Genomic DNA, 69,698 nt, shown 5'->3' with positions numbered 1-69,698 from the left:
GTTTAATTCTTGAGTATTGTTAGAAACACTGACAAGTGAAATAGCATTTTGGTTTTAAGTAATGGGCCAGATTCTCATCTCAGGTCCAGTGGTGTAAATCCAGACTTTGCTGGAGCTCTTCCAGCTATACACTGATTGAAATGGAAAGCAGAATCTTAGCCCCTGCTTTAGGATGTAGTCGGGATAAAAATCATTTGCCAAGATTCCAGTCTCAGTTTCCCTGGCGTCCGTACAGAGCACCTCCACTGATGTCAGCAGAGTTACTCAGGATTTACACTCTGGGCTGGAGGTCCGAACCTTGGCCCACGATTTTTAACATGACTGCATCCTTTCTAAATGAATGAAAGCAACCTTGTATTTGAATTGCACTCTGACGCACACAGGACTCTGCACAGGAGGCATGTCTGATCGGAGGAAAAGGGAATGATTAAGAAAAGTGAAGGGTGCTTTGCTAACCTTTCCATTTCAAGGTTCCCTGCTTCAGATGTTTAGAGGATCGAATGTCATTGAACCTCTGGAACCTGTTCTGTTGTTTTCTAGAAAGACTTGTCTGGTGCCTGCACTTGCTTTGTGAATAACTGCAAATATAAAATATTACATTAAAGCCGGTCCCTGGTTTGGGCTGTCTGATGCAGCTAAACCCTGAATGTAAGCGCTTCCCGAGGGAGGGATGCTGTGTGTAAATGCAGCCCTTTCGTGTTAGGTTGTGAGCTAGCAGGACTGGGACATTACCTGGCTGGCAGGCCTCTGGGAAGACCTGTCAGATGAGAGAAGTGAGATGGTGGCACTCTACCCTTGCAGTCAGTATTGGATCACTAGCCACCTTGGTTTTAGGGAACACTGTGCTGCTGGAGACGGTGTGTTTCTGAGGCGAAGCAGAAACTTGACTGCTTGCTCTAATTAGAGCATCCCAGGGCACCTTTCTGAAAGAGTAACCTAGGTGTCCTGCTCAAGTTCTACTGTTGGTAATTACATCCTCCCTACCTCTGCCTGCCCCTGTATTTTCAGGTGAACAAAGCATCCTTGTGGTCCTAAACTCTCCTGTCCTGTCCATCAGCAGCTGCTTTGCATTCCCAAAGTGGCTTGCGCATCAGTGAGCTCTGTTACGTTTTTCAAATGCTGTTGGAGTCTCCTGGATGAAAGGCACCTAGAAACAGTCCCGGGTTTACAGTGGCTCCATGGAGCCGGGCCCATGCTCAGAAGGAGCCCTGGCCTGCTCCGCTTGCACTGCGGCCCGATACCCCGCTGACTCCCCCCACCCACCACTTGCTCCTCTTGGCCTGCCTGCCTTCTGCCTTCTGGGCCCCACTCCCCCTGGCTAGACCCCAGTGCAATTCCAGCTCCGGGCAGTCTCTGCTTCCCGTCACCTGTGGGGCCCCACCTGTCTCCCCGGAGCGGAGGTGCCTGGGACTGGTGCAGAAGCCTGGCCAGTCTCAGCGCCATTCTCCATTGCTCCCCTGCCCCGCCCCCCCCCCGCCCTCGGACGCTGCTGCCACTCCAGCTGAAACCCCCCCCCCAAGAGGGGGGGGGCCTGCCGGCCCGCTTCCCCAGAGGAGGGGAGTGGAAGGACCTAGCCCCCAGCCACTTGCTGTTTGTCTGCGGACCCTTCTCCAGTCAAGAGGACTCTTATCACTTGCTCCGGCATTTCTGGAATGCAAAAAAGAAAGCCTGGAACAGACAGACAAAAAGCCGTCCACTGGAGGAACACCGCCCAGGGAATCTACACATCACCGTGGAGGGGGCCTAAGACTGAGTAACTTTCGAACTGTGCTCTCGTGTGGGGGGAGGCCTTGACTGTGTCTTAACTGTGTTTGTAGGGACACGGGGGTGTGGCACGGAGCTGCCCCCCGATCCATCTGTGTCCTCCCAACCCCCACACTACAATCTTCACCCCCCCACTCCACCATCTTTGCTGGCTGTCTAACATCTGCCTCTGGACTCAGCTGCTCGCCGTGATTCCACCGCGTGGGCCAGAAGCACCAGCCAACCAAACAGGAGTCTCTGGACAAGCGTATGGTGTTCATGTGCCAGCCCCCCACCCCCCCCCGAATTGTCCACCCCACAGCTTGTCCCTTTCTACCTGACCCCAACTCCTGTTAATCACCTGCCACTGCCCCTGCTGGGGCATCGGCAACGGAGGGCACCAGGGTGACCTCCACCGCTGCCATGCCCACCGCCTTCCCAGACTCTAGGGGAGCCTCCCTAGCCGGCGGGAAAGGCCAGGGCAAGAAGAAGGGGAAGGGCCCCACTAAAACCACCAGGCCCTCCATGGCAGGGGCCACCCCCACTGCTGCAGCCCCGCCACCGACCACGGCGTCCCTCCCTACTGCCCCCTCCACCGGCTCTGCGGGTGTCCCTCCCTCACCCCCCAGGATGTATGCCTGGGCGGCGGCAGCCCCCCCGCCTGCCACCTCGTCATCTCTCCCACCCACCGCCTCCGCCACCATCAACAGTGGCCGGGGCCCCTTCCCCACCATGACAAGGAAGCACGGTGTCCGATGCCTCCTGGTGCCCGCCTCGCCCCACGTGGAGACCTATGTGCGTGCGTTGGTGAGGATGGTGGGGCCTCGGCATTGTGGCGGCCTCCAAAATGTATGGGAAGGTTGTCATCTTCTTAGCATCGGAGGCTGCTGCCCAGGAGGCGGTGGAGAGGGGCCTGGCGGTGGGGGGGTGGGGTGTTTGTCCCCCTCGAGCCGCTGGAGGACTTGGGCATCTGCCTGCTCCTGACCTCTGTCTCTCCTTTTCTCCCCAGTGCTGCCCTGTTACCCGCCCTTTCCACCCTAGGGAAACCTGTTTCTGTCATCAGCCCTCTTCCGTTGGGCTGCAAGGACCCCAACCTCCGTCACATCTTTTCCTTCTGCCGGCAAGTGCAGCTTCTACTGCTGTCGGCGGCGTGTGATGGAGAGGCGCTCAAGGGGTCCTTCCTAGTCCCCCACCAGGGGGCCCTTTACCGGGTGTATTTCTCCATGGGGGAAGCCCGGTGCTACCTCTGCCGGGCGTCAGGGCATTCTCCGGAGGGACTGCCCCTTAGCCCGGCAAGGAGGGGCACCTGGGATCCCCGAGACCCGGCAGGACATCAGCCCCATCATTGCCGACGCCCCTGGCCGCCCGATACCTGAACCTGCCCCCCCTCCTCTTCGGACCACCACTTCTCCCGCTCAGGCTCAAGGGGCACCTCCCCTACAACGCCCAGATGAGCAGGAGAGCCCCGCCCTTGCTGCTGACAATCTGGCGGGACCTATGGAGGAGGATGTGGCAGAGATACCACCAGGCATGGGAGAGAGCCTGCCCCAGGGAGAATCCTCCCTCCCTTATGCCACCCCCCCCACAAGCCCCTGAGCCATCGCCTTTACCCCCTGATACGACCCCTGCTAACCAGCTCCCAGATGATGTCATGGAGGGCTGGGCCCTAGTCCAGGGGAAGCGAGGCAAGCGGAAGGCTCGAACTCCGCCTCATCTCCCCGAGGCGGAGGCCCCCTGGAAGACCAGGAAGGGGGGCACCGATGCCGAACCTTCCGCTTTGCCCATGAGTGCATCCCATCCACCGGTGTCAGCTGGGAAAGACGTGGTAGCAGCGGAAGGTAGTGTCTCCCCTCCATGGGAGACCCTCCCTTCCGAGACCCTTGAGGAAGCCCCTTCTGTCCTGACACTACCCGAAGCCCCCGTGAACCCCGAGGCAACCGTTGTGGTGGGTGCCAGCAGGGAGAACCCCGGGGCGACAGAAAGTGTCCTTTCCTCCATGTTCGAGGAGATCGAGGCCCTAAATCTGACCCCAGTCGCCCAGGGGGAGGACTACCTTTTGCCAGCAAACCTCGATTTGGGCGACCTCACTCCACCCCTCTTTTCCACATGCTCCCTCTCCCTAACTGCTGTTTCTGCTCCCACCTCCGAGGAGCCCCTGGACTCCTCCATCGACCCGGCCACTGATGGCACCCCACTGACAACCACCCAGCCTGCTCAGGTGACAGCTGGCGCCATGCAGCCGGGACACGAGCCGCCAGGGGCATCCCCCATTGGTGCGGAGCAATCAATTTCCTTCCCGGGCAGGGGCCCAACAGAAGATAATCCACCTCCTGATGCTGTAGCCACTAAATCCACCATAGAGCCCACGCCTGGTATCACTGAGAACTCCCTCCCTACCCCCTTAACCCTCGAGCCTGATCGGGAGGCGCCACCATCCAGCTGCTTGCCTCCCGAAACCCAGAACCTTGCCTCTGCCCCTACCCCTATCCAGTCTACCTCCTGCGATGTTATCGCCGCCTCCGGGGCTGTCTCCTTCCCTTTTCCAACTGATGACCCCCAGGGAGCGGCCTTTGTGTTCTCCTGCCCTGACCCATTAGGAGCTGCTATTTTCCCTCCATCATCCCCTATCACCCCAGGGTTTGAGGCGGGCCTAGAAGCTCCAGCCCATCAGGCACCCCGTTGGGGCTCCGCACCCTGCTTGCCCATTTTAGTGGGCCATGGGGCTGCACCAAGGGCCCCACCAGGGAACAACCGGGAAACCGTAACCCCACCCCCCCATGAGCTGCGAGGAGAGCTGCGGAAGTTTTTAGAGGATGTCCGTGGCTCCCACAACAAGGTACAGCTTGCTCTCCAGCGATGGGGGGATTTTTTTCAAATCCTCCGGGCCACAAGGGCCCTCATGGGGGAAGGTAAAGGGACGGGGAAGCAGGATGCCACGGCCTACTGGCAGGTCCGCGTCTTCCGTGACCAATTACTCACCTATGGGATGGGTCAGGGACTGTCGCGCGGCCCGCTGGGGGATGTAAGCATCCCTGCCAGTGAGGTTCCCCCCCGGCCCTCCCCATGGCACCTCTCACCATCGCAACGTTGTACACCCGGGGCTGTAGGATGGCTCTCCGCAGGTCCCAGGTGCTCTCCTTCCTTCGGGAGGGAGGGTACTCTGTAATTTTCCTGCAGGAGACCCATACAGATCCGACCGCCGAAGATAGTTGGCAGCTGGAGTCGGGGGACAGGGTCTACTTTTGCCATTCCACGATTCAGCAGGCTGGAGTGGCGACCCTGTTCTCCCCCGACCTACTGCCTGAGGTGCTAGGGGTCGCCGAAGCCATGCAGGGTCGCCTGCTGCATCTCCGGGTCTATATAGAGAGGCTCGTGGTTAACCTTATTAACGTCTATGCCCTGACATCAGGCCCGGAGCGGCTGCAATTCTATCGGCAGGCGTCCGCCTTCCTCGGCACCTTAGATTTTCACGAGTGCCTGGTCCTGGGAGGGATTTTAATACCACCCTCGAGGAGCGAGACCACTCGGGGACTGAGCAGTGCCCAGCTTCCACGGACATAGTTGAACATCACTCCCTAGTGGACATCTGGTGTGACCACCACCCGGATGACACTTCCACATTCACCTTTGGCCGGGTGGAAGCCCATCGGTCGAGCCACTCCCGATTGGACCGCATTTATCTATCATGCTTCCATCTCTCACGAGCCCACTCCTTCAGCATTCGACTGGCCCCATTTTCTGACCATCACCGAGCCACCGTGACAGCCTCCCTCTGTGCAGAGAGGCTGGGGCCGGGCTACTGGCATTTTAACAACAGCCCATTGGAGGATGAGGGCTTCGTGACGTCCTTCCGGGAATTCTGGCTGGCCTGGCGAGGGCAGCGGCGTGCCTTTCCCTCGGCGCGGCGATGGTGGGACCTGGGGAAGGTGCGCGCCAGGCTTTTCCGACACAACTACACCCGGGGCACCAGCCGACGGAGAAATGCGGCGATAGAGCAGTTGGAATGGGAGGTCTTAGAGCTGGAGAGACATCTGGCCACCAGCCCCGAAGACCCGCTCCTCTGCGGAGCGTGCTGGGAGAAGCGGGAGGAGCTCCGGGCCCTCGAGAACCATCGGGCCCAGGGCGCCTTTGTTCGATCCCGCATCCACCTCCTTTGGGAGAGGGATCACGGCTCCCGCTTCTTCTATGCCCTGGAGAAAATGAGGGGGGCCAAGAAGCACGTCACCTGCCTCCTGGCAGAAGACAGCACCCCCCTCACGGAACCGGCGGAGATGTGCGGAGGGCCCGAGCCTTCTATGCAAGTCTTTTCTCCCCGGATCCGACCGACCCTAGCACTTGCAGGGTGCTTTGGGAGGAGCTCCCTACGGTCAGCGCGAGTGACCGAGACCGGCTAGAGTTGCCTCTCACTCTGGCCGAGTTCTCGGAAGTCTCCGTCGTATGCCCACTAATAAGTCTCCAGGCATGGACGGGCTGACCATGGAGTTCTACCGTGTGTTTTGGGATGTCCTCGGCCCAGACCTAGTCACCGTCTGGGCCGAGTCTCTGCAGAGCAGGGTCCTCCCTCTCTCGTGCAGGCGAGCTGTGCTCGCCTTACTGCCGAAGAAGGGGGACCTCTGCGATTTACGAAATTGGCGTCCCGTCTCGCTCCTCAGCACAGACTACAAAATGGTAGCGAAAGCAATCTCGCTGCGGCTAGGGTCTGTGCTGGCGGATGTGATCCACCCAGACCAGACCTACACCGTCCCGGACCGCAGTATCTTTGATAACCTATTTCTGGTTCGGGACCTTTTGGAACTCGGGCGTAGAGATGGTCTGTCGTTCGCCCTCCTGTCCCTAGATCAGGAGAAGGCGTTCGATAGGGTACCTCCTGAGCACTCTGCAGGTGTTTGGCTTCGGACCCCAGTTTGTGGGTTTTCTTCGGGTGCTGTACACTTCCGCAGAGTGTCTGGTTAAGCTCAATTGGACCCTGACTGAACCGGTCAGCTTCGGGCGAGGAGTATGGCAGGGATGCCCCCTCTCGGGCCGGCCATACGCTCTGGCGATCGAGCCCTTCCTCTGTCTCCTCCGCAGGAGGTTGACAGGGTTGGTGCTGCGGGAGCTGGAGCTGCGGCTGGACATGTCGGCATACACCGATGACGTGCGCCTCATGATCCAGGACCCCGGCAACTTGGCGCGGGTGGAGGCTTGCCAGGCCATCTGTTCAGCAGCCTCCTCTGCCCGGGTCAACTGGGTCAAGAGCTCTGGCTTGGCGATAGGAGACTGGCGGCAGGCGAGCTCCCTCCCACCCGCACTTCAGACCATCCGGTGGAGCGTTGGTCCGCTACTCTACCTCGGCATTTACCTTTCTGCCACACATCCCTCTCCGCTGGAGAACTGGGAAAATTTAGAGGGCGGGGTGATAGAGCGGCTCCGGAAATGGACGGGACTACTCTGATGTCTCTCCCTCCGAGGGAGAGCGCTGGTGCTTAATCAACTAGTTCTGTCCACGCTCTGGTTACTGGCTCAACACCCTGGTCCCGGCCCCAGGTTTCCTGACCAACCTCTGGACATCGATTCTGGGGTTCTTTTGGTCAGGAACGCACTGGGCCCCTGTAGGAGTCCTTCATCTACTCCTGAAGGAAGGAGGACAGGGCCTGAAGTGTCTACACACTCAGGTCCGTGTCTTCCGCCTCCAGGCCCTACAGAGGCTCCTCTATGGTGCAGGCAGTTCGGCATGGAGCACACTGGTGCACACCATCCTGCTCCGCATCTGAGGGCTCCGATATGACCGGCAGCTCTTTTATCTCCATCCGGAAGGTCTTCCGCGAGATCTCTCCGGGCTGCCAGTCTTCTACCAGGACCTCCTCCGGACTTGGAAACTGTTTTTAACGACCAGCTCCGTGGCGGCCACCGAGGGGGTAGATCTCCTCGCGGAGCCCCTGCTACACAACCCCCAGCTCCGTGTGCAGGTGGGAGAGTCCCGCTCGGTGTGCCAGATCTTGATCCTGGCAGAAGTCACGAGAGTCGGAGACCTCCTGGACTACGACCGGGGAGACTGGCTGGATCCCCTGACGCTCGCCCGGCGCATGGGGCTCTCCAGACCTTGTACCCCCTGGCGCGTACTTCAGGAGGCGAAGGCCGCTTTGCCGCCCGCTGCTTGAGCTTACCTCGACCGGGTCCTGCTTGAGGGCACGCCCCCCACCCTCTACCCTAGGCCCGCCGGACTTTTTAATTGGACCCGTGCCCTGCAGATCCAGTTGACCCCCCGCACCCCTTCACTGCGAGCCGGCTGCATGAACTGCAGCCGGTACGCTTCCAAACCGCGCCAAGGAAACATCTATACATGCTCGCGCTCCACACCCTTCACGCCCTCACCCTAGTGTCCCACCTCGACACAAAGTGGTGAGACCTTCTGCCACCTTTGGAGGGTGAGCAGCCCCGGTGGGCCAGCCTGTATTCCACCTTGGTTCCAAGGCCCGTCGGGGACATCAGTTGGTGGCTCCTTCACAGAGCTGTGAGCATGGGCACGTACTTGGCACGGTTCACCCCCATCCCAGATACTTGTCCCTTTTGTGGTGTGAGGGAAACCCTGGCGCATGTATATCTGGAGTGCGCCAAGCTGCAGCCCCTGTTCCAGCTCCTCACAAATCTCCTATTACGTTTTTGGTTGCATTTTTCCCCTCACCTTTTTATTTATGCACTCCCCATCCGTGGCCTCACAAAGTCACGGGATCTCCTAGTTAACCTCCTCCTGGCCCTGGCTAAAACGGCCATCTATAAAACCAGAGAGAGAAGGTTGGCCGATGGAGTTTCCTGTGACTGTGGGGCTGTTTTCCGATCCTCGGTCCGTTCATGTATGCGGGCGGAGTTCCTCTGGGCAGCATCCACCGACTCCCTTGATGCTTTTGAGGAGCGGTGGGCGCTGTCCGAGGTTCTCTGCTCAGTGTCCCCGTCCGGTTCCCTTTGTCTGACCCTTTGATTGGGGGAGAGAGTAAGGGACCCCAGCCCCAGCCATTGCTGCTGCGGACACCACTGCCTTAGAGGGGTCCTTTCACACATGGGTGCATGTGCCCCCCCCCCGGGTTGTGCACCCCACAGCCTGCCCCTTTTGTTGGGTGCTTTCAGAGGAGGGAATTGTTGGTGACACTCAGGCATGGCGCCAGGTAACTCGAGGGGGTGGCAGACCTTGAGAGTCGATGAAGCCCCCTCGCTCAGGGCCACCAGGTAACTCGGAAGGATGGAAGACCACGAGAGTCGAGGAAGCCCTCCACTCTGGGCCCAGGCAAGCTTGAACACTTCCCTCCCCTAAAGCTAATGAGAAAACAATTGTGATTGGTTGCTGTGTTACACATTGCATATGCTGCTGTTTTTACTTTGTAAGTGTGTTATGCAAATAAAAACATCTTTCGCTTCAAAAAAAAAAATTACTCTCCTAGAGCCATCTGGCCCGACCCTGTCACATATGGTAATGGATGCCCTACAAGTGCATAAGATAGACAGACAAGGTGGGTAAGGTCATATCTTTTACTGGACCAACTTCTGTTTGGTGAGAGAGACAAGCTTATATGGGTCATGTGGGGAAGAGCTCTGTGTGGCTCAAAAGCTTGTCTCTCACCATCAGAAGGTGGTTCAATAAAAGATAGGACCTCCCCCACCTTGTGTCTTTAATACTCCGGGATGACACAGCTACAGCATAAAATAGATAAAGCATTTGGAGGTTCTGGCTACTCACAGACTAGATTCACTCCTGCAGGTGGGTACAAATTGCTGGCTTAGACTTCCTGGGGCCTGGGACTAAAGCCAAAGCCCGAGCCCCACCGTCTGGGACCAAAGCCCAAGCCCTGAGCGGCAGGGCTCAGTTTACAGATCCCCTGCCTGAGGCAGAAGCCTATAGGCTTTGGGTTTGTCCCCCGCCCTAAGGGCGGTGGGGCTCGGGCTTTGGCTTTGCCCCTCCCCACCCCCACCCAGGACGGCAGGGTTTGGGTGGGCTCAGGCTTCGGTCCCTCCTCCTGGGGCTGTATAGTTATTTTTGTTGTCAGAAGGGGGTCACGGTGAAATGAAGTTTGAGAACCCCTGATCTAGTCTGACATCCTGTATAACACAGGCCACAGAACTCTGAAAGTGACTTGATGTTTTTGTTTTGATTACATTCCCAAACTGGGTGTGTTACGCTCTCACCTCTGCCATCCTCTTCCTTCCCCAGCTCACACAGAGCATCAGTCATTTAAAATTCAAGTTCTCTGAATTCATTGGTGGAAACATCTGTCTAAGGGACTCGGGCACTGTATTCACAGTAACAAGGAGAAGGGACCACCATGAGAACATCTATAAAGGGTCTCCATTAGAATCCCCTGCTAAAAATCACACCTTCAAAGTGTTACTTTAGGACAACACTTTGCAAGAAAGGGGCATATTTTCCCCTTGGTAAGTGCATAATGCTGATTGGTGTCACTAGGAGTTATGCAGGCAGCAAGGAGGTGGCGTGACCTAGTGTATAAGGCACTGAACTGAGTGTCGGGAGACCTAAGTGCTATTTCTGACTCTGCCATCCGGTCTGTGTCTGTTTCCCAACTGCAGTATATGACCTGGCTTTACTTTTCTTCCACCTTTCCCCATCTGTTTCTCATGCCATGTCTACATTACAAAATTATGTCGACCTAACGTACGTCAGCATACAGCCACCACAGTGATTAAATTGCTCGTGACTTGTGTGTGCACACCGTTGGCTTCTTGTGTCGGCGGTGCAGTCCTCACCAGGAGCCCTTGTATGGATCGTATTGTCAGTGTGGACGGCTCCTGAGAGCTGGTAACAGTCGAGTGTCTACGCTGACACTCCACCAACCTAATAATATTGACTGTGACCCTACGCCTCTTGGGGAGGTGGTGGTGTTAAATCGGCGTAGAGAGGCACTTATGCTGACAGGAGCCAAATTTAAGTGAAGACACTTCCATAGCTAGGTCGACGCAAGGCAACTTAGGTTGACCTAACAGGGTTGTGTAGACCAGGCCTTAGTCTAATTTCTCCTGATCTTTCAATGCCCCTTTTCTTTCTCCAGCGCCTATATCTTTTCGTTCTCTTCTTCCGTGTCTGTCCAGTCCCATTAATTCCTTCCTTCCTCGACTTCTCCATCTACTCTATTCTCTGCCTCATTGGCCCTTGCTCCTTCCTTATTTTTTTCCCCACCCCTTGGTCTCTTCCATGAATCTCCTTTCCACTCGCTCTGTCACTGCTCCCTTCTCCCCCATCTCTGGTCACTGGCTGCTAAACACCCCCATGCCCATCCCTCCCTGCCCCACCTGCTTGCTTGCTGGGTCCTGGAGGGCAATGTCCTTTTCAGCACATTGGCTGCTGGATGATGACGCTGCTTCTCTCCTTGCTTCTGTGGGGACACACACACTCGAATATATAAAACCGATTTCTAAAAAACCGACTTCTATAAATTCGACCTAATTTCGTAGTGTAGACATACCCTTAGCAAAAGAGATGAGGAGACAATTAGTTTTGTTGCAGCCTTGGTCTCCCCGTCTGTCTGCTAGCTACCTCACGCTGTTCTGTTCTGCAGAGGTTCTTATATTGTGATTGATCATCAGTGTAGCATCTGAGTGCCTTCCAGTACTCTGTTAAGCAATGGGACTAACATCTGTGATGTGGTTTGTTCTTTCACCCTCTCTCTAGGGGGAATGGGTTGGATAGCGGGCTCTCCTCACAGAGCCAGACTTTGGGCCAAATTCTCTGCTGGTGTAAATTGGTGCCTCGCTATGGCAATTTGCACTAGCTGAGAATTTGGCCCTTTCAGATCACCTGAGCTCTTGTCCATTTTGGGTACAGAGCTGCACTGAATCTGCCCCTATAAAGCATAAGCAGTTAAACACACCAATGACATTGCATTAATGGAAGGTACTTGCATTTAATGTGAAGGCTGGGAAATTAACAAAGGACTGGGGATTCCAAAACTGCCCATATTTACTCTGCCATGTAGCATCACAAGCAGCAGTTTCTGTACCTGTTCTTTTTTTTTTTTTAAAGGTAGACCGTAATGTATTGTGTTTGATTGTATATGCCTTGCCTTTTCAACCAAGGGGTTGCAAACAGATGTCAGGGAGTCACAACCATCCCATATTACTAAATGGGAGCCTGGCTTTCTGGTACAGAAAAGGGGAATCTGATATGGAAAAAGTAAATATTTGGTATATACTAACAACATACAGTTCCTAGGATATGCTATTTGGGAAGGTTAAACCCTTGGGATTGACTCCACCACGTCATGATGTCCGGGTTGCCAATGCTGCGGGGGAGAGCAAATCCAGCCAATAGAAACAATGTTTTCATTGAAATAAAATAAATCATGAAACCATTTCATTTGTAAAACCCTTTACTTTTGCAAAGATTTTAGGCACCAATGACCCTTTTTAAGCTTGTTCCCTAAAAAGTAAAGAAAGAAAATACGATGCAGCAGCATCTGTTAATCTGGGTGTCTCATGGTTTCAGTTAGAGGAATCTAGGCCCCTGCAATAGCTACCTGTAATATGCATACCAGGCTTCTATATTCCTGCTAATTGTTAACGTGAAAAAATTTAAATTAGTCCTGCTCTATAACTAGGGCTCCTGGGTAGTATGATAACACAAACCATCGCTTTGACTTCAATGGGATCAAGCCCAGTGAGCCAGAGTGTCAAAGGCACTCAAAGATGCCTAGTGAGATGTTTTACAACACCACCTGGTTCAGCGCTGTGGATTAAGGATGTAGTGAATGCTATTTCTCTTGGTGTTGATGGTTTTAGCTCAGAGCTTTTAATGCCACAATAACTGTTTTTAACTTGTTGGCTAGTGTAAAGTCCTGAAACCATTCAAAGGTCACTGTGGCTCGTCACAGTTTCTCCAGCTGTTACAAGCAGTTTTGTTACAGCAACAATTCCCCAGGAATAGGTCGTTTCCTATTAGAGTGTCAGAGTCTAGTTTAGACAGCGAATAGTTAACTAACAGAGTCAGGGTCATTACATAAGCTGCTGTCTCTCTTGAAATGCCAGGTGTCACTTTCAGGACCCAATGATGTTCTCAGTAGTCTTCTCTGTGTGTTTTCCTTATCGGTTTTAACCAGAACAGAATCTCATTTTTATGAACTGGTGTGTGACTGAGAAATGTAAGTGAAGCTTGGCTTGTGCACAATACCAGCTGAGATTATGAACCTGATCATATTACATCGTATTTGTGCGTTCTTATTGTCACAGACTTCACGTATATGAGTCAGTGGGTGGATTTTAAAAAACTGAAATAAAGCATATTGGAAATCTTTGTACATCTTTTGAGATATTAAAAAGTTATTTCATTGCTTCAAGGCTTTAACCTTTTATTTTTAGCTTTCTTTCTCAGAAAGGCATGAGGGTCATTACTGATAACACTTTCAGGCCTCTGGTGAGAATGAGTCCCTAGTGTGCTAGGTGCTGTACAAATACATAGTAAGATGTAGTCCCTGCCCTAAATAATGTACAAATATAAATAGATGAGACACACCCAGGATCGGAGAAGGAAGTATTCGCCTCATTTTACTGATGGGGAACTGGGGCCCAGAGAGAGATTAAAGATGACATTTTCAGAAGAGCTCTGCACCCACAACTGGGGCCAGATTTTCAAAAGAGCTCAGCTCCCACTTAGGCACCCAAATAAATGGCCAGATTTTCAGAAGCGCTCAGCAGGTGTAGTTGCACGCTGAGTGTAGTTGCACGCTGCAACGTGCATGTTGCACGCTGAGCTCTTGCGAAAAGGTGGCCTTGCATGGTTTGCCCACACAGCAAGCCTATGGCAGAACCACCACATGACCCCAGAACTCATTAGTTCCAGGCTAGTACCTCAAGTGAAAAACTATATTGACTCCTTTGTAGGCTGAACCCCAGGCTGGGGTCCAGGGGCTCCTAAATTCTACACCCTCCTGGGCCAGGGATTCACTGCAATCTGATCCTGAGAGGGGCAGCCCACCCTCTGTTCCTGTTGGGATTAGCACCACTGCGAGCCAGGCCTTCTGGAAACTGGTCCCCTAGGGCAGCCCTGCGAGGGGGCAGGTGCTCGCAGACTCTGGCCCACAGCCTCTCTGCGCCCCACTGCTCCAGCTCTGCTGTGGGGAATAACAGGGGGGAGAGGGGTGCTGTGAAGGCTGGCAAAGCCCCCTCCCCTGCCTAAAACTGCACCTTGCCCCTCTCACTCAGAGGAGCAGGGTTTATTTCATAGCCTAGCAAAGCTCTTTTAAACCAGAAACTTGGGGCCATGCAAACCCCGAGCCCTGGGGAAGGGATCCCTTAACCCCCACCCCAGTCGGGTTTTTCCTTCCTCTGCAGGTGTTTTTGTAAAATATTCTCTCAGTTATGCACCACGCACTCAGCTGACCATTAATACTGGGCCCCAGCGACAGCTGGAGGCCGCGGGCGGCCAGAGCTTCGCGGCCCGTCATCCCGCCCCAAGCTGCCCCCAAGCCCCGCCCACTAGCGGCCCCGCCCCCTCCCCCGGCCAGGGAAAGGGGAATAGGGCTCCCTTAAAGGGCCAGGCTCCCGCCCTGCCGGACTCCACTGAGTTGCCGGGGTGGAGTTTGGGCCAAAGTTGGTGTGTGTATGTGGGGGGGACTGGGGCAGAGGGAGTGAGGGGCGGGGGCAGGGAACAGTAAGTGAAGGCGGAGAGGGGGCAGAGGGAGTGAGGGGCGGGGGCAGGGAACAGTAAGTGAAGGCGGAGAGGGGGCAGAGGGAGTGAGGGGCGGGGGCAGGGAACAGTAAGTGAAGGCGGAGAGGGGGCAGAGGGAGTGAGGGGCGGGGGCAGGGGCAGGGAACAGTAAGTGAAGGCGGAGAGGGGGCAGAGGGAGTGAGGGGCGGGGGCAGGGAACAGTAAGTGAAGGCGGAGAGGGGGCAGAGGGAGTGAGGGGCGGGGGCAGGGAACAGTAAGTGAAGGCGGAGAGGGGGCAGAGGGAGTGAGGGGCGGGGGCAGGGGCAGGGAACAGTAAGTGAAGGCGGAGAGGGGGCAGAGGGAGTGAGGGGCGGGGGCAGGGAACAGTAAGTGAAGGCGGAGAGGGGGCAGAGGGAGTGAGGGGCGGGGGCAGGGGCAGGGAACAGTAAGTGAAGGCGGAGAGGGGGCAGAGGGAGTGAGGGGCGGGGGCAGGGAACAGTAAGTGAAGGCGGAGAGGGGGCAGAGGGAGTGAGGGGCGGGGGCAGGGAACAGTAAGTGAAGGCGGAGAGGGGGCAGAGGGAGTGAGGGGCGGGGGCAGGGAACAGTAAGTGAAGGCGGAGAGGGGGCAGAGGGAGTGAGGGGCGGGGGCAGGGGCAGGGAACAGTAAGTGAAGGCGGAGAGGGGGCAGAGGGAGTGAGGGGCGGGGGCAGGGGCAGGGAACAGTAAGTGAAGGCGGAGAGGGGGCAGAGGGAGTGAGGGGCGGGGGGCAGGGGCAGGGAACAGTAAGTGAAGGCGGAGAGGGGGCAGAGGGAGTGAGGGGCGGGGGCAGGGGCAGGGAACAGTAAGTGAAGGCGGAGAGGGGGCAGAGGGAGTGAGGGGCGGGGGCAGGGGCAGGGAACAGTAAGTGAAGGCGGAGAGGGGGCAGAGGGAGTGAGGGGCGGGGGCAGGGAACAGTAAGTGAAGGCGGAGAGGGGGCAGAGGGAGTGAGGGGCGGGGGCAGGGAACAGTAAGTGAAGGCGGAGAGGGGGCAGAGGGAGTGAGGGGCGGGGGCAGGGAACAGTAAGTGAAGGCGGAGAGGGGGCAGAGGGAGTGAGGGGCGGGGGCAGGGAACAGTAAGTGAAGGCGGAGAGGGGGCAGAGCCGGGGGAGCTGGAGCGCCCCGAGGGGAGCGGCAGAGCCCCCTGACGGCGCCGGTCTCGTGGCTCGCGGGGCGCACGGGGCAGGGCGCGGGAGACGAGCGCGCGTGGGGCGGGGGCTGGAGCGGGTCCCGCGCGGGCGGAGGCGGGCAGCGTCCAGCGGCAGAGGGCTGGAGGCAGGACATCTGCCCCCGTCCGTCCGTCAGCCCGCCCCGCCCCATCGCCCCCGGCGGGCGGGGACCCCTGCAACCGGCCGGGGCGCGCAGCCACCCGCGTCCCTCTACGTGGGGCTCCCCCGCCCCCCCACCGCCGCCATGAGGAGCCCTCCGGCCCCCCCGAGGGCTGCGCCTGCTGCTCCGCCGCGGGGAGGCGGCCGCCCCAGCGAGCCCTCGCCGCCGCCAGCCCGCGCCGCCTGAGCCCCTGCTGGGGAGGAGGGACGGCGAGCCCGGCACTTGCTCCCAGCCCAGGAGGAGACGAGCTGGAAGCTCCCAGCCTGAGCCACGGGGACAGCGCCCGGGACGCTGGTCCTGCCTTGACCAGCCGGGGCTGCAGCTGCCCGCGGTCACCCTCTGGTAAGTACCCGCGACGCCTTTCGACCAGCCCCTGCCGGCCCGTGTCTCTTGCCTCGACTCAGGTGGGCAAGCGGGGCTGGGGCTGGGGCTGGGCGAGCGGTCGCTCGTCTAGGGGCGGGCAGGGAGGGCTCCAGCCCTGCAAAGGGGACTGACACCTGAGGACGCAACTTTTGTCCGCGGAACTTCGCCTGCAAGGCCGGTGGTCCCTCCCCAGTGATTCCCCGTCGCCTCTTCTCTCCAGCCGCCCCCCACCCCTGTTGCTCGGGTCCCCTTTGCCTGGCGCTCCGGAGGACTGGGCTAGCTTCCCTTCCTCGGCTGAATCCCTAGCACCATGTTGAATGCGTTGACAAGAGGCGATTAAGTGGCAGAAAATGAGGTTTTAATGTGTCCTTTAAAAATGGATCCCGCTGTCAGTATTTACATCCCCACCTAGCACCTTGCGTAACGTAGCATGAGGCAGGACACTTCGCATTTATTTTTGCTTAATCCACATTTGACCTTTTTAAGCCGCCTATTTCTGCGTGTGTCTGAGCCGGAGCCATGCAAAGGAGGCATGTCTGAGGCTCCAAACCTCGGGGAGAAATATTTCCATGTTGCCTCTGCACTCTTGGCATTTGCCTGGCAATGATTATTGCTCCGGGTTCTAATTGTTATCGATAGGCTTCCCGTCTCCAACTGTTGCTGCAGGAGGAGCGAGGCAAGAAAGGGGGGAAATGTATATCAGATCAAGGTTGAAAGGAGACGCAGCTTGACTGAGAGGAGTCTATGCATTGCAACTCATTTCCCATCTGGAGTCCCAAGAGAAGGAAAAGGGTCCGGGGGGGGGGGGGCGGGAAGAAAATGGCAAAGAAAGTAAGGGGGGAAATTGGGGGGGGGGGCAGAGGAGAAGTTGGAACATCTTCCTTTTGAGAAAACTTACAATCCATTGCAGCTTTTCCCTCTTTTTGGCTCAGTCTAGACTCCCATCATTTGCTCTGCTTGATAGCTCCTTCTCCTCATCCATGCAATGACCACAAGCATATAGTAATAGTTTCCCCTTCCTCCTGGCTTTCCCCTTCTCCTCTTTCTCCTCCAGTCATGCTTCTGCTCAGTATTTCTCACCTGAGGGCTGCATTGATTTAATTACTTAAAAATATCAACAACTCTCTCTTCTCACCCCCCCCCCCCAAACACTGCACATTTTTCACTTGCATTCTTCGGTTTGGAGGTTTCTCTTGTTAAGATGTTTTTAAGCAGCAGGACCCTTTTTTTTATTTAATCCCTAAAGTCAAAATGTCTGCAAGAGCTTTTCTCCATGTCAGACCCCAGCATTCAGCGTTTGGGGGTGGGGGACGACAACAGAGACACTTAAAATGCCAGTAATGTTCACACATCACATTTCTTGAAATAAACAAACAAACCTGGCTGGCTTTAGGATGTGGAAGTATAGGGAAAACTCAATAGGGTGTTGCTTTTAAAATGACATTTTGCAGGCACTTGGTCTATAACAGGAAATGAAGGCATTTTTTGTTTTGTTTTCTGCTAGTTTAAAAGCAAACACCAAAGCATGAACATGTTTCATTTGCTGCCCTTCCCTCATTCATCTATTTCAGTTTCTGTTGTAGTCAATCACACTGTGTTCTAACAGGATGGTAAATACAAGTTTTCATGGCAGACCCTAAGGAAATAACCATTGCGGACTTTAAGCTCAATAACGTGATCACAGAGCAACTGTTTGCATGAGTGGGTTGGAAAAATGTTTGGAGCCATGTTGTTTCTTAAGGCAGAGCTGACGAGAGATAATGCGACACCTTTTATTGGATCCACAGATCATGCAGAATACACTGAACGAGCTTTCGGATCTCCAAAGGCACCATCAGTACTTTAAGCAGGACCCAGAGCTTGTGTGTTTGTGATACTTGTCTTCATCTTCAAAGTGCATTAACCTCAGTCTTTCTCCCATTTCAATCAGTGGCAAACCTCTTGTTGGCTTCCACGGGAATGGACTCGGGGCTATTATTCTCCCCCTCCCCTCCCCAGCAGGAGGTAGGTGTTACTATCCCAGTTTTACAGATGGGGACGCTTATTCTTTGGTCTCCCAGTCTCTACCTTGTCCACAAATGGGCCACATGCTTTGACCTGCCACCCATCACACAGCAGCAGCCAACCTCCCTCAGGCTGATAATCTGCCTTTTAAATAATTTCCCTAAATAAGTACTTACATGATGCTTATTTAGAGGCTTTTAAAAATGTGGATTAAAGGGACTACGGTGTGTGTGTGGAGGGGGGTGGGTTAGTACTAACAGCAAATCCGCAGCTTGCACCAAACCAAAAACTAGCCAACTGAGCAAAGATGACCCTTTTCTTCTATAGCTCTCCTCCCCAGTGTAAATAGCCATAAGGATGAGGCACAAGCTGACCCAAGATGGGAAACTATCCTTGTATTCACCACTCTGTGCTTAGGGATGTAATCAGATCTACCTGGGATGTAAATACCCAAGCCCAGGGTCTTGCCAGTGCCAAAGAGCAGGGCCTGAACATTAGCTTTTAATTTCCCGGGTTTTTCTTAGCTTTGCTGCAGCTCTAGATGTTGCTTTGATGCTGTTTTGTGGTACTTCAGTTTTGTTTTGCCTGATTTCTCCCCCCTCCCCCCTTTTTTACCATCAGTTTTTCTATTCTGTACCATTCCTGATTTCTTTTATTAATTAATTCTCCCCCTCCAACAATATTTCCCCCCACCACATCCTCTCATGCTGCGGTACATACCACTAAAACTAAACCAAATGAGGTGGGTTTGACCCCTTTCCTGTTTAAAATAAACATGATTAGCATTTACTTCACTCCTTATATGGAGAATCTGAGAGCACTTTATGATCATTAAGTCTTGCAACATCCCTGTAAAATAGGTAGGTACACGCTGGTATTGATGGGATGAAGAGATCTAGCTCTTCAGGACAGGGACTGTCATGTATGTGGATAGTGCCTTGCACCAAGGAGCCCTAATTCCTGATAGGGGCATCTTGATAATAGTGAATAATAATAGATCGAAGTATTACTATTTTTTACAGTATTACTATTTTTTGCATTTTACAGATCAGGAAACTGAGACAGAGGCTAAGATCACACAGTGAGTCAGTGACAGAACAAGGCATAGAGCTTGAGTCCTGATTCCTTCCCTTCATGCCCACTGAGATCACCCAGCGATTTCAGAGATTGATCTAATTTACTCCTTTTGCTTAAAAAGTGTCTTTCCTGGGATACAGTTATGGCATCTGCTAAGCTTACACAAAGTTGGCTTTGGGTGGGGGAGCGTGTTTGGTGCCCTGGTCAGAAACTTAAGTATCTCCACAACTGCCCCCACCCCCAAGGCCCTGCTGTGCCAACCCTGCTATACCCCTACACTCAATCCAGCCACTGAAGTCAATGTAGCTTATCGGTGCAGCTACTTTATCACTCAGAGAGGTGGCTGTTGTGCAACACCAGCCAGTCCCCTGGACTGCTCCCCCCCACTCTGCCCCAGACTGAATTTGCACCTCCATAACCTGCCCCTCCCAGGGCCAGTGGAGGTGACACATCTTTGCTTTTTTTTAAATGAATACATTTTCAGGCGAGATTTGAACTAAGTGAGATTAATTTTGCTGGCAATGGCTGTAAGATCTGCAAGGACAGGCTCCCCGATGAGACAGGCTTCGCTCAGTGGCTCCCATTGGTTTGGCTGGAGAGAGAGCTCCCTTTTGGCTTACTTGGGAGAGTTGCTGCCTCAGGGCCTAGGGTCTCAGCTGCAGTCCTGTGCAGGTTGCATGCCCAGTGAAACCTCTGGATGGAGGAATGCATCCATTCGGATAGCCCCCTTCCGCTTGGCAGGCACAGTCAACAGCACGTCAGCATCCTTGTAACTGGACACTTCACGTTCCCTTCCTTTGAAGATGTATATGTGATCACCAGGGAATGACAGGAGCTATTGGCTGAGAAACTGCACCATAAGCTAAAGAAGCTCCCAGGATAAAGAGATGTTTAGTTGTCGGTGGAGGTGCCTAGGGACTGTTGCTGTTGTTTTCATTTGTTTGCACTACCAGACGGTTGGAAATAGGGTTCTAGGGAGTTCTGGCAAGCTAAGCAGCATTGGCCCAGGTCACAACTTGGAGGGGAGCCCTCCCCTGGTGATTCGCTAGAGGATGCTCCTCTCCCTGATCTTCTGAAATGGTTTGTGCAGTGGCTCACCCTCCTGATGTCTTAGTGCATCCGGACGAGGATGTGTTCCTGATAGATCCATTCCAGCACCTCCTCCAGGCACCTTGTTGCCATGGTTGTCCGGGTGCGTTCAGAGACTCCTGAAGCACCAATCCCGTCATTCTCCAGAACTGTCGTTGGGAAGAAGGGACTTTGGGGTGACTTCCAAGCAGGAGGCACTGGATTCTGAGGGGAGTGGCTGAACCGGGGTAGCTGCAAGAGTCAGGGGATGCTGCTCATGCTGTGGAGAAACCAGTGCGGATTGCACTGGTTCAGCTGGGCCTACAGGAAGAAACTTCTCCTTGGCATCAAAGATGGATGGTGCAGCCAATGGTCCTAAAATGCCAAGGATGGCAGTGACGTGGTGTTGCAAACTCCAGGTGTTCCAGCCAATGGTCAGGAGAGGATCAATTTCCCAGTGTGAGGAGGCATGTACCATTCCCATGTCAGAACTGAATCCCAATTTGGTGCTTGAGATCCCCTCTTCATAAGAGATGTAAGAGGGGAAGGAGGTCCTGCCACTGACTGCAATTAAAGATTTCATAGCACTTGCCTTGTAAGAGTAAGGGTCTGGCCAAGTTCCAGTTGAAATCATTGTATTCTGCTGACCTCAATTTCCCCCTGCAGTCAGAACTGGAGAGAGTATTCTCACTCAGAGTCTGTCCTTGGCTTTTAAGCAGCTGCTACGTTCCAACCTAGCCCTGGATGCATTTCAGCAGCGGGTGAGTTAATTCCTGTGTTTGTGTCAATCTACCTACCTTTATCATCTCAGTCAGGGTGCTAGCTGTGGGGTGGTGGGAACATTTACCACTTTAGGGCTCCATCCTGCAAGGCACTGAGCATTTTGGACCCGATCCAGCAAAGCACTTTAGCACATTCAGCAGGTGAACGGTCCGTTTAAAATCAATACTTAACCCACCTGCTTAAGTGCTTTGCTGGATTGGGATTAGAGTGCTTGGCACCTTGTGGCATTGAGTCTTCAGCTAGCTTGCCAATCAGGATGTTGGCTTTGGGGAGGATGCTGGAACAACAACAAGGGGTCTGTTACCAGCTCAGGCAGGGTATCCGCCATGGAAGGAGAGAGAGGACTCCTTCCATTGCAGCCAGCTCACTGGATGGAGGGGACTTCGACCAGCTGTGGAGCTGCTAATGGTTGAGCCATGATGAGAAGTTGATTATGTGTCAGGTGCAAACAAGTCTGATCAGAAGCTGTGAGGACAAAGTGCTGCCTAAAGTATATTTAAATGTCCTTGAGGAGAAATTAAACTGGCAAATCACTGTTTTTAAGAGAGGCTTTTTCCTCGGCTCAGGTAGTTGAGGCCATATTCCCTATGAATTATTTATTGCAGGACTAAAAATACTTTGAAATTCACAGCAAGAGTGTAAGAGATTCTTCCTCCTCCAGCCCAGCCCGGGCGGGTGGGTGGGTGGGTGGGGAGACTGGGTGTGTGGTGTGCTAGGCTGGGGTCAACTATCTATTTTCCTGTGGCAATGAGTGTAATGGTGAACCCTAGAACTGTGGGAGAGTCCAGGGTTTCCATATCCAGGTATTAAGGCATCACTTTGTTCCTGCCGTTCCCTCCACTTAACCCTTAAATGTCAGCTGCCGCTGAGTGTTGCGGGTTATCTGGAGAGGGTTTGGAGATTCAGTCCAGTCCTGGCCCGAATATAAGCAGATGCTGAAGAAAGCTGAGTGGGTGAGTTGGTTATCCTGTTGGATTTGACCTAAACTTCTCTTTGAGGACAGAAAGCAGATTTGAGGCAAACTGATGTTCTCCTGTGCTTCATTGGCTCCCTAGCAAGGAAAAAACTGCAGGGCCTCCCCCCGCCCCCCCCCCGGTCACTGGATGGGGATTATTGTGCCCATCACTGTCGCCTAAGGACAGAATCACTGGCTTCCCTGTCTGGTCTCGCTGCCCGGCTGTGGGATCGGGCCATGCACCACTGTTCCTTCTTTACACAGGACCTTATGCTTATTGGCAACAGAACACCGGGTCCCCCTGCTAGGTGGGGGGGACAGGGTTGTGACTGTGCAGGTTGCTGCAGGGGCCACGGTCCTACCGCTGCTTAAAGCTGACCTAGCCTCTCATTCCCAGAGGAGATCCAGGAGAGTACAAGGGGGCGAGACCTTTTGCATTATGAAGGAGATGAGCCCTGCTCTAGCCTGTAGAGAGAGAACGAAGATGAAACCTCATCACTACAGTGTTTGTGTTATTGTAGGGCCTAGGAGCCCCAGGCATGGCCCAAGACCCCATTGTACTAGGTGCTGGACAAACACAGAACAAAGACCGTCCCTGCCCCAAGGAGCTGACAATCTTGACCAACAGCCTGTGCAGCAGGGGTGCAATTCAATAAGTGCCTCCTTTAAAGATGGCTCCTCCTCTGCTAGAAACCTTCCAGTTGAGCTTTAATTATTATTAATTAAATTAGCTATTTAATTATTAGCTATTCTACAAGCGCGAATCCTCCCAGCCATCCTCTGTAACTTGACTCATCCCCCTTAGCTGGAGGGAGAAAGTGCAGTTGCATAACCTCTGCACCGCCTCTGGAGAATGGGAATAAGACTAAGTGACTTGCCCAAGGCTGCAGAGGGAGCCAGTGTCACAACTAGGAGTAGAACTCAGGAGGTCCTGTCTTCTAGGCCTGTGCTGTAGCCTCCGCTTCCCGCCTTTCTTAGCAATGAAACAGAGCAGGGATGGAGTGCGAAAGGAGCGGAGTAAAAGCATGAGGAAAGGGCCTGGGATGTGAAACAGCGTGTGCAGCCCAGCAGGCTGCAGGTCCCCTGGTGGGAGGTGCTCCTCCCTGCAAAGATGCATTTGGAATTACAGCTTTTAATTACAATTGGCATTTCCAAGACTCCTGCTGGCAGCCAACATCTTGCTGACACCCATGTTTGTGTCAGTAGCAGGGTGGGAGGCCGGTATCACCATGTAAAGGAGCCTCCCTCTTGCTCCGTTCCTGCTATTAACATCAGAGGATGGTCAAACATCTCCTTTCATTACTCAGCCGTTAATGATCCTCTCTGGATTGGTCAGTTGGCATTGCATGTGGAAGGGAAAGGTTCAGTTGGGCAGTCTTGCACTTAAAGCATAGGGCACAGGGATTTGGTCCCTGATCTGCTGGTGACCTGAGGCAAGTCAAACGACTGCCACGTGCCTCAGTTTCCCCGTTGTGTGAGGAGGATGATATTACTGACTGACTTTGCAATGGAGGGTAAGAGTCTTTGCTAAGGTTTGCAAAGCACTTTGAGATCTTCTGATGGAAAGTGCTATAGGAAGGCAGAGACTGGAAGCTCTTTGAGCCAGGAACTGTGTTTTGTTCTGTGTTTGTAAAGTGCCTAGCACAGTGGGGTCCTGGCCCAGGACTGGGGGTCCTAGGCTCTACCACCATATAAATAAAACAGTGACATAATAGGATCCAAACACCCCAATATATCGGGGGAGGGAAGGACATCTGGCATCTAGATCCAAATCCAAACTTTGCACATGGGGCCCAACAAACCCCCACTCCAAATCTGAGGTGCAGAGAATCCCAATTTGGGTGCAATGTTGGCAGTTGGGCCTATCTCTAGTGTAATGACCTTGGGCCCAGGGCTCCCTTCGTGGTTAGCTGAGTCACGAGCTGGTGTCTGTTGTTTATATCAGTGTCTGGCCTGCAGGTCATAGGCCCGGTTGGGATGGGCACAATACACCCACATATTGCAAAGACAGTGCCTGCCCTAAGAGCTCAGACCCCCACATGGGGCCACTTCTCAGCAGGATGCACCAGGGAGCACCTGTCGGCATGGGAGCAGGAGACTATTTTTTGGACAGTGCAGTTTGAGGCCAGATGCCTGCAGTGTTGCCCCATGAGTGGGGGCAGAAAGCTCAGCTAGGTTCTCTCCAGCCATCCTGCTGGGGGTGCAGCGTAGAATCTCTGCCCCAGCCCCTCAGGATGGGCTGTGGGGCCAGACCCCAAACCCTGTGGCTCCCCTTGGATCCACATGGGTATGGGGGATGAGGGGTGGGAAGAGAGGGGTTAATGGAGATGGCACTGGAGATCCAGAGCCTCTCAACTGCTCCCCTGCAGTGCAGCTGCATTGGCACCATGCTGCCTTTGAGACCCCCATTAAGCCGTGATTCCCTGCCACAGAGAGTGTGTGTAATGTAGCCTCCAGCCAGGGAATTTCCACTCTGAGCACTGTGGGGCTGATGTGGGAAATGATGCACACCCCTCTCCTCCCAAAGCCAGTCTTCTCCTCCCCTGGTGTGATTCCTGGACCCCCAGAGTACCTTCCTCAGAGTCTGGTGAAAGGGGCAGGCGGGTGAGTGCTGCTGCAGGGGTGTTTGAAGCTCCTTGCTATTTTGAGAGGTGGATCTAGGCATGGAACCTGGAGGCATAATTGGGGCCCTCAGTGACTTAGGACCCAACCCTGTTCCCTTTGCAAACGATGTGGCTTTTTCCTGTGGCTTCACTGTCCTGTGGCTAAGCTGCTGCCTAGAATTATTGTTCTATATCAGATGGAAACCCAAGAGCAGCTTCAACCTGGAAATGCTTGGAGGGGTGGGGGGAGCTGCCATCGCCCAGAGGTCTCCCCACACTAAGACTGCCAGTTGTAAGAATCTTTGTGGGTTTGGCTGTGTGATGCTGGGGGGGGGGGGGGGAGGACATTGTGGAACAACAAGGGACCAAGGTAAACAGCGCATCAGAATCAGAGAAGACTCTTAACAAAAGCCCCAGAGCTGACCAGCGCCAAGGAAGCAGGTTCAGATTTTGATCTCTTTTGACTCAGCCTTACGTTTTGTGGAGCCCTGGGAGCTTAATGGATAAGGCACTGGTCTCCTGAGCTGAGGATTGTGGGCCCTAGCCCTGTGTAGGGTGGAAGATGCTTCTTATCCCTCTTGTTTCAGTGCATAAAACAACCTTTAAGTGACTGGGTTTGGAAGAAACTTCCCTTCTGGACAGGCTATTTTATCATTCCCCGCTTTGGAATTTCTTCCTCAAAAGTTTCTAGCTACTGTCAAACAGGGTACTGCACCAGGCTGACCACTGGCCGGATCTGGTGCCAATCAAAATCTATTTGGCAAAAAATAATGAAACTGACATACACAGTGCAGGAAGGTAAGAGGTAGTCCCTGCCACACATTCATGGGCCCTTAGAGCAAGGGGTGGCTAGTTTTGGGGGCAGGATACTTGGCTTCCTGTCCTCACTGATAAATTCTCTGGTTTAATGGGTGTGTCCAGCTTCCAGCTGAGCTGAAGTTCACAGTAATTAGAATCTCCCTGAACTTTGCAGGGCTTTGTCACATGTCGTTGTTTTGCGGGATTAGCTGCCTAAACCTCTGCCTTCTCCAAAATACTTACAGCTCATTTTCCCCCCCTCAAATGTTTAAATATTTTATTATTACCCTGGGTACTTAATCTTTGAGTTGATGGAACTGAAGGTGCCTATCAGCCTGTGAAATACATTTCTTTTTTTTAATTTAAAATGGAAGGCAAGCTGCTCTCTGGTAACTGACAGCCCAGGGATGGCGGGAGCTGGGGGGGAGGGGAGGAGAATGGGAAAGTGGAGACAATATTGCTGCTGAAGATCATTTAAAATAATATAAAAACGTTCAAGGGCGCCTGGAGCCTGAGTTGCTGAGGAACAAAGGGCACCAGGAGGAAAGGATGGAGACAAGGAGAACTGTGCTTTTATTTAACCCCTTCACCTCTGAATTCTCTAACCACATGCAAAATATGCCACAGGTGTGTGGGTGTGTCGGGGGGTAATGTAGTCTATTGTCGGACTGAAATATGAAACTCATTCCATCCAGGTGGGCTCTGATGTATCGATATAGCAAGGAAGCAGGGGGGATCAGATGATTATAAAAGCCAGCAAGCAGAGAGAGCTGCAGGAGGATAGGGCACTGAATGGGGAGTCCTTGACTTTGGACAAGTCCCTTCCCCTCTTTGTGACTCAGTTTCCCTCTCTACAAAATGGAGATGATGATTCCTGCTCAGCTTTGCAAGGTGCTTTAAGAGCAACCCATGAAAAGCTACAGAAGTGCTCAGTGTTCCTGCATACCATCGCCAAGGCAGCAATGCTCTAGGTAGGAATAGCATAGAGTAGAGCCTATGCAGTGTGTCCGAGAGATCGCCCAGAGCTTCCAGGAGGCCTGTTCCATGCAAGGGACATGGGGACGGTGTGGCTGTAATGCGTGTGACTGCATGCTGTATATATGGCACCAGTCCAACTGCACACCTAGCATTAGGGCTAAAAATTGAGGTGTTGAGCTCCCCAAACTCAGACCTCTGCCATGGCAGCTAACGAGGCTGGAGTCTACAGGCCTGCCTCCCCAGCCCAGCAAGGATTCACACCATGCCCAGAGGCTGTTCAGGCTCTTTTGCCCAACAGTCTTCAGTGTACCCCAAATACAACAGTTCCATGTAAATCCAACAGCTGCCTTTCCCTAGAGCCATTGGTTTCCTTGCTGCAGCCTCCCTGCTCTTCCAGGTAATCTGCCTGGGAACCTTCCTGCTCCAGGACCTGTCACTGGGCAAACCTTCCTTCTCCCTGTAGCTCCTGCAGCTCACTCTCCTTGCTGGCTTGTATAATCATCTGATCCCCAGCTGATTGGTTTCAGCTGGGAGGCAGCTGATCCATCATAGGTGGGGCTGGGTCCAACTTCCCCTTAAAGGGCCAGCCACCCTGTGGCAGGTATTGCCTAGCTCAGAGTAATACAATGCTAGAGCTTTTACACTCTCTGTGGGTGTCATGTTCAGGGCAACTGCACCTGTATTCCTCTTCTGTGGCCCACTAAGGGCACCCACTGTAGGCTCCTGGCTCCTCAGCCATCACCTCTCTTGGGCGGAGACCCGGATCTCTCTCCCTCCTGACCAGGGGTTTTTCAAGGCTGCACAGTTCCCTGCCTACGCTGTGATATTCCCAGCAAGCCAGACTGCCTAAACAGGCCAGCGTCTGCGCTTTGCTTTCTCTCCAGAGGCTATGCCTAATGTATTGTCTGCAGTTATGAGTTACCACACAGCTCTTTGTAAGCAAGCACATTGATTCTTAAGCTGAAAGCATTATAGAAAAAACATTTTCAAAATAGTAGAAGAACTTACACATATAGTAAAAAGCTTAGCAGAGGTCACCCCAATTCCAACCTAGAGCAGGTGTCAGTCCTTCAAACCCTGCAACTTGGTTTTCCCCATGGAAGTTTGACTGTCTCAGATTCAGAACCAGAACCCAGGCTGGACAGTTCATTGGTTTCTTCTACAACTCAGGCCTTTGATCTCATCTCCAGGAACAGGTAATCTGCAGACAGTGATCCACTCCTCAGGGCATAGCTTTAAAAGACATAACTAGAGGTGGGGGAATTTGCATTAATTTCTCCCTAGGCATTCCCCAGGAAATCCACTTCACGCTTATTGTCCCAAAAGTCCATTCTCATCTGGCACATTTTCAGTGTAATCTTTTGGACTCCCAGACCTTACCTCACATCTCCCCCAGAGAGGTCACATGCAGTCCTGGCCCACAATAATACGTACGCTTTGCAACTAATACAATGGATCCCCAAAGACAGTTACGCTTAAATCTATAAGGTTTCCCAAGAATATGCAGGAAATTGCCCTATCTGTCATAGTGGGCTTTTAATTTGATCTTCCACTCAATCTAGTATGGGGAGAGGAAGCCCCAGCATCTTGTGTGGCTAAGGGCACCATTCTCCTGCCAGCAGTGGCAGCGAGTGTGGAACGTGCCATAGAGACCCGCAATGCAGATTAAAAGAGCCGCTGGATGGATCGGATGGGAGAATGGTGACTTTAAATCTTCAAAGTGATTGTCAGGCTTACAAAGAGCCAGGCAGTGTAGCCTCCAACTCTTTGCATCTTCTGCCTCTTTGTCCACCCCCTCTTCGTGTATGATAAAACAGCTATTAAAAACTGGGGAAGTGAAAGGAAATAAAGGAATTTCACAGCAATAGTAACTTAGAGAGCAGCTAGGAAGCCTGCACCCAGAGTGAAAGGAGCTGGCAAACGCTAGAGCTTTGGGGGAGGGAGTAGGCTGGAGGGAGCAGTAGAGGGCACTGGGATGGGTGCGGGGTTGGGCCGGGGGAGTGGTGGGAAGATAGGGGGCACTGGAATGGGTGGGGGGTTGGGCTGGGGGGGGCAGTGGGAAGCAGGGGCCACTGAATATCACGGATCTGATCATCCATTCGTTCTGTATGCACACCTGCTATTGACTTCAGCCAGTGGTGGGGTATTGTCCCAGGGTTGATGGGAAGGCACCCGTGTTGGCCTTGAGTGACACCGTTGCCCCCATCCCATTCCCTCACTGCCCATCCCAGGAGCTGAGCTGACAGGCTTCCTCAGGAGTTGCCTCTATCCCCTATGGCCGGACGGTGCCCAAAGAGGGGCATTTGAAGGGGTGCGCTGTGACTGACTGTTGCTGAGTCTCTGCTTGGCTTTGGTGTGCAGGGTGCAGAGCATGCCAAGCAGGGAGGGGCTGAAAACCTCACTTCTGAGGGGGATACACTCAGCCCAATGCGTGGGGCTTCAGCCTTTCATCTCCTCCGAGCACTTATCAGAGCCATGGGATGGACACCCTGTGTGCCAGCTCGACAAAAGTGCTCCACAGCTGGGAATGCTTCAAGCCAAGTCCAGACCCCTGGCTTTGAAATTTCTGAACAGAAGGATCCAGACCTTCCTGAGCTTAGGCTCCCTGCGTGTAGGAGCTGCCTCTCGAAGACTGAGCATGGAGCTGGTGGTAGCTGAGTCATCGTGCTAACCGGTGTATGCGGCACGGGTGGGGGATGAGGGGCTGGGGATCAAAGGGAGAAAAACGTAAGGTCAGCAGGCAGCGAGGTGCAGAGTAGGAGCTGTTGGAGAGAAGGGCAGGAGAGGCCTGCAGACCTGGAAATGGGGGATCACTGTGTGCCTAGCTTGTTTCATTCCCTGATTGTTCCTATGAAGAAGCAGCTGATAACAAGGTGTGCTGCTCTGGAGCCAGGGCTATATGGAGCTGTGGGGAGGAGAGCTGGCCTGCAGGAGTGGAGGTCACTCATGGAGCACAGGATCCCAGGTGCTAGCCGTGTTCCTCGCCTTGTTGCCAGGGCTTCTGCTGGCTCTCTGATGGCAGGCCCCTCTCTCCCTGCTGCCAGGCTCTAAGCCCCTCTCCTGCTAATTTGTTCTTCTTTCTCCCTGCTCCCCTTCCCCCTCCCTCTCTGGGCCTCCCACCCCATCCGCACTCAGGTCTGTCTGTTGCCCATTCCCACCCTGGTTTCTGTTTGCTTTGGGTTGCAGGAACTCGGTAGTGGACATGGGCAGAGCTCTGACGCACACTCTGGTACTGTCCATGGTGCTGGGCTGTTCAGCTGTCATACTGGATCTCCTGCTGCCGGGCCCTGGGGAGCCAGTGGTAAATGTGGCCGTGGTGTTTGGGGGCTCCTCATACCCTCTCCACGTCCGCAGCCGGCTGACTCACCAGAGCTTCCTGGACCTGCCTCTGGAGATCCACCCGGTCACGGTGATTGTGAATGACACCAACCCCAGCACCCTCCTGACCCAGATCTGCAACATCCTCGCCAGCACCAAGATCCACGGCATCGTCTTTGAGGACAACATCGGCACAGAGGCTGTGGCACAGATTCTGGACTTCATATCTTCCCAGACCCAGGTCCCCATCATCAGTATCAGTGGGGGCTCTGCCGTGGTCCTGACCCCCAAGGTGAAATCTCTTCACTGGTTATTTCTGGAGATGGTGGATGGGAGGCAGGGGGGGAAATTAGGGAGACTCATGAAATCCTTTAAATATATAGGCCCAAATGCCCAGCTTGTGTAAATCAGCACAGCTCCATAGAAGTCAACCAATCTGTGTCAGTTGACATCGGCTGGGGATCTGGCCCCTAATGTGCATATGTAAATTTCCAATCATTTTATTTTCAGGGAGGAGCAAATCACTACAATGTTGTCTAAAGTGTCTGCAATGCTAAATAGGCAAGGAGCTGTATTCTTAACTATCTGGTGTTGTAGAACTCTGCCAGAGGATGTTGTGAAGGCCAAGACTATAATGTGGTTCAAAAAAGAACTAGATAAGTTCATGGAGGATATGTCTACCAATGGCTATTAGCCAGGATGGGCAGGGATGGTGTCCCTAGCCTCTGTTTGCCAGAAGCTGGGAAAGGGTGAGAGGGGATGGATCACTTGATGATGACCTGTTCTGTTCATTTCCTCTGGGGCACCTGGCACTGGCCACTGTCAGAAGACAGGATACTAGGCTAGATGGACCTTTGGTCTAGAATCATAGAATATCAGGGTTGGAAGGGACCTCAGGAGGTCATCTAGTCCAATCCCCTGCTCAAAAGCAGGACCCATCCCCAATTAAATCATCCCAGCCAGGGCTTTGTCAAGCCTGACCTTAAAAACTTCTAAGGAAGGAGATTCCACCACCTCCCTAGGCAACGCATTCCAGTGTTTCACCACCCTCCTAGTGAAAAAGTTTTTCCTAATATCCAACCTAAACCTCCCCCACTGCAACTTGAGACCATTACTCCTTGTCCTGTCCTCTTCCACCACTGAGAATAGTCTAGAACCATCCTCTCTGGAACCACCTCTCAGGTAGTTGAAAGCAGCTATCAAATCCCCCCTCATTCTTCTCTTCCGCAGACTAAACAATCCCAGTTCCCTCAGCCTCTCCTCATAAGTCATGTGTTCCAGACCCCTAATCATTTTTGTTGCCCTTCGCTGGACTCTTTCCAATTTATCCAGATCCTTCTTGTAGTGTGGGGCCCAAAACTGGACACAGCTCCAGATGAGGCCTCACCAATGTCGAATAGAGGGGGACGCTCACGTCCCTCGATCTGTTTGCTTTGCCCCTACTTATACATCCCAAAATGCCATTGGCCTTCTTGGCAACAAGGGCACACTGCTGACTCATATCCAGCTTCTCGTCCACTGTCACCCCTAGGTCCTTTTCCGCAGAACTGCTGCCTAGCCATTCGGTCCCTAGTCTGTAGCTGTGCATTGGGTTCTTCCGTCCTAAGTGCAGGACCCTGCACTTATCCTTATTGAACCTCATCAGATTTCTTTTGGCCCAATCCTCCAATTTGTCTAGGTCCCTCTGTATCCTATCCCTGCCCTCCAGCGTATCTACCACTCCTCCCAGTTTAGTATCATCCGCAAATTTGCTGAGAGTGCAATCCACACCATCCTCCAGATCATTTATGAAGATATTGAACAAAACCGGCCCCAGGACTGACCCCTGGGGCACTCCACTTGACACCGGCTGCCAACTAGACATGGAGCCATTGATCACTACCCGTTGAGCCCGACAATCTAGCCAACTTTCTACCCACCTTATAGTGCATTCATCCAGCCCATACTTCTTTAACTTGCTGACAAGAATACTGTGGGAGACTGTATCAAAAGCTTTGCTAAAGTCAAGATACAATACATCCACTGCTTTCCCTTCATCCACAGAACCAGTAATCTCATCATAGAAGGCGATTAGATTAGTCAGGCATGACCTTCCCTTGGTGAATCCATGCTGACTGTTCCTGATCACTTTCCTCTCATGTAAGTGCTTCAGGATTGATTCTTTGAGGACCTGCTCCATGATTTTTCCGGGGACTGAAGTGAGGCTGACTGGCCTGTAGTTCCCAGGATCCTCCTTCTTCTCTTTTTTAAAGATTGGCACTACATTAGCCTTTTTCCAGTCATCCGGGACTTCCCCCGTTCGCCACGAGTTTTCAACCCAATATGGCTGGTCTTATGTATTTTAAGACACAAGAAATGCAGACCAACGTTTGAATGCATGGGGAAGCAGGAGAGTGTCATGGTGATGGTAAGAGAAGATCTATTATTATTAATTATCAGTTTCTGGTAGCGCCCTCTATGAGCAAGGTGCTCTTCAAATATTCAAAAAGAATGGCTCCGGCTCCGATTAGCTCACAATCTAGGGCAGGGATCGGCAACGTTTGGCACACAGCTGGTCAGGGAAATCCGCTGGCCGGTCGGGATGGTTTGTTTACCTGCAGCGTCCGCAGTTTTGGCCAATCGCAGCTCCCACTGGCTGCGGTCCCTATTCCAGGCCAATGGGGGCTGCGGGAAGCGGTGTGGGCTGATGATGTGCTGGCTGCTGCTTCCCGCAGCCCCATTGGCCTGGAATGGTGAACCGCGGCCAGTGGGAGCTGCGATTGGCCAAACCTGTGGACACTGCAGGTAAACAAACCGTCCCAGCCCGCCAGCGGATTTCCCTGACGAGCCGCATGCCAAATGTTGCCGATCCCTGATCTAAGGCATAAGCATCTATGTCAAGTGCCACTGTTTAGTTAACTCTCACTGTCCACCCCTGCTCCTTTGAGTGCCACTTACCCTATGATAGCTGTGAACATCCCTGCTTTCCCATGTGTTTACATGGGAGCTCCATTCCCTGAGTCCAGCTCTGCATCTTCAAACTGAAACTCCTGCTGGGAAGTGACAGCTGTCCCTGGGACACTCCCCGCAATGGAGACTGTGAGGATGTTGGAGGGGTTTGTTAAACACGGTTCTGAGAACTCCTTCAGTGGCTGTGTATCTGGCTGCCTCTCGGAATGTAACTCTCGCAGCGCAGGCAAAGCAGGCCCAGCCAGGCAAGCTTGGAGCCTGGCGATAGTAGCAGATGAAACTCCTCTGACTCAAAGTGGGAAAGTCAGGGCCAACCCTACCCACACCGAGTGCGAGAAATGGTCACTGAGCCCCATGGAAGTGTCTCAGGATCAGGCCCTACAGTCCCTTCTTTCAGGTTATGTATAAGTAATGACACCCCCTTGGCCTGCCATGGGTGTCAACAGAGTTTTAATCTGGGAACTTCAGCACTAAAGCATGACTTTCCCTCACTTGAACTAACGGAGGAACTCAATTAGCTGGCAGCAGTAGTAGGCTGGTTTCCTCTCTGGGTGTGTTGTATCCTCTATGGGTACATCTAAACTGCAGCTGGGAGGTGTAATTCCCTGCTCGGGTAGAGGTATATATGCAATTTCTGATCGAGCTGCCTGAGCACGGTTGTGAGACCCTAGGCGTGTCCCCGGGTGACTGGCCTGAGCCACCACCGGTGGAGGTGTGGCCACACCGCTACTTTTAGCGTGGTAGCTTGATCAGAGCTTGTGTGTGTATGTCCACTCGACTGGGCGCTACAGTTCCAGCAGCAGTGTAGATGTACGCTATGTGGAGGGGGCCTAACAGGGATACACGCCATGTGTTGTGTGTGATTAGGGGAGCGTGCTAAGAAGGCAGAATTCATTGGAGGGGTGAGGAGAAGCGCTGGGAAGAGGGAACTGAGGGTCTGAGTGACACACAAGCTGGTAGGAGATGTGAAATGGAAGGTGCTGAGTAGAGCTGAGTGAAAACAAGGCCACCCCTTGACCCTGTTGGTGTATCTCTGCACCCTGGGGAGTGGGGGGAAGGCAGGACAGTCCCAGGCACTGGTCCCTGAAGCTCTCCTGCCAAGATCCTGGTCCTGCAAGTGCTGAGCACACACTGCTGGCTCCAGTGGGAGTTAAAGGTGTCCAGCACCTCGCAGGATGTGGTCTTAAGTCACCACAGTCAACACAAAGGCTCCCAAGACTGATGGTGTCCCCGACAGGCCCATTGAGATTCAGCTCAGGCTGATGAGGATGGAATCCAGCCCCATGCTTCATGCCAGCAGCAGTTGTGTCTTAAATCACCAGCCCAAGCCACCTGAACATGCATTGCCTAGAAAGCTGCAGGGCGCTGCAATTTCTTACAGGTGGACTGCATACTGGGTAATTATTTTTAGTTTGTTTGCCCATAGCTGGGTGTCAGACGCTGTTACTGTCATCTGCTTGCAGAGAAATGTGTAAAGATTTCCTTGAGCCTAGTTCACTGCAGATGCGATTGTGTTTGTTTGTGGAAGTTTGATGCCAGGTTCTCATGGGCAGTTTATGTAATCGGCAAATCTTTAAGATCCAATAAAAAATACAACCTCATCCCATCGAAGGGTTGGGGGAGGAGGAAGAGCTTGAGGAGACTGTTCCCAAATGCTTTTTTATGGGAAACACTGTACATTATGGGTGCCAGCCTGGCCTGCCCAGAGGCAATGCTTAAAAACGAGATCTTGAGCCCCTTCCCCAGACACAGTGAGCTTGAAGTTTGGTATTAACATGCCCAGCTCCATCTGGGAGAGACCTACAAGCCAATTCAGGAGAGGCAGCAATGAGCTGCCAGGACCCCTGACTGGAGGAAGTGGCACTATGATGCAGGGCTTTAAAAGCGGGGAATAGTTTGGGTTTTTGTTTTTTTTTTGGTGGGGGCGGGGGTTAGGGCACATAGGAAGAATGCCCCCCATGCAGTTTTTAGTGTGGGGAGATCACAACAATTTACCTTTGTTTTTATTTGGGACAAAAGACAACCCAGTCCAGTTCTCAGCACTGGTTCTGTTACTCTTGCAGCCAAGACATTAGGTGTTGCAAAAGGAGGGGCTTAGCTCTTCGGACAGGGATGTGTAGGTCCCCTAACGGGACCTTACTGACATTTGGTTTTAAGGAGCTGTACTGACAGAGTATGAATGGAGTCCCATCTAATCCTCTTCATCGTGGAGCTGATTTCCAAACCTTCCATGGCCCTGTTCCTGTACCTTATCTCTATCACCTCCCTCCCTCCGCTCTTCATAGCACCAGCCTCTCTGCTTCACTGCATGCAATCTGGCCGCTCCTGGTGCAATAGTCTCCTTCAAGGGTCCTTCCATGTCAAACAGCCTCTTTGCATCTCTCTGCCTCGTCTGAGCTTCAGCTGATTTCACAACTCCCTGCTGAAACCCCTTTCTCTGCCAGCTGCACCTCTGAGCCCCCCTCTGCTCGTGTTTATCCTACCCACGTAAGTCTGGAAGGTGTGTTGGGATGCAGTTTGTGTGAACGCCCTCTCTGTGCAAAACCAGGCCCTGATCCTACTAGCCCTCTGCGAGTGGACTTCTCTGTGACTTCAATAAGAGTTCTGTGCATGGAGAGTTTGCAGGATTTGCCCCCTAAAAATACATTGTATCAAGTGGGAAACACAGAAGCCTGGAGCTGGGTCTTGATCTATTCTAACCCTTCACCTGTATTTTGGTTAGCAGTTTGGAATCTTTTTTGGGGCCTGATGTTCAAAAGGTCCTTAGCCTGTTTTCCACTTTCGTGGGTGCAGATTTGTGCCTGTAAATAACACGGCCTGGCATTTTGTACCTGGACCAAATGACACTGTTTGCATGTGTGGCTACCTGACTTGTGGGTGCCACCAGAAAGCTTTGTGTGTGTAACTCACCCCTGCAGTTAATTGTGGTGCAAATTTAGGCCCACAAAATCATCAACCATTGAGCTTGATAGGACTGCTAGAGTGTAAGGTACTACTCATGATTCAGGGTATCAGAATCAAGCTCCGAATGATTACAAATGGGCCCAGAGGGCTGCAGCACTTTCTCTGATTCTTCCCATCTCCTCGCAGTGGATTCTCTATATTTTACAGAGGGTTTAATTCTGGCAGCAGTGCTGGAGTTCACTCTTTTGCAGGGATGTCCTCCGTTTCCTTCTTGGAGCTGCATGTCTCTTGGTTGCTGTCAAGGTTCCTCCTGCACTCTGAACGCTAGGGCACAGATGTGGGGACCTGCATGAAAAACCTCCTAAGCTTCTCTTTACCAGCTTAGGTCAAAACTTCCCCAAGGTACAAAATATTCCACCCTTTGTCCTTGGATTGGCCGCTACCACCACCAAACAAATACTGGTTACTGGGGAAGAGCTGTTTGGACACGTCTTTCCCCCAAAAATACTTCCCTAAAACCTTGCACCCCACTTTCTGGACAAGGTTTGGTAAAAAGCCTCACCCATTTGCCTAGGTGACTACAGACCAGACCCTTGGATCTTAAGAACAATGAACAATCCTCCCAACACTTGCACCCCCCCCTTTCCTGGGAAATGTTGGATAAACCTTACCAATTTGCATAGGTAACCACAGACCCAAACCCTTGGATCTGAGAACAATGAAAAAGCATTCAGTTTTCTTACAAGAAGTCTTTTAATAGAAATAGAAGTAAATAGAAATAAAGAAATCCCCCCTGTAAAATCAGGATGGTAGATACCTTACAGGGTAATTAGATTCAAAACATAGAGAACCCCTCTAGGCAAAACCTTAAGTTACAAAAAAGATACACAGACAGAAATAGTTATTCTATTCAGCACAATTCTTTTCTCAGTCATTTAAAGAAATCATAATCTAACGCATACCTAGCTAGATTACTTACTAAAAGTTCTAAGACTCCATTCCTGGTCTATCCCTGGCAAAGCAGCATATAGACAGACAGACAGACCAGACCCTTTGTTTCTCTCTCTCCTCCCAGCTTTTGAAAGTATCTTGTCTCCTCATTGGTCATTTTGGTCAGGTGCCAGAGAGGTTACCTTTAGCTTCTTAACCCTTTACAGGTGAGAGGATTTTTTTCTCTGGCCAGGAGGGATTTTAAAGGGGTTTACCCTTCCCTTTATATTTATGACAGTTGCAAACTCCTCTACAACAGGCTTCTCAAATCTGGGGTAGTCTCCCCCAAGACAATGTATCTACCTGACAACTCTGATTATACCTGGGAATTAATCTCCAGGAGGACTGATTGATGTTTCCCTGTAAAAACAATTCAATGGAGATTATGGCAGTTTGCACCAAAAAATCCCCCTGCCTTCTCTGTGACCTTCAGTAAATTCCATTTTGTAAACCATTTAAGATGGAATCAGATCAATTAAGATTTGCTAATGAGTGGGACAGATGGTTGGGGTGGTGTGGGAGAGAGGGAGATAGCCAGTGCGATTCTTGAAAAGGCAAGGTGGGTATGGGGCATGTGTAAATGAAGTTTAACAGCATTAATTCACCAGGCAGGTTTTTTTTACTCAAATGTTTCATTTTTTCATAATCGTAAAGAAAAATGTTTGTCTCTTCTGAAGTTGCAGAAAAATTAAATTGAGGATGAATTTTGGTCAAAGGAAGAGTTAGTCATAGAAATTAGGAACAGAAAAGGCCTTTTACGTAATCTAGCCCATCCCTCTCAGACAGGATAAAGTATCAGTGAACATATGATAAGGTTTCAGAGTAACAACCATGTTAGTCTGTATTTGCAAAAAGAAAAGGAGTACTTGTGGCACCTTAGAGACTAACCAACTTATTTGAGCATAAGCTTTTGTGAGCTACAGCTCACTTCATTGGATGCATACTGTGGAAAGTGTAGAAGATCTTTTTATACACACACAGCATGAAAAAATACCTCCCCCCACCCCACTGTCCTGCTGGTAATAGCTTATCTAAAGTGATCACTCTCCTTACAATGTGTATGATAATCAAGCTGGGCCATTTCCAGCACAAATCCAGGGTTTAACAAGAACGTCTGGGGGGGGAGGGGCGGTAGGAAAAAACAAGGGGAATCCTAAACTGGTTAATTTTATATATCCCAAGTGATGGAGTTTCCACCACCTCCTGGCACTGCTCAGATGATCTCTTCATACTGGCAAACTTGAAGGCCTATGGGATCATAAGTAAAAACGTAGGTTTTTGGAATGGGCAGTCTGGGAGATACAGAGCTGAAAATGGAAGGGCTCAGAATGTACAAAATGAGGAATGAAATATAACTGGGAATTGGAATTATGAAAGTTTGAGATCCCTGATCATGCTGTTGGATTGGGAAACAGATATTCAGCATCCAGAATCAGGAGGAGAGATGCGTGATAAGGCACGGAAGATATGATCTCAGGGAAAGGTATATAAGGACTGGGCTGAGCAGGTATGGGATAAGACTTAGACTATTGTTTGTAGGCCACCAGTGGTCTGTGGGGTCCTCCCTTGCTCAGCAGAGTGAAGCAATTTGAAGAGCCACTGGGATAAGAAATGGGGGAGGGGAAGAAAGGGGTGGGAGTGGGAAATACTTGAGTTGGAATAGCAGATAAAGGAAAAGAGTGTTTGATGCTGGACTGAAAATAGCAGCAATAATAATCCTCTGCATTTAGATGGCACTTTTACAAACATTAATTCATTCATCCTCTTAACAGCCCTGGAAGTTATGTAGCTGGTTTTTATCCCCATTTTACAGCATGGGGGTGGGGGAGAATTGAGACACAGCAGGGTGAAGTAGTTTGCCTGAGGTCACCCAATAAGCCAATGACAGGTGGGGACAGACCCAGTTTCCTGACTCTTAGCCCTGAACTGTGAGCACAAGACTGGGCAGTCTATCCATGCCAGTCATAGGGCTGGGAGCTGGGGTGCTGGATTGGTGGTGACCTCTTCAGCCTGTGAAGGTTTCTAAGAGAGGAAAGGGGAGAAGATTGGCACCCTGGGGCTCTTTGCACTTAACCAGTTGCTAATCCATTCTCCTCTCTATGGTGGGTGGCTTTCTCTTCCAGGAGCCCGACTCTGCCTTCCTGCAGCTGGGAGTCTCCATTGAGCAGCAGATCCAGGTGATCTTCAAAGTCCTGGAGGAATATGACTGGGGCTCCTTTGCGGTCATCACCAGCCTGTACCCAGGGTACAACATCTTCGTGGACGTTATCCGTTCCTTCACGGACGCCAGCTACTTTGGTTGGGAACTCCAGGACGTCCTGACCTTTGAGATGACCCAGGATGGGAGCAACTCCAAAACCCAGCGGCTGCTACGGCAGATTGATGCCCAGGTGATGATTGTGTACTGCTCGCGGGAGGAGGCTGTGTACCTCTTCCAGGTGGCGGAGCAGGCGGGCTTGGTCGGGCCCGGCTACATCTGGATTGTGCCAAGCCTGACGGTGGGGAACATGGAGATCCCACCTGCCTCTTTCCCCGTCGGCCTCATCAGCGTGGTGACCGAGAGCTGGAAGATGAGCCTGAGGCAGAAGGTTCAGGATGGCATGGCCATCATCGCCACGGGGGCTGAGAGCTACTTCAGGACCCACGGGTACCTCCCAGACGTGGGCAAGGACTGTAAGACGCCGCCTACCACCACCGCCAACAGAACTTTCTACAGGTCAGCCTGGAAAAGTTGCTCCTGGGTAGCCACCAGCAGTGCTGGGACTTAGCAACTTGCATAGTGGGGATCAGGAAAGAAGGGGATAAAGTTCTCAGAGAGGCCTGGAGGTATCCTCCCGTGGGCAGGGGTAGGTTGGCAGTATCCACTCAGAGAGCTACTGAACCCCACCAATTGGGGAAATCCTCACCCTGGACCTCCTGAAAGTGTGTGTGTGTGTGTGTGGGGATCCGTATCAGAGAGCGTGAGGGCCCAGTAAATTGATCAGCTTAACGATGCTAAGCTCCACCTCTTGGCTGGTAGAGGGGCGCTTCCTATTCAGCTCTGAGCTACCGGGACTGCCCTTTCCTGGGGGTGAGAGAACTCTACCTCCTTCACTTTTCCCCACACCCCTCATAGACCTACAGCAGGGAATGTGACCTTGCCCCGGGTCACTGACCAGGTCAGAGCCAGGAAGAAAACCCAGGTGTCCAGACTCCAAGGCCAGTGACTTGCCCATTGCGCCCCACTGCCAGATAGAGCCGAGCGAGATGGGTATAGAGGGAAAAGTCTCTCTTTTTCCCTTCCTCCAAGGGCTCGCTCAGGGCGAAAGCGGCAGCGTTCTGCACCACTGCCAACGTGGGGTGTGGCGCAAAGGAGTAGGGCGATAGAGGGAAAGCGCAGGACGCAGTGGGCACAAAGGGCCAGGGGAGGAGAGGGAGGGCCAGGCTACAAAGCCTGAAGGACTTGTCTCCGTGCAACGTTTTTTAATCCGAGTGTGACCCTTGGCTAATTGAGCAAGGGGCTCTGGCTCCGGGTTTGGTCAAACCCTGTGCTGCTTGGGTGATCCAGTCCCACAGAGTCACTGACTCGCCGGCGGGGGGCGGGAGCTGGGTAAAGGGAGGAAGGAAATGGAGGGGAGGGCACCTGTCTGAAGGAATGACACCGAGGGCGAGTGATACCAGTCACCAGGCTGCGCTTATGTGCTAGAGCTGAATATGCCCACACTCGGCTCGCACACGTGGGCATGGTGCCAAGCCAGTGACCTTGCTGCCGCTCCGTGCCCAATGCTCCCCTCCCCCACACGCCCTGTTAACTGATTTGGAATGTTCTGCCTGTTTAGCTCGTTAGCCTGTTGGCAGACCACACTCTTTGGGAAAATAAAGGGGGGGGGTTTAAGATCCTGGGATGTCAGCTACGTTTCGTGTGTCTCTAAATTGCTGGAGCGCCGTCTGGCTTTGCCTCTGCCTCCCTCTGGTTCCTGGACTGAGGGAGCGGGGTGAAACCTTGGAGCGGGGGCGCTAATTTGTTGTTCGGTCATGTAATGTACTGCCAATATCTTGGGACTGTGGTGATAGGCTTGGTGTAAACGGGTAAGTCAGGTGGAGCTCTTCCTGATCTCCTGCCATCCCAATCCATGCAGACTCCTTGCCTTAGTTTCCCTGCAGGTTGCTTTTGTCTGGGAAGCCTTGTTGCACCCTACCCATGGGACTTATAACTGTGGCCCATACTGAGGAAAGGATAACAAAGCTCCACCCTTGTATAGTGCTTTCCGGCCCTAGATCTCAGAGCATGCTGCCAAGTTAGGGGATTGTTATGCCTCTTTGACAGGTGAGGAAACTGAGGCAGGCAGTGGTGAAGTGACTCTCCCAAGGTGGCTCAGCTAGTCAATGGCAGAGCCAGGCATAGAACCCAGATTTCCTCAGCCTAGACCTGATAGAACAGGCTGCCAGATGATCCTAGGGGCAATGATTGGGAGAGAGGCCAGGCTGGAATCTGGACTCTGAGTTAGCCCGTGTTGGTGATGGCGTCTGTGGGAGGGAGAGAGGTTGCTAGCCCTGTTTGGGAAGCTCCTACCTTTCTGGGCCGCAGTGCTTCTTGTTTTCCCCCACAGGCACCTGCTGAATGTGACGTGGGAGCACAGGGACTTCTCCTTCAATGAAGCTGGTTACTTGGTGAGGCCAACCATGGTGGTGATCTCACTGAACCGGCATCGGCTCTGGGAGATGGTAAGGGCTGCTTTCCCCTTCAGCACCCACAGTCGTCTCCCTCTCTTTTAAGGCATGGCCACTCAGGAACACTTCCCCCTGCAAAGCACAGCATCCACTGGGCGCTATAGGTTAAAACCAACACGGGAAGGGGTGGGTGAGAGAAGAGGCTGCTGTCCAGAGAGAACATCCTACTAAAGAGTTACGTAGGAACTGCCACGCTCTGCTGCTCCGTCTGCTCCAGACTCTTTACGACTCCTGAGCCCTCCTCATGTCATGTCTCGGGGCAGGGTTCCTCTGCCTCCCTGGATGCCTTTGAGGAGCAGCGGGAGCTGTCCAGGGTTCTGTGCTTCATGTCTCCCTCTGGATCCCTGATTTTATCCCTGGTGCCTTCACTCCCATCCCTGTTTTTCATTAATCCTGTGGATTTAGTTCATGTCTGGGTCCTGTGGCTCCTCCCCTTACAGTGGGGGCAGGGGGGCTTTAGTAATGGGCGGGCTCATACCCGCCCATCCCCAGTGCCTCAGTAGCTCCAAACTCTCTACCCAATGGCTTCTCTCCCTCGAGGTTCCAGATCCACTAATACCTGTGACAAGCTCCCCCCCATTTGCAACCAATCCAAACACCTTCATTAGGCACCCACAGTGCCCTTACCACCCCCATCCCCATGAGCATCTATATGCACTTCTTAGGATCCCCCCACCATGTGCTCTGGAGATTGCCACAAACTAGCCACCAAGCTCCTTTGGAGGTCCCGTGTTCTCCTGCTCCTCCGCTTGGAGGCTTCCATGTGCTTTTACTTCTCCCACAGACTCTCGGTTGGCTCCTACGCCACCTTGACCACCCCTTTAGAGACTCCCCATACTCCTGTTAGATAACCCTCTCTATTTTCTCTGTTGAGCCCCCTTGTGCTCCTCCTCCTTACACAGGCTCTATCTCTATAACTACTCCCAGTTATGCTTCTGCAGCCTGAGATCCCCATTTTTTGGTTGCTCCCATTAAATACCACTGATGACTCCCCTTATAGGCCTCCCAGACCCACCCTGAGTCCTCCTGCTGCTATTTGAAGTTTTATTTCACACCAGCTGGAATACTGGGGGATTCTCGCTCTGAACTGCAGTGTTTACAATCAGGCTAGCATTTGATGTGATTAGTATTGAGAGTTCTGTTCCCAGCATTCAGGGGTTGGGAGCGCTGGAGTGTGTTTGCACCTGGGTCTGATATTCTTTTAGACAGGCTGCTTTCTTCTGAGAGGGTGAAAAGCACCAAGGTAGGAAGCAGCCTTCAGGCAAACCAGACGACAGCCCAAGGGGGCATGGTGAGCTCTCAGGGAATGATCAGGGTCAGAGCTGAAAGTGGAGCAACTTAAGAATACCGAGATGCTGCAGTAAGTGGCGTTAGTGATTTAGGAGGGAGTGCTCTTCCCTCTGAGCCAGTATGGTTTTGGGCCGGGAACATGCTGTCTTTGGCATGAGCTGTGTAACAAAGGACCACTAGTGATCACTAAAGATCTCACACATCTTTATGCAAGAGCCGGGGAATTAACTTAGAGATGCTGACCGAATGTAGTTAGTTACATTCAGCCTTCTTAAAGTAAAGTTGCAGGATAACTGGATGTGGTGTTTCCCTCCCTTCCTGTTAGTGTTGCTGCATGCTGCAACCCACCCCTGAGGTGGTGAGTGAAGCCACTGACTGGTTTGTAATAGCGGATCGATCCAAGGGGGTCTGCATCTGCTCACAGGCAGAGGGAGAGGCAAAATGGGTTATCTGTTACGTGCTGTTTGCCTATCAGGGCTCTACTGTCCATCCAGGGCCAGGCTTCCCCGATATCCAGACCCACCTGTAACTTTCTTGACGTGCTGTCTCTTCCTCTAGTTGAACAGCAGTGTTGCAAAGGTGGTGATTGTGGGAAGCAAAGGACATGCATTGATGGCACCCCCTGCTCCCCTCCCCCGCCCCCAGAATAACCTCGCGTGCACCACTGCCAGGCAGTCGCAGGCATTTCCCTTGTGTGGACAGTAACACTGTTCTCCAATCTTGGGCAGGTGGGGAAATGGGAGAAGGGGATCATCCACATGAAGTACCCAGTGTGGCCTCGCTATGGCTCCTTCCTGCAGCCCGTGTCGGACAATCGCCACCTCACCGTGGCCACCCTCGAAGAGAGGCCCTTTGTGATTGTGGAGAACACAGACCCGGCCTCTGGTGTCTGTGTGCGCAACACCGTCCCCTGCCGGAAGCAAACCAACTACACCGACAGGTAAGCAGGCAGGCAGATGGGCTGCTGGAGGTGCCATGCTGCAGCCCTCATCTTCAGCTGCCCCAGGTGTGCTGGAGCAGGGTTAGACATGCATGTGCTCTGCTTCTCATAAGGTCGGTAGAAGGGAGCGTCAGGTGTTCCAAGCCCTGCTCAAGCAAGGAGCAGAACTGGGCAGGCTGCAACCTCAGTATAAAATGGTGTTTTCTGCTCGGGCAGTGCTTTCTGAGTGTTTGCAAACAGGAATGTGGCTGGTGTGGATTTAATGTGGTGCCAGGATTCGGTACAGGAATTTTAGGCAGGATTTCTTATCTGTAATAGCTCTGACTTCAGGCCTGATGCTCACAGCTGGGAGATGCTGCGTAGAACTGGGCTGCAGGCCAGTCCTGATTGTCAGAGCTGGGAGCCTCTGGCTCATGCTAGACTTTGTTCCAGGGGCTGTGTTGGAACTAGACTCTGGGGCATCAGTTCAGTGTCTATAAATGCTGTGTTTTCCCACCAGACTGGCTGCTGCCCTGGCCCATCAGTTACAGTTCCAGGGCTGTGTGTGTGGACAGCCAGCCTGTCGATCCAGAGCTGTAGCCCAGACTCCCCTGAGACAGCCTTCTGAAAAGGTGGCCGTGGAGATTGGCCTGGAAAGTGCCCCCGGAGGGACGCAGCCAGGCAGGCCTGTGCATGCTCATTAATTATTTGCCTATGGCTGACCTCTGCAGCTCTCTGATCAAGGTTGTGTCAGCCAGCCTGTTGGAGCACTTCTCTCACTTCCCAGCTGGAGCAGCCCCTCCTGTTGCCCTGCCATTTCCACAGTTCCCTCTCTCTCCCTCCTTCCTCAAGTGGAAGGAGACACCCTCCTCCCATTGGGAATTGGAGTGGCTATTCTGCAGCTATGCTTCCCCACACAAGGGATCACAGATGTTACTCAGCAGCTTCCCTCACCCCCATGTGGAGAGACATGTGCTCCTTTCCCAGGGGAGCAACTGGTATTCTGCAGCTACCGTCTTAGGCCTGTGTGGAGTTATTCTTTCAGCTGACTGGCAAGGCCACCTCTTTCCTTGTAATTTGGACTTGCTTTGTGGTCCTGATTCCTCACTGCCTAACTGTACATTGGGTCTAACTCCCCAACACCCTACCCCTTGTGCAGTCACATGCAGCAGTGTAAAGTTGAGTCTAGAGTGGGTGTAAAATGCTACCAACTCAGACCAGACCAGTAGCATATTGCACTTACTTGGCATCAGTTTTAACCTCTACATGATGGGCAGGGCAGCAGAGAATCAAGCTGCTTATGTTGGCATTTTGCTCTTGTGAAAAGTGCATTTGAAACCCCATGGCTGGTGGCATGTGAGGGGAGAATTCTGGCATGGTAGCATTTTACACTCACTTTGCATGGATGTGAATGACTACCCAACATGCAGGGCTCAGCAACCCTAGTGCTGCTTCCTGAGCACTCTGTGGACTAGTCAGGCCCTGCATTTGCCTATAGTGGTATATCAGCATTGCTGCATGAGGTGGCATAGGTGGTGAAATGGCCCTGGCATTACCGTGGAAATCCTCTGAAGGAAGTGACCGGTGTCTGTGTTGGTTTTTATTTTTAATGTCCTGGTTTCAGTGGGGATGGACCTGTGGACCCCTACACCAAACTCTGCTGCAAGGGCTTCTGCATCGACATCCTGAAGAAGCTGGCCAAGGCAGTGAAGTTCTCCTATGATCTCTACCTGGTAACCAATGGAAAACATGGGAAGATAGTGCGTGGCATCTGGAATGGCATGATTGGCGAGGTAGGGGGACAGATGTGACCCTTTCCCACAATGCACCTTTCCTCAAGGAGGGCCATGCCTGTAATCAGTTCACCAAAATGCTTAAAGGCATGATCTGAACTGGGATTCTCCCATTTGAGTTGGGTCAGAATTTCAGTGTTTGGACTCAGTTTCTAATCCTTGGCTATGCTTGGTTAGGGCATAATGTGACATGGATGATGCCTATAGTAAAGGCAGCCTAACATTTTGCATTATAAGACCCTGTTTTCAGTTGTTTATAACTCTTTTTTCCAAACTTTAACCATGTGGGCTGAAATTTGGGTGTCTGCCTTATGCTGAATGTTTTTGGGGAAATTTTCGCGAAAATGGTTGAGATGTTTCAGAGATTAGGGAAAAGGACATTGTTTTGTCCAAGTTAAAAAATCATACAATCATTGAGGTGCTATTGCCTGTGTGCTTTGGAGCAAGACACTTGCTCTAGCATCAGGCATATGCCTTGAGTTCACATAAAAATGAACCCAAATTGGTCCAGGTTATCAACCTCCAAAAAAAATCTCAGTTAGCACATGCTCACGAGAGACCTATCCGTTTGGCAGCTAAATTCTCCAAAGATTCCATCTGTACTGAGCATGCTCCAACCTGGGGCTCCATTTCCTGCAATTGCTCCTCCCATCTGCCAGAGGCCGCTGTGGTGCCAAGCACAGGAAGTGAGAGTAAGGAGACTCTCTGCATGTGCTTTCAGTGCTCCCCTGGTGGTGCCCCAGCGTGGGGGAGGATGTACCTGAAGGGAATGCAGAGGGGTGGGGGGACAATGGAGGAGTAGGATCAGAGGAGGGGTAGGAGCCAGGGTAATATGGGGTGGGGGACAGGAGTCAGTGTAGGGGGATGGGTAGCAGCATGGGATGGGGGCAGGCAATGTGGGGGTGCAGGAGGTTGGATAGGAGAAGAGTGGGAGGGAAACAGGAGGCAGGCTGTGTAGTGAATGAGGTTGTCAGTAGAACCTCTGCTGTGTTTGTTGCAGACATTGGAAGGTGTGTAGTGAATGAGGCAGGGAATTGAAGGAAGAGAAAGGCTGGTCTCATGGTTAAAGAAGTTGAATACTGCTGGCTGGAGAACTGGATTCTCTTCCTGCCTCTCTGATGCTGGGCAAGCCACTGAAACCAAAATGTTCATAGTTGGTCATTGTATGTTCATGATTTTCTGGGTGCCTGGCAGGCCACCTAGAAGCAGATTTGCCCAAGTGCTGAGTAATCACAACTGCAGCTGAAATAGATTGAAGCTGTTCTGTGAATATACAAATTGCTGTAAAAATGCTGAGCATTTCACTGACTGAGGCAGGAGTTCTGTGGGAAAATAGGATATGATCACATAATCAAGCACAGTATCATAATGCATATGCAAGAGGGGGCTAAATTAAGGTTGCACAGGTAACCTTAACTGTGGCATTTCCTAACTGTTAAGTGCTTGATTTTGCAACCTTAACTTACTTAAACATAGTATGTGTGTGTACTATTTACATTTATTGGGCCAGATTCCCTGGTATGCTTGAGCTGTTTTGCATTGATCCAGCAAGGCCAAGCAGTTGTAAACCTGGCTAAAATAGATTTAAGCTGATATGTGTCACTGAAGCAGCACCAAGCAGCCAGAGCATGCTGGTGCATATGGCCTGTCTTTTTTCTGGTGCAGTGAGAAAGCAGGAGGAGCTCTGAGGTGGTGGTCAGTAAATTGAGGCTGACTAATTGCATAGCTTTGCAGCCATGAGTCGCTAATGTTGTGCTCTTATTAATTTTCAGAGCAGTGTTATTTTCATGTATTTTTGTTTATTTTATTGGACATTTTTGCATTACCAGGAAATAAGCTCCCTTTCTCCCAGAAAGGTGTTATTTGAAAAAGCTGTTTGGGAAAATTTTTGTCTAAATAGTTTTGTTGGAAAATGCTGTTTTTAGAAGATGGAAATTTTTTGCAAAATCATGTCAGCTTCCATGAATAATGTTTAGGAAAAATTTCTAAATGTTATGTCAAAGCTAAAATTGCATTTCAAAATGTATTTTGTTTGCTTGTTTTTCCATTTCTTTCATTATTTTGACACTGTCAGGACATGTCAGGCATAGTAGTGCATAATATGACATGTCCCGACATAAGGTCAAAATAATAAAAGTAATGGAAAAGCGCAAACAAAATAAATGTCGAAAATGTAATACAAAATGATGGGGTCTAAATTAAGTGTTGCCACTCAAAGAGATCTTAAGTCATTGTGGATAGTTCTATGAAAACATCTGCTCAATGTGCAATGGCAGTCAAAAAACCTAACAATGTTAGGAACTATTAAGGGATAGAAAATAAGACACAAATATCATAATGCCACTATATAAATCCTGGGTACACCCACACCTTGAATACCGTATGCAGTTCCGGTTGCACCATCTCAAAAAGATATATTAGAATTGGAACATGATTAAGGGTGTGGAACAGCTTCCATCTGGGGAGAGATTAAAAACACTGGGACTGCTCAGCTTAGAAAAGAGACGGGTAAGGGGGGATATGATAGAGGGCTATAAAATCATGACTGGGGTGGAGAAAGTGAATAGGGAAGTGTTGTTGTTTCCTTGTTCACATAACACAAGAACCAGGGGTCACCCAATGAAATTAATAGTCAGTAGGCTTAAAACAAACATAGGAAGTACTACTTCACACAACGCCCCATCAACCTGTGAACTCATTGCCAGGGGATATTGTGAAGGCCAAAAATATAACTGGGTTAAAAAAAGAATTAGATAAATTCATGGAGGATAGGTCCATCCAATGGCTATTAGACCAGATGGTCAGGGATGCAATCCCATACTCTGGGTGTCCCTAAACTTCTGACTCCCAAAAGCTGGGACTGGACAACTGGGGATGGATCACTCGATAATTGCCATGTCCTGTTCATTCCCTCTGAAGCATCTGGCACCAGCCACTGTCAGAAGACAAGATAATGGGTTAGATGGACCATTGATCTGACCCAGCATGGCCATTCTTATGTTCTTAATTTTAGTTTTCAAGCAAAAATTCAAAATTTCTGCTTCCTGGGAAGTTTCAAAAATATTTAGTCATTATGATTTGGAACAAATTAATTTTTTTAAATGTTTGAGATTGCAAAACAGAAATTCTGATTTTTGACCAGCTCTAGTAATTTACCTGGGGCCAGAGGTCACTATGTACATTCAGTGCAGACTTTGACTGCAGTGGACCAGGGCTGGGCCCGGTGTGTAGCAAGGCAGGAATCCAGTGACTGGGAAGGAAGGAAGGAAGGAAGGAGGTAGTTGGGGAGTGTGAGTCTGACCTAGAGGCCAAGGACCTGAGTCTATTACTCCATTTCTGTACTAAGGGCTGGGGAGGGGCAAAGGTAGCTTGTGCAGGGGTCTTGCTGGCCTGTGGTACCACTGGCTGCTCTAACTCTTATGCTGTGCTTCCCCTTGGGACTCCTGGCAGCCGAGGATAGCTGTCATGCAGTGCGCTATAGCCATGCCCCCAATCTGTCCCCTGTGTCTGGGAATGGTTGCAAGGCTGGCCTAGGGCCTTTATTCCAGTTCTGCAACAGCCTGTGGGGGCTGTATCCATCTACTTTGTGTTGCCAGAATGGAGTCAAAGGGCTGTGGGGGTCACTGAGCATCAGGCCCTGAGCTTCTTAGGGGAGAACCAATCGGGAAGGGAGGTGTCTTTCCTGTGCAGCCTGTGACTGAAGCTGGGACAGGGAAAGGGGGAGTGGGTCACCTTGGGGCCAGTCTCTCTGCCACTCAGCCAGCAAGGGGAGGTGGGATCAGACTGAGAATGATGGTTAGCCATGATGGGATTGGGTCCCCTGTGAATTGCTGGTGTGTGGGTTTGCTCGCATAGCTCCAGACTCACCTGGCTGCCTCCTTTGTCATCCTCCAGGTGTACTACCAGCGAGCAGACATGGCCATAGGGTCCCTCACCATCAACGAGGAGCGGTCTGAGATTGTGGACTTCTCTGTGCCCTTCGTGGAGACGGGCATTAGTGTCATGGTGGCTAGAAGCAATGGGACAGTCTCGCCTTCTGCCTTCCTAGGTGAGCAGAGCCAGCCTGGTGCCGGGGTGGATGCTTGTTCTATGCGTGGAGCTGCGGGTGAGCATGGTGCATTCGAGGAGGGGAAAAGCATAGAGTGAAAATGGAGGGTTAAGGCAGGCCCGGCTCTGGAGTCTGGGGTGAATCTCAGTGTGTCTGGGCTTGGTGACGCCATGGGGCGTCTGGACTCCGCTCTGTGTAAATGTGGTGGCTGTGGGCCATTTTGATACCAAGGAATGTGCCTGTCATGTGGATTCAGGTGGTGAGGAGTACTCAGAAGCAAGGCTAAGCCAGAGAGGTGCTTGATTTCTCTGGGATGGGACTTACTGCTGATGCCAACAAAGGGTTGATATTCCTGTCTGGGCTCAACTCCCCTCCCCGTCATGTTGGGGTATTTCCAATCTAACCTGTCTCTTGCTAGGTAAGGAGATTGGGGGCATTCTGGACTTGTGGATTCTATTCCTGGCTATGCCACAGACTTGCTGTGTGATCTTGGGCAAGTTACTCAATCTCTCTGCCTTGGTTTCCCCATTTGTAAAATGACTATAATAGCACCAACCCCACAGGAGTCTGGGGAGGCTGAACTTATTGTCTGATGAAGCACTTGGGGTTCCTCTGATGAAAGGTGCTATAAAAGTGCAAAGAACTGTCCTAACTATCCATGCATAGGAATAGCTTCCCAAACTTTTTTTTGGTGGCTGAGCTCCTTGACAGCTGTGAAGTTCATCTGGCATCCTGTGATTTTGATAGGACATTGGCTATCTTGCATTTTCTATGTAGGATCAGCAATGAAAGAGTTAACTTATCAGATGCAATTCATTTCATCTTGGCAAAGCCAAGAGTGTCCTCTGCATACAAAGTCACTGCTTGGCCATGCATTGATTGAGAGCATCGCTTTCAGTCAGGGTCAACGTACACGCTCAGATTCCACTCCAGATTCTGACGGGTTGTGCTCATTTCCTGTATCGCATGGGCCTTCTTCTCCGTGTCCCTCTAGGCTCCCCCTGGAACCTAGGGGAGACTGTCTGGAGTTTAATATTGGTGTTATAGCCTGTGTTACAGGGTCTTGTAGATGGGACACTGATCGTAAGAACAGGAAACTTTGAAGTCCAATGAACCAGTGATTAAAATGGAGCAGGGTAGTTTAAGGGCTAAACTACTATAGAGACTTTTACCATTGGCCAGATCAGTGGAAGTCCAAGCCCATCACTGCTGATGGTTTTTCAATGGCCTTTGTGAAATGAATTGGTGAGTCTCAGACAAGTTCCCAGGGTACAAGGGTCCATGTCACAAAAGTCACCTCCACAAATTGGCACTGATCAGTCTCCCTGCTGGTGGTGTCATTATAGCCTAAGGTCTGGACAGGCCCCAAGACTGAATTCCTCTCTTGCTCTAAGCAAGTGGCGGAGGTTGTATTCAATAGTTATTTTATTAAACTGAATCAGGGACTTGTTAGGTGGAGGCCAGGCTGAGCATGTTCTTAGGGAGGGTCATTCCACAAATCCAGTTCTTGCCTCTTCTGCACTTGAATTTTGTAATTATGGTGTGTGTGTAAAAATACAAACAAAAAAACCCACTAAGATGATTTTAATGTGCTTTCTAGAAAAATAACCTGTAAATTTAAATAAGACAAAAGTTTGTGTGTGTGGATGGATGTTTAATGCTGTATGTGAGTGTATGTGAATTTGATTAGCAATACATGTTGCATGTTTGTGTTTACATGAGGATGAGTGTGTTTGCAGTGCATGTTGTGTGAGTCTGTCTCTATATGTGCATGTATCTGCGAATGTGTTTCACACACATTCACATGTGGATAACTGGCTAGACAGCAGTACTGCAGAAAGGGGTCTAGGGGTTATAGTGACTCACAAATGGACTGAGAGTCAACAGTGTGATGCAGCTGGAAAAAGGCAAATGTCATTCTGGTGTGTATTACCGGGAGTGCTGTACGAAAGACGTGGGACGTAATAGTTCTGTTATACTCGGCACTGGTGAGGCCTCAGCTGGAGTACTGTGTCCAGTCTTGAGCACCACACTTTAAGAAAGATGCGAACAAACTGGATTCCAGAGAAGAGCAACAAGAATGATAAAAGTTGTGAAAAAAACATGACATATTAGGAAAGGTTGAAAACATACCTAATTCTTAGTCTTGAGAAGAGAAGGCAGAGTGGGGACCTGATAATAGTCTTCAAATATGTTAAGGGATGTTATAAATGCATCCGATGAAGTGAGCTGTAGCTCATGAAAGCTTATGCTCAAATAAATTGGTTAGTCTCTAAGGTGCCACAAGTACTCCTTTTCTTTTTATAAAGAGGACAGTGATCAATTTTTTTCTCCAAGTCCTCTGAGGGCAGGTCAAGAAGTAATAGGCTTAGTTTGCAGCAAGGGAGATTTAAGTTGGATATTAGCAAAATCTTTCTAACTATAAGAATAGTTAATACTGGAACAGGTTACCTAGGTATGTTGTCATTGGAGGTTTTTAAGAACCGGTTAGACAAACACCTGTCAGCAATGGTCTAGATTTACTTAATCCTGCCTCAGCATAGGTGGTTTGTGTAGATGACCTCTGGAGGTCCCTTCCAGCCCTACATTTCTATGATTCTGTGTCTGTGTTTGTGTTCAGTACGTGTATGTGACATGCGGATAAGTGCGTGTTGAATGCATGTGCGAGTTTGGCTGTGTGTGTGTGTGTGTGTGTTTAAAAGTGTTTGTGAATAAGTGTGTGTAACTAGATGTTGCTACATGTATGGGTACATATGTGGTGGTGTATCTGAGTGTGTATGACAAAGAACTCATGTTTTCATGTGGCTGAGGGTATATTTGCTTTGTGTGTGTACATATGCACCTTTTGTATGTGAGTACCTGCTGTTAGGAAAGTGCGTGTGTGAACATGTGGATTGTTAGCTGCATGTGTGAACTGTTCCATATGTATGTTTGTTTGTATGTAGAAGCTTGCGTGTGTGTGTGTACAGAATACATCTACGAAAGCGCATGTGTAGCACAATGTGTGCGAGCAGCCTGCTTATATGTTTGTGCATATGTCCTTGTTCTGTATGTTTGCACACACACATTGGCATAAGCTTGTATATGTTTTGAAGGCCTCTTTAAACTGTGCACTGTCAAGTCAAAGACACGCTGCTGCCAGAGGCTATGAGTGTCTCCTCCTCCCCAGAGCTTCCTGTCTCCTGTGCCGTGGGATTGCAGGAGAAATGTACAGGCTCCCCGGCACTGCATAGTAGAGTGTATCTGCTACAGAGGGAGCCAATGTCACCACCTTCACTGGAGGACAGATAGCTCAGTGTCAGGACACTGGGGTGAGCTTATGGAGTCAGAGAAGCAACAAGCCACTGTGGCTCGCCCCCCTTCAGAGAAGTGTTGCTGTTCCCTAACTCCCCCAACTCCAGCCGAGTAGCCCTCTCTGATTTCAGTTACTTGAAGAATCAGGCCCCTGGACTTTAACTCTCTGCAGTTTTCAGATCTGGGCCTTCTCTTCCTACTGCACAGTCATCTCCGCAGAAAATGTGTGTAGGAGAGCTAAGCCCAGGGGAAGCCAGGGTCAAAGGTTCCTCCTTCCACCCTCCCCACCCTCTCGCTTGCCCAGCTCCCTCCACATGCTAATGAAATGCATCTGATGCCATCAGATAAAGGTTTTCTCCTCCCTGACAGGGAAGGACACACTGACAAATGGGCCTTTTCTGCTGTATTTTGAGGGCCTGAATTAATCCCATCCTTCAGCCTGCCCTTTAATGACAGAGCTCTATCATTCTGGGTGTTTGCTGCTGTCACCCAGCAACTGCCACTGTCTCTTCCACTTGGTCTCTCTCTGCCTTGAGTGCCTCTTTCTGTTCACACCTCTTCCTGCCTTCTTGATGTCTTTGTCTCTCTGTCCCTCTCTTAGTGTCTCCTCTTAGATTCATACATATTAAGGTCAGAAGGGACCATTATGATCATCTAGTCTGACCTCCTGCACAACGCAGGCCACAGAATCTCACCCACCCTCTCCTGCGAAAAACCTCACCTATGTCTGAGCTATTGAAGTCGTCAGATCGTGGTTTAAAGACTTCAAGGAGCAAAGAATCCTCCAGCAAGTGACCTGTGCCCCATGCTACACAGGAAGGCGAAAAACCTCCAGGGCCTCTTCCAATCTGCCCTGGAGGAAAATTCCTTCCCGACCCCAAATATGGCCATCAGCTAAACCCTGAGCATATGGGCAAGATTCACCAGCCAGATACCAGCAAAGAATTCTCTGTAGTAACTCAGATCCCACCCCATCTAACATCCCATCACAGGCCATTGGGCCTATTTACCATGAATATTTAAAGATCAATTAATTGTGTCTTCTTTTGTGTCTGCCTTGTTCTTTCTCCACATCCCGTTCTCTCCCTCTCTCTGTTCCTTTTTGCCTCTCCCTCTCTCATAGAATATCAGGGTTGGAAGGGACCTCAGGAGGTCATCTAGTCCAACCCCCTGCTCAAAGCAGGACCAATCCCCAACTAAATCATCCCAGCCAGGGCTTTGTCAAGCCTGACCTTAAAAATTTCTAACGAAGGAGATTTCACCACCTCCTTAGGTAACGCATATCTCTATATATCTCTGCCCTGGCTCAGTAAATTTAATAAGGTATCTGATGTATTTTGCCCCTTTTTCTGTTGGTGAATTTTTCAGCCACGAGATTGCTGATTTGTCTGGAAGTCTTTCCTGAACAATTTCTGCAAATAATCATTCTCAATCTGCAGCTGATGTGAGAGCAATTCCTTCCAAGTATTGGCTTCCTGAGCTGTTTTGACTGGACGTGTAGGTTACACGGCATGTTTCTGTTCCCTGGCTGGATTAAAGTAACTCTTAGGATCAGGTTTTTGGTGTGAATACTCGTGATTACAACTTCAAAATTCACTTTTCAATCATGTTCTGCAATATCCACTTAAAATGTTTTGTTTCCACAAATGTTCTTGCCTGGAACCTCATTCACTGATGAGAAAATGAACACAAACAGGATGTGAACACTGTCTCTGAATGCATCATTTATTCAAAACAAATATTCATGGACATATGTTTGCAATGTTCACCCAATTCTAACCTCAGCCTTGCACGATTCTATTCCACTCAGATTAATCTTAGATTGTGAACTCCTTTTGTTCTGTCTTTGTACAGCACCTAGCACAATGGGACCCTGGTCCTTGAGTAGGGCTCCTAGGTCCTACCGTAACACAAATAATAAACAATACTTAAGGCCCTACTTGAATCACAGGATGATTGTCCAAAAATTGCAGCTGAGTTGGGAGAAGCCATGGAAAATCATGGAAAAGTAATAATGGACCTTATTACTGCAGATACTTTCCCACTATTTTCTGCCATCAGCTGCCCTGGGCGCTCACTGTCAAATTGCAGCGGAAGCCTAATATTGTGGGATCCACAATATCGCAAATGAAGTAGGGCCTTAACAATACTACTACAAATAAACATAGACCTGTTACCGGGGGTGGATACTACTTGAAAACTTTTTGACAGGTGAGTAATGTCTCATTAGTTTTTCCTCTGTCACTCTATTATGATCAGGGCAGGTGAGTAGATTTTGTGCTTTGGCTGGTAAATTTTCATGATGGTTTTACACGGCTGGTTTCTCTCTCTCCCAGCCCCCCTTGGCTAATTTCTCAACCTGCTTACATCAGGTCTGAATTTAGCTCTTTTTGTGAGTGAGACTCTCCCTTTTACTTCCCTCTTTCTCCCACTCTGAGTTACTTAATAAATAGCAAGACAGGACTATTTAGCGTGTGCTCAGTCTATAGATGAGGACACCCAGTAGCTATCGGGCATCTTTCAGTGTAATCCCGATGCCCTTTAGATCCAAGGGCACTAATAGGATCACCACAAATGTATTGTGCTGGGAAGGGTATATCTGTCTCTATAGGGTCGCATGATCCTGCGTGAAGCTTGAGGGGGTTTTCCCCTTAGCCTCTAGGTTTAGGTCCTGCTGTATTACTCGGTGGGAGGGTCCAGTCACCTATAGTGCCACACGCATGGGGCCAGGTGCAGCACAGCTGGAGTTGACTGCCTCCCTCTTGCCTTGCAGAGCCCTACAGCCCGGCGGTGTGGGTCATGATGTTCGTGATGTGTCTCACTGTGGTTGCCATCACTGTCTTCATGTTTGAATATTTCAGCCCCGTCGGCTACAACCAGAATCTAACCAGCGGAAAAAGTAAGTTGCTTAAAGGAACTATGAGCAAATGTTGTGCAATGGGATGGAGCCCTTTGTCACAAGCATCCCCTTTGCCCTTGATGAGCCCTGCTTTATGAGAGTGAAGGCACCATAATAATTCCATGGGAACGGGTCTGGATTGTTACAGCCCCTCATGTCCTGGGGAAGCATGGGCTCATCCCAGGGTCATGTTTCCAGCCATATCCGTGGATTAAAGTGAGCAGGGTGTGTGGAAACTGATTCCCAGCCTCTTTCAGCAGAGCTTCAGCCTTTGCAAAGCAGACCCCAACCTCCATCAGCAGGTCCGCAACCACTCCCCAGCCTCTGTTATTGGGGGAGTCTTCCTTTCCTCAGCAGGGCCTCTTTGCCTAGCACCAGGTACCAAAGTGGTGCCTCCAGTGTCTTCCACTTCAACATCAACATGGGGAACTGAAAAGCCATAAAATACCCCTCCCCCTAACTGTGCACATGCTTCCATCCCCTCCCCGATTGCTCTGCAATACAGGATGCCAGCTGGAGATTCCTCGGGCCACTTCAAGTTGACATGGGATTTTTGCCAATGCCCATTGTGGATATAGGTTCATAAATTCCAAGGCCAGAAGGGTCCATTGTGACCATCTAGTGAATCCAATTTCTTCCAGACCTGCGGTGGCTGTCACCAGCAGGACCAATCAGCCTATGACTATGCTGTCTGCTCTAGCTAAGAGCTCCCACATCCGAGCTAGCTGGGGAGATTTTTCTCACATTTGTTTTGAGGAGCTGTCAGCCCCAGGCCAGGGTACCATCTTTGCCCTTGATGAATGTTCGTTAAAGCATATCCATCCTGACAGGTGCATAATGAAAATGCTTCTTGAAGCAGCATCAATGACTCCCCTGTGCACTCCAGGACCAAATCTCTCCCTGCTCTAGTTTCAGAGACCCTCAACAGTTTCTCAGTGTCGACCTTGGAGGGTTTGCCGTTCAGTCAGGGATCAGACACTGGGAGGAAAGAAGAGAGTCAGAAGGAAGCTGGTATCTACCAGGAGAGAATAGCCTAGAGCCCACAGTAAAAATACACAATCATTTGGAAGATGAAAGCTAAAAATAGAACAAAGGCTCCAGCAGAACTCAGCCAGCCAGAACCCTGCCGCTCTCACCAGAGAGCGCTGGTTTGGTCTTGAATCTCGTGCCTCATTTCTCATTTTGGCTCCTTCTTTCCCCCAGTTTTAATTTTTTGGTACATTGTTGGGAGGTGGTAGGGAAGCAAAATGCATTTCCATTCCACTCTCTCTAGCAACCATGCCGCTATTTCTGAAGGTGAAGTCAGAAAAGCTGCTATGTAATAGGTCTCTGTCTCTGTGCTGAAGGCCAGTCTTGGAGCCTCACCAGAAATGGGTCTGGCAGATTTCCTTCACAGCCCAGCCAGAACCTGCCTAGGCCACATACCCTGTCCTGGCAAGATTCTTCTCTCTTTCTTACCAGGACTTTGGAAGAAAACAAGCACCAAAGAATCTCTACCAGGTTTTCTATAAGACTCAGTGCCTGGATGCTGCAAGGACTGGTGCTATAGCAATATCTACAACAGATTAGATGTTGGGACAGACACAGAGCATCTCAGCACGAGCATGTTGGGAGAAGTTCCGTGTTCAGACCAACTCCTGTTAAGACAGAACCGGTGCTTGTTGGGACAGGGCCCTGAGATATTTTAGTTTTAGGTGCACAGCCAGCTTTTAATTGGCTCCACTCAATAAAGCAGGTAGATCTTTACATTAATAGGGAATCTCTGACAGTCATTTGAAGGTCCCTGAAACACAGCCAGACTCACCTGCTCCATGTTAGGGGTAGGATGTGGGCCCAGAAAGGGTTACCCTTTTTGTGGTGTCTGGGCTTCAGGCAATACTTCCTCTCTCCATATACCGAACCCACCAATGAATGCAGGAATTAAGGAAGAAAAAAAAATAACTTTCCCCAAAAGCAAACCCGGGACCACGTTGTTTGGTGGTGAGTTACAAGTGTAAAATGGCAGCAGCATAACTGGAAAGCCCATTTATCTACAGCTCAAGGCTAAAAGGCAGGAGGAATTGTCCCTAATCCTTTTCCAGGAAACATAAGTTGGGACAGCAGCATGCCTGAGGTTGGAGACGTGTTGTTTATCAAAAGGCCCAGGTTCATTCCAAGCTACCCAAAGCCTCTCTCCTTTTCTCTTCCCAGAGTCCGGCGGGCCCTCCTTCACCATTGGCAAATCTGTCTGGCTGCTGTGGGCCCTGGTCTTTAATAACTCGGTGCCCATTGAGAATCCAAAAGGCACCACAAGTAAGATCATGGTGCTGATCTGGGCCTTCTTCGCAGTGATCTTCCTGGCCAGTTACACAGCTAACCTGGCAGCCTTTATGATCCAGGAGCAATATATCGACACTGTCTCTGGGCTGAGTGACAAGAAGGTGAGGAGGGCTTGCAGAAAATAACCACAGTTTGGGAGAGGAAGCATGGGGGGATAACCATGGCTGGGTATAGAACACACACAGTGGGTAGGGTGAGTACATTAGGTTAACCAAGTAAGGACTGAAGAGAGCTAACCTACTTTGCCTTCTGAACAAGTCAGGCTTCCATAGCATGGATTGCTGGTGGATACCAACAATAAGGAGCAATGTGTAGAATCTATTAAGGGTGGTTATTGCTTACTCTGAATGTGTGTGCCTCAGTCTGACATCTGTGACATCCCTCCGCGGCAGAGAGGGACTAGGAGCCCAGGGTGTACATCCTGGGCAGGATGAATATGGTGGGATAAGTGTGCGCTGAGAGGGTAAGGCGAGTGGATGGGGTTAGGGCACTATTCCAATGATGGTTATGTTGAAGATGAGGAGTTTAATGAAATCACAGTCTTGAGGGAGGGGAGAACTCCTTTGCCTAAGGTTGAACAGACTTGAAGGCTGAATGGTTGGAGTGTGGAGCGGAGGGGGAAGGAACAGAAAAGAGGCTGAGAGAAGTAACCTGGGAGAAACCAAGATGGAGAGCTAGCAGAGTGACCAGCAGAGAGAGACTGAAACCAAAGAACAGAGCAGAGAAGGGGGAGCAACATTCTAATGCAGAACCTGACTTTTGTGTGCCCACCACAGCATACAGGTATTGCCCACAGAGGTCAATAGGAGATGCTTGTGTGCTGTGGTAGAAGTGGACCCAGTCCCTTCTCCTCTCCACTAATCCAGGCTCTTGCTAACAGAGCACAGGCAGGCCTCCAGCTAGGAACACCTATTAATAAACCTAATGCCTTTGGGGGGCAAGTGCCAGGAAATAGGGTTCCTACACTCAGTGGCTAGGGTGTGTGGGACCAAGGGTCACGAGGCCTGGGTTTGATTCCCAGCTCTCCCATGGACTTGTGCCACTTTGGCCAAATCAAACTAATTTTGACAAAGTGGGAAACTTTTTGTGGCAGCAACATCCCACTTTTCAGCCAGCGCTGGTGCTGATACAGGTTGATAGTGACAAGGTGGGAATAGATAGAAGGGATAGAAATGGAGTGGAAGCTGGGCTCAAGGTGAGGGTGAAAACACAGCCTGGTTCTATCACTGGGCTAAGTGGAAAATCCAAGAGGAGGCCTGGAGCACAGTGCTGGGCTTGTTTGTTGGACCAGGCACTTGATTATTGTTCATGGTGATTGCTGTTCTAGTTCCAGAGGCCCCAGGAGCAGTATCCCCCGTTCCGCTTCGGCACCGTTCCCAATGGCAGCACGGAGAGAAACATTCGGAGCAACTATCCAGATATGCACACGCACATGATGAAATACAACCAGCGCTCGGTGGAAGACGCCCTGACCAGCCTCAAAATGGGGTACGTCTCCCTTTAAGAGCAACTCTTCTGAAACAGGAGTGCACCTCCATAGCTGGAGCGTGCGCAGGCTTCTACCCCCAAAATGCCTGGGCTGGGGCAGGAAGGGACTGTCATTCTGTATTTACATGATCAGAAACGTGGGGGGATGGAGATTAAGTCAGATTAACTTGCCTGACTTTAGGAGCCTGCTCCAGCTAAGAGCTCCCACCACCTAACACAAGCATACAGGGCCAAGTCCTCCACTGCTGTGAAGGGGTGGAGCTCCACAGAAGTAAAGAAGGAGCTGTCCCAAGATCTCCATCCAGCACTTGGTGTGTGCGCGTTTTCGATAGCAAATCAAGTAATTTAAGAATGCCCCATCCCTTTGCATAATAGTGTTTAGCTTTCAAAGGGGATGAGCGGGTAGGAAGCTAGGGGGTGAGAGAGAGACACATCAGGTAAGAAATCCACCCTCTCTTTGAGTAATCTCCTGAGTACATATTCCCTCCCAGCACTGCCATCTTCCAGATGAGAGGGCAGACTGAGGTCCTGACCGCTTGTGGTCCTTACTGAGCCTATAGCACTTCTCATGAGCACAGGCTGCCAAAGTTTAGCTCAGGCTTGTCTACACAGCGGCACTGCCGTACCACTTCACCGTTTCAGTGCAGACACCACCTATGCCAAGATGCAGGGTTTTCTCATCAGCGTAGGTAATCCACTTCCCCGAGAGGCAGTAGCTAGGTTGACAGAAGAATTCTTCCGTTGACCTAGCGCTGTCTACACTGGGACTTTGGTCACGTGAATTATGCTGCTCAGGGGTGTGGCTTTTTTACACCCCTGACCGCTATAGTTAAACCGACCTCATTGTCTAGTGTAGACCAGGCCTCTGACGATTACAGGCTGTTCAGCTGAGGATATGTCTACACTGCTGTCAGAGGTGTGACTGCAGCACATCTCTCTCCCCTGAATAACAATAGCAGTGAAGCCATGACCCAATGACTGTACAAGTCTGCCTGGGACCTTGGGTATGTAACTCTAGCAGCTAGCCCTTACTCCCACAGCTTCATTATGATTGTTCTTCAAACTAGCCAGATCAAAGCTAGCGTCGGGGAATGTCTACACATACTGCCGTCATATCTCTGATTACAGTGTAGACATCCCCTAGATCACCTCTTCGATTTCAATGGAGGAGAGGGTTCCCCTCACTTTGTGTCCTAAATTGTTGTATAGTGTTGCTCTGTGATGTTAAACAGATGCCACCTTTTACCCCAGAGATTGCACACCACTGAAAGGCAGCCAAGTGATCTGTATAGATATGTCACTGCCTTTAAAATAATATTGGCCTGAGGAAAGCATTTTGTTGGGGGTAGCCTTCTCCCATTTGGGGCATTGGGAGCCCACACTCTAGTTGAGTCTGGGCTTCTTGACAATATAGCTGCTGAGCCTCAATACCATCAGCAGCTCCTCCTTGTTTAGAAAGGGAAGCGTCCAAGTTTCCTCCCCGGCTGTTTGAGATGAGATGTTGAATCCAAAGCTCTGTGGATACTCTGTTTCTTCCCTTCCTGGTATCTCCTTATCCTTATCCTTTCCCTGCCCCAGCCGCTCCCTTCCCATCTCCTCTGTTGCCGTCCTTGCCCTGAACTCTCTCTGCTTGATTCCAGGAAGCTGGACGCCTTTATCTACGATGCCGCTGTGCTGAATTACATGGCTGGCAAGGACGAGGGCTGCAAGCTGGTGACCATCGGCAGTGGGAAGGTCTTTGCTACCACCGGCTATGGCATTGCTCTGCAGAAGGATTCCAAGTGGAAGAGGCCGATTGACTTGGCCCTTCTGCAGTTCCTGGGAGACGGTGGGTATTTCTTTCCCTGCTCAGCGCTGGGGAGCGGTGTCCCTCCTCTGACTGGGTGACAGTGTTAGCCTAGCCCTTCCCGTCTTGTACTTCTTTCCTTGCAAAGCTGGGGAAACCGCGTTACCCAAGAATCAGACACGCACAAAGGTGGCTCTCCTATCTCTCACCTTCCCTTACTTGCTTGATCTTCCGTTTTTTCCTCTCCTTTCTTTCTCTCGCACAAACATGCTGCTGTTTTATTTTAAAATGTATTTATCTGTTAAAACTGGAAGAGGATCAGACAGTCCATCAAAACCAGCACATATGTTGTGAATTAACCCAGACATCTAGGGCTCCATCCCTGTAATCTAGGGGCCAGATCCTCAGCTGGTGTAAATGTAAACCATCTGGGAATCCTGGCCCTAGCTTTCTCCTCCGCCTGCCACATGGAAGTCATCTATGGCACGCAACTTTGAATCTCCTGGTCTCCTGGTACCTTAGGAAGCCCCAGCTGGACTCTGTGTAGTCAAGCAGTCAGTCCGTGGTCTGCGCTGTGCATTAGGGGAAGCATCAAGAAGTATTCAGAAAGCTGTTCTTTTCTGTCAGGTTGTTTGTGGTTAACTTTCAATTGGGCCCAGCCCCTCCTGGACATTATTCTCTCTGCAATCTGTCTTCCCGCTAATAGGCAATAAACCTCTCCTGGCAGCTTTGAGATCTTAAGTGATCTGTGTGCAAAGTATAAAGGCATGGGCGGGGGAGAGGAGCAGGACGTTCAGGAGTAAAATGTAACAGAGTTAAGGAGGGGAGGAGAGGGGGGGGAAAGAGGCAGATCACGACAGAGGAAGGGAATTATGGGGAGAAGAGATGGGTGTGAAGGGGAAGAAATTAAGAAGTCGGAAAAAGGCTATCACATGTCCAAATCCAGGAGTGTTTGGTGAAGGCACAAACTGGGGAGAAATCCTAAAGGCTGAATAGAGGACAATTCTGTTAATAACTTCTGGGATGCAGTGAATTTTTTTTCTGCTCCTAAAACAACGTAGACATCAGACTGTGAAGTGAGAGGGTTGGTCCCTCACGCTGCAGGGGCACAGGAAGCTCCTGACTAGAATCTCAGTCTGTCCCTCTGTGTGTAACTGTTTCCCAGGGGAAACCCAGAAACTGGAGACCGTGTGGCTGTCGGGGATCTGCCAGAATGAGAAGAATGAGGTGATGAGCAGCAAGCTAGACATTGACAACATGGCCGGGGTCTTCTACATGCTGTTGGTGGCCATGGGGTTGAGCCTGCTGGTCTTTGCCTGGGAGCACCTGGTATATTGGAAACTACGCCACTCTGTCCCCAAGTCGCACAAACTTGACTTCCTTCTGGCCATAAGCAGGGTGAGTGCCTTCCCCACACGTTTCCACTACGTAATCATGTTCCCCCTAAGTCACTCTTTATTGATCTTATTTATTCAGGAGGGGCTAGTTTGTCACCAGGAGTAAGGCTGAGTGGATGTGTCTGGTAATGGGATGCTGAGTATTTTGCCTCTAGGTTACTGATCAGAATATGGCAGGAGGGAGGAAGCTTGTGCTGCCCACACAGTGTCAGTGTTCTGTGGATAAAAACAAGCCTCTTGTCTGAAGGGCTGTGGGGTTCTCTGATGGGAGCCTTTTCCCAGCCCTAAATTCATATGAAACAATCGAGCACCAATTAAAAGCGCATCAAGGAAATGAATAATGAATGGATGCACCAGTTCCTGGCCTTGTTACTTTCACATTCCCAAGCCAAGACAGCTTATTGCACGTGAAATGCCTTGAGTTTAGTATATGGCTTGTGCTCCAGCAAGCTCTCACCTCATCTGGTGTGAAACCAAAGTTAATGGGCGTGCTGTTCGAAGCGAGGCTGATGAGCGAATGGGAGAACTGAGGGAAAGACTAAGTTCTGGGTTTGTCTAGGCAGGAGGAACTCTAGAGCACCATCGTGGAGGTATGCTTGTTGGCCGGGGATGGATGGTTCTCTGCCCTCAAGCTCCACTGCTGATCAAAGCGCTTGTTCTGGAGATGAGTCCGCTAGGTCACTAGTGGGAGGAAACTATTCTAAAAAGGGAAGATGTTTGGAATCATGGTGTTTGGAAGTAATGCAGAGATCTTGGCACAGTAGACGATATTCCTGGCCTACAGCAATGTGATCTCAGGCCAGTCCTGGGCTGCTCTCCATCTCAACTATGGATGTTTATCATTGTTCTGTAGTATTTATCTGCTTTATCCTACATGAACATAGAGCTTGTACATGAGGGATTGCCCTGGCTCATCCCTTCCCAGGACCCAAGGCGCACTGATTTATTATTCTTCATCTCCCTCCCTGTGTCCCCTGCACTCAGGGTTGCTCTGGCCACATTTTCTCTCTCTGCTTTTCAGGGCATTTATAGCTGTTTCAGTGGAGTCCAGAATCTGGAGAGCCCTGTTCGTGTTCGTACTCCCGACGTCACCGCTAACTCTGCCCAAGCCAATGTGCTGAAGATGCTGCAGGCTGCCAAGGACATGGTGTCAACAGCCAGTGTTGGGAGCTCCCTTGAGAATGCCACACGCACCATCGAGAACTGGACAAACCAGAGTGAAAACCTCCAGACCACGTTCTCCCTTAGAACTCCTCAGCTTGTTGTCCAGAACACCAGTGTGTCCAACAGGCCACCCTACTCCTCCAATGTGGCTGCAACAGAGAAGCTTGGGAGGGACTGTGCCCAGAGGGCTGTTCCACCACCCATCCCTGCTCCTCAACAGCCCTTTGTGGATTCCAGGCTGCCAGCTAATGAAAACTGGAGGGCGGTAAATGAGCAACCTCCAGTACTTCACCCCCTAAAGTTTAGAGGAAGCTATTCTGGGGATAAAGTTCTTCCAGGTTCCACCATGGGTGGCTTTCCGCACCTCCTGGTGAGGACCATGCTTCCATCCCATTTTGGGAGCCACATGCCCCTGGGAAACCACCTGAGCACTCCCCTCTCACCACTGAAAACTCAAAGGGAGCTTCCCCTCCCAGACATCTACAAAGAGCACAAGCACCTTGTGCCCAGGGGAGAGGGAAAGGAGAAGCTTCCACCAAATGTCCACCTGGTATATGGGGAAGGAGGACACAGGGACCCAACCCAGCTGGCAAAGTTGTTCTCCACTTCCGAGAAGAACCCTTTCTTGCCTCCTGACTGCATGAACAGCTCCTTCTCAAAAGCCGACAGGCCTTGCAGACGCTTAGCTACTGTGTTCAGGGAACCAGAACCAGTGGAGCTACCTTTTCTGGGCAAGGAGAAGCTGAACAGAAGAGCCAGCCTGCTGAGGTCTGCCTGGGAGCAGAACGAGAAGTGCCGTTCCCTAGGCATCCGGAGATATGACGGCAAGTCTTCCACCCGAGGGGACGTGCCAGATCTCTTCCCCAAAGCTGGTGTGGCACTGAGGCAGACACCAATGTACTATCCCACGGAAGCCCTCAGGTCCAGTGCTATGTGCAAAAGAAAACATGTGGAGGCAAACTCCCGACTCCCTTGGAAAGCCCAGCGGTTCCTGCACCCTCAGGCAGTGAGGCTGCCCTCTTACGGGGAGGCGTGCCTGCAGAACGCCACTGGCGTGCACCGGGCCTCCTCCACCGTGGTGCACAAACAGTACGCCTACATGAACTCCTATATGAACCTGCCTATGTACTTGGGGCGGCTTTACCAGGGGCCTCCCCCGCTCTGCGAACACTCCAAGACCAGCCAGCGCTGTGTCACTCGGGCTCCCTGGGCACCCAGGAGCAGGGACTACTTGATCCAGGAGGACAGCCGGAGGACCATGTACTTTGACAGCGTGTACAGAGACTGTACAGAGCGAAGCAGAGCAGAGCCGTCCTTCCTCCAGATGGTCAATACGGAGAGGAGGGACCTCCTGGCAGCCCAGAGAATGAACAGTCCTTGTGCTGCCCGGTCCTGGAGACGAATCTCTAGCCTTGAGTCCGAGGTGTGAGGGTAGAGAGGGGGGCAGGGTTAGGGCTATCGTTACTTGGCCTATATCCACGTTACTGCTGTCACACACCATCTGGAGATAACAGATTCAGGTGTGACTCCTGGGGATTGATCCCATAAGGGAGGCTCTCAAATCTGTCCATGAGTTTCTCCTGCTCTTTGGCACCAGCAGGAAGATGGACCAAAAAATAATAAAGCCACAGCTATTTGATACGGGGCACAAACCTAACTGTAGAAGGCACTTTAATGTGTGAATTCTGAAGTCTTCCATTTCCTGGGCACTGTGACTTCGCATGGGCAGTGCGATGCTCTTGGTTGTGTCTTGTCCAATTGAAATGCTCAGTCATCTGTGGCTCGCTATAAAGTATCCAGTACAATGCCAATCATTTATTTTTGGTTCCAGTGAACTTGGGGCGCATGCCCACAGCTCTGCTCTCTGTGAAAAGATGGGGACATCTTCCAGCCCTGCTCCCCACCCCACAACTGTGACTGTCTGGCTTCTAAAGCTGCACTGCTTTATATGGTCCGCTAATGAATGGGGACCACACCAGGGACAGGAACACCCACATTCCCTAGGATAGTTTCAAGACTTTCCTTCACATGTTGGTTTCTTAAAGTGAAAAGTCACAATGCCATGCCCAGGTGATTAAAGAGACATTTTAAATCTTATTTCTCTATTTCTGCCATCATTCTGAACCAAACTCAGGGTTATTTTTGCCAAGGTTTCTACTGATATCTAACATGCAGAGAGCCGCCTTTTCATCCGGAAGACCTGCAAATGGTTAAGTAAATGAGTCAGATTCTCAGCTTGTGCAAATCAGCTGAGTTCTATTGAAATCAGTGGATTTACTCTGGTTTACTCATGCACGCAAGCTGAGGCTCCAACTAGAATCCTGCACATGAGTCTCTCCCGCCAGGCCCTTGGGCCTGCACCTACCTCCACTGACTTCAGGAGCAGGGATAAAGTCTATGGTTTCCTGGGGGAGGGTGTGTGTGAAATGGTAAGTGGGATACGATGTGGTAGCTGTCCAACAGGAAGCTGTGCCAGAGGTGCTGTCTTTCTGAGTTGTCAGGGGGTGCTCTGCCCCGGCTCCGCCCCCTGCTCCGAGTGTGCCCCACCCTGGCTCCTCCCCAGCCCCTCCTGCATGGGGCTGAACAGTTGATCACAGGTGGGCAGGAGGTGCTGGGGGAGGAGCTAATGTAGCGGGGGACTGCTGGGGGGGCGGGGGAGAGTGTGCTCCAGCCCTGGAGCACCCATGGAGTTGGCGCCTATGAGCTGTGCAATAGTGTTGCTGGGTGCGACTTGCCAGATCTGGGCTCACTTGGTAAATCTGCCGTACGGGGAACTTCCCTGGAGATGCTACACTCGCTGATGGATGGGTTTTTAACTCCGTGTAAATCCTCACAGGCACAGTCTATTTGCCCGGGTTTGGTTAACATGATAATTCAGTCCAGCCCCTGCCTGGCCTTTTTTCACACCCAAACAAAGCTTGATGTGAGGAGAGTTGAGCTGTTGAATAGAAATCAGGAGAAGTGTATTTAATTTAACTCCAAAGTGTTTGGAAAAAGCCCTTTGCTATTCTGTATCTTATTTCTATTAACTCCCTTGTGTTCAGTCACTTGGTCTCATTATAGTCACAGCAGGATCAAAGGCCTCAGGAGGAGACATCACCTACCTGCTAATTTTTCATTTACTGTCACAAGAGAGCCAGGGCTTGGCCTGACTAATGTGTTTCCTCATTTGCCTTCTCTCGCTGAGCTGCCACCTCTCCCAGTCCTGTGTGTAGCGGGAGCAGAGAAACCCGACTCTGGCAAAAGAACAGAGAGGGGTTTTGTGCGGGAAGAGATCACGGCTGCTGCCCTGCCCTGGGGCTGCTGCTGGAATGAAGATGCTTCAGGCCTAGTCTCATCCCTGCCTCCGTGTGGCTCGTGTACTAACCTCAAATGTTGTATCTACAGCAACTAGCAGGCAGGCTTTCCAGCACAGCAGCTGCACAAGGAGCCCAACTCATCTTCCTGGACATAATAAATGCAGCTACTACTTAGCCCTCTTCAGCACTCGATCCTGGTGCCCTTTCCTGGGCAGAGAGGGGGGGGTGTCACAGTAAGTCACTGGCAGAGGTGGGACTAGAACCCAGGAGTCCTAGCTCCCACTCCTCAACTAGAGTGCAGCTGCTTTCAAAAACATGGGGAACATTCAGAATCACACCAATTTATTTTTCTCTTGCTGATCTGTCTATTAGGCAAAGGGAACTGTAAGGAATCCTTCCCCTGGAGGGGTGTGGCTTGATGTCTGCATGGGCAGAGGTGGGCTTTTTTTATGCCATGCATCGGTGTGGGCATGTGCCCTCTTAGCAAGGGATTTACAGAGCCCTGGTCAGGTAAATCAAGCGTGTCTCTTCCCCCCCCTCCTGCCCCACCCCTTCTCCAGTAAACACACATGTCAAAATGCCAGGGTAGCGACTGGGAACTTGTGGGCCCTGCACTTGTTCTCCTACCTGAGCCTACGGCCAGTTAAATATAACAAAATGAAATTAGCTCAGGGAACGAATGTGCAGACAAATTCAGTGCTGTGAAGGAAAAGTATAGGATTAATACAAGCCTCTAGGATTTATGGGACATGAAATTAAATAACCATTGCTGGCAATTGAACTTTGGCTGAGGGCCTGAGCTCTCTGCCTGCTCTAGCCTACGTTCCTTGCTCCAGGCCATGCTGCGCTGCCTGGGCTCCCTCCCCTAGGACCTGAACCAGGAGTAAATAACATTTCATTAACTGCCCTTGCGTACAGCTCCTGAGCCATCAGAAGGTACACACACACTGAAGCCAAGAGGAGATGTTCTGTTTGGGATTGTTTGCTAGGTTCCCAAGCAGGGTTGTTGTCTTCCTGCCAGATCTCCCCACCATGCTCCCAGGAGCAGCCGCCAGAGTCTTCTGACCTGAAACTGCCCATGTTTCATTTTTTGTTAAAAATCAATTGCACGGGGGGTTGCAGCCAGCTGAAGTGGTTATTTGTACTGGCCACTCAAGGTTCTTTTCCTGGGCAAGGGTGCAGAGCTGCTCGGGCCAGGCAGAGGGGAAAAGGGTAGCAGTGCCTGGGTGAACCTCTGCCCCTACTGAAGTGACTGACTAAACCTCACGAGCGGTGGCATTCGCTCTGGCTTCAGGTTTTTTGAAGTACAGGTGGTGCTGGAGAGGTTACAGCCCTGCTGCCTGTGGCCCGGTTCTCAGCTGCCCTGGGCCCAGAGAAGAGGTGTCAGGGGCTCCCTGAGAATACCCTTGGGCCAGAAGGCTTTGCCAGCCCCTGGTGCAGGAGCAGAATAGGCTGTGCTGTTGCTATCATCTCCAGCCGGGGGCCCTGGGAAGCTGAGGGAGCGAGAGCAGCTGTGAGGGCCTGGTCACAGGATCAAGGGACCGCCAAGGTCTCTCAAAGATGCTTTTCTCCTGTTCCCGCCTGAGAGAGAAGAGCAGAATAACCGTCAATCACTCCCTGCAAGTCTGTTGCCCCGCAGAACAAGTTGACTATAAGCACCCTCTACTCTGCCGCTAGGTCACTGTCCTGCCCTGAGGGGACATCCACCTAGCTATGCTCCTTCAGGCCTTGGCCTCTGGCGAAACCACCCACCAGAGCCATGGTAGGGTCTGGCCCTTGGAGCTGTGGACAGGTGGGAATGGGAGTGACGGCACTTTGGTTCTGTACATGGTACCAAGGGGAGCCTGGGGTTGGCGCTGTGCTATGAAAGGTGATCAACCAGGCATCAGCTGGTAATGAGTGTCACAGGTATAGAATGTAAGTCAAGTCCAGAATGGACCATCAGATCACCTAGTCTGACGGCCTGGTATCGCAGGCCACTAAACCCCACCCAGCAGCTGCACACTAAACCCAACAACTGAACCTAGACCACAGCAGACTAGCCTATTAGGTGCCACAGGGCTGTTGGCTCACCTCTCCGCAGCTGGATGAGGCTCAAGACTGTTTCTCTAAAAACCCCAGCTCCCGACCCTGGCACGCCTTACAGTCAGTCTGACACAGTAGAGGCAGCCAGCCTGAAGAAGACAGGGCACGAGAGAACAGGACGGCGGCGCTGGCCAGCACGTTGCCACTGGTAAGGGGGAGGCGCAGCCGGCTCAGAGAGAATTACGCCAATCAAATCTTGTGGTCACAAGGGCCGGGGTTGCTGTGGCAATGGCGTCATTGGATAAATAAGATGCCAGCCTGCGCAGCTTACAATAAACTCTTAGTGTCAGGCTGACGCACGGTGACGTTGCAGGGCTAGGCCATGGCGCTGTTAAGGGGGCTCCTGCTAGCCAGCTTGTGTGAGCTGGCCTTACCAAATGAGTCGTGCTGCTGAAGGCGCTGGCCTACTCACATGAGTAAAAGTAGCAGGCCCACGTCAAAGACGCTCGCCCGTATACTGGCATTCTCCCCAGCTGGCACTAGTGTGCACAGCAGCCCACCCTGCAGCCGCCGCCTTTGCCACCCTCTCCCCCCAAAGAGGCACTTAGGAGCTGGGTGGTAACTGGGAAGCATTTCAGCACATCGAGGTGGGGCAGGGGCAAACTCTCTGCGTGGCTGAGGCTGGTCAGTGCCAACCCCTGGCTGAGCAAGGTGAGGGTAACCCCTGCCAGTAATGCCCCCCAC

At 51.3% G+C, this 69,698-nt stretch overlaps 1 protein-coding gene and 1 long non-coding RNA gene across 3 annotated transcripts; one reads left to right on the top strand and one right to left on the bottom strand.

Moving 5' to 3' along the window:
• Positions 1 to 15,630: 15,630 nt before the first annotated feature.
• GRIN2C (glutamate ionotropic receptor NMDA type subunit 2C) lies at positions 15,631 to 65,727 on the top strand. Of its 2 annotated transcripts, none has more exons than XM_073310748.2 (13): positions 15,631 to 16,075; positions 29,549 to 29,972; positions 38,647 to 39,239; positions 41,113 to 41,227; positions 43,252 to 43,463; positions 45,067 to 45,235; positions 49,130 to 49,340; positions 55,351 to 55,476; positions 57,667 to 57,896; positions 59,123 to 59,283; positions 60,924 to 61,111; positions 62,235 to 62,467; positions 63,488 to 65,727. In XM_073310748.2, exons 2-13 carry the CDS (start codon positions 29,565 to 29,567, stop codon positions 65,057 to 65,059), a joined length of 4,218 nt encoding a protein of 1,405 aa, XP_073166849.1. In that variant the 5' UTR covers positions 15,631 to 16,075; positions 29,549 to 29,564; the 3' UTR covers positions 65,060 to 65,727. The 2 variants fall into 2 exon arrangements, with proteins under 2 accessions (XP_073166849.1, XP_073166850.1); XM_073310749.2 differs by having other exon boundaries at positions 15,632 to 16,075; positions 49,130 to 49,283.
• Positions 65,598 to 69,124, bottom strand: LOC144929442 (uncharacterized). Its single transcript, XR_013634674.1, has 2 exons — positions 66,735 to 69,124; positions 65,598 to 65,830 (listed from the first exon to the last, which is right to left on the bottom strand). It is a non-coding gene; the product is annotated as an uncharacterized LOC144929442 (long non-coding RNA).
• Positions 69,125 to 69,698: the final 574 nt, after the last annotated feature.

Source organism: Lepidochelys kempii, chromosome 14, assembly GCF_965140285.1.
Source record: "Lepidochelys kempii isolate rLepKem1 chromosome 14, rLepKem1.hap1, whole genome shotgun sequence".
Lineage (NCBI taxonomy): Eukaryota > Metazoa > Chordata > Testudines > Cheloniidae > Lepidochelys > Lepidochelys kempii.
Note: the sequence above shows the minus strand (reverse complement) of the source record. Positions and strands in the feature narration are given on the sequence as shown.

What these genes read in the sequence shown, in the direction of transcription:
- GRIN2C (XM_073310748.2), top strand. Translation starts at nt 29,565, where the DNA reads ATGGGCAGAGCTCTGACGCACACTCTGGTACTGTCCATGGTGCTGGGC. An exon ending in GCCAACAGAACTTTCTACAG is followed by an intron (nt 39,240 to 41,112) that starts GTCAGCCTGGAA and finishes TTTCCCCCACAG; the next exon opens with GCACCTGCTGAATGTGACGT. An exon ending in GGAATGGCATGATTGGCGAG is followed by an intron (nt 45,236 to 49,129) that starts GTAGGGGGACAG and finishes GTCATCCTCCAG; the next exon opens with GTGTACTACCAGCGAGCAGA.